Source organism: Bidens hawaiensis, unplaced genomic scaffold, assembly GCF_021521415.1.
Source record: "Bidens hawaiensis isolate Kalapana, Puna unplaced genomic scaffold, B.hawaiensis_p1.1 tig00001575_1, whole genome shotgun sequence".
Taxonomy (NCBI): Eukaryota; Viridiplantae; Streptophyta; class Magnoliopsida; order Asterales; family Asteraceae; genus Bidens; species Bidens hawaiensis.
In genome coordinates, this window is record NW_027491088.1 from 3240254 (window position 1) to 3309349 (window position 69096).

General features: G+C 37.9%; 8 protein-coding genes and 3 pseudogenes across 11 annotated transcripts in view; 5 read left to right on the forward strand and 6 right to left on the reverse strand.

The window, feature by feature from the left end:
- The first annotated feature begins 5889 nt into the window (after window positions 1-5889).
- LOC143588048 (glyoxylate/hydroxypyruvate/pyruvate reductase 2KGR-like) lies at window positions 5890-7750 on the forward strand. Of its 2 annotated transcripts, none has more exons than XM_077069165.1 (2): window positions 5890-6311; window positions 7124-7750. In XM_077069165.1, the coding sequence occupies exons 1-2, from the start codon at window positions 5898-5900 to the stop codon at window positions 7640-7642; spliced, it is 933 nt and encodes a 310-aa protein (XP_076925280.1). In that variant the 5' UTR covers window positions 5890-5897; the 3' UTR covers window positions 7643-7750. The 2 variants fall into 2 exon arrangements, with proteins under 2 accessions (XP_076925280.1, XP_076925284.1); XM_077069169.1 differs by having other exon boundaries at window positions 5890-6259; window positions 7129-7750.
- A 353-nt stretch (window positions 7751-8103) lies between these two features.
- On the forward strand, window positions 8104-10431 carry LOC143586821 (rop guanine nucleotide exchange factor 12-like). Its single transcript, XM_077068287.1, has 7 exons — window positions 8104-8246; window positions 8356-8472; window positions 8547-8698; window positions 9251-9325; window positions 9431-9700; window positions 9851-10171; window positions 10252-10431. The coding sequence occupies exons 1-7, from the start codon at window positions 8159-8161 to the stop codon at window positions 10429-10431; spliced, it is 1203 nt and encodes a 400-aa protein (XP_076924402.1). The 5' UTR covers window positions 8104-8158.
- LOC143588065 (photosystem I reaction center subunit VI, chloroplastic-like) lies at window positions 10291-12221 on the reverse strand. The gene is made up of 3 exons (XM_077069177.1): window positions 12033-12221; window positions 11802-11928; window positions 10291-10750 (listed from the first exon to the last, which is right to left on the reverse strand). Exons 1-3 carry the CDS (start codon window positions 12149-12151, stop codon window positions 10571-10573), a joined length of 426 nt encoding a protein of 141 aa, XP_076925292.1. The 5' UTR covers window positions 12152-12221; the 3' UTR covers window positions 10291-10570.
- Window positions 12222-14789: 2568 nt separating this feature from the next.
- Window positions 14790-15357, forward strand: LOC143588073 (small ribosomal subunit protein uS17c pseudogene; annotated as a pseudogene).
- A 2073-nt stretch (window positions 15358-17430) lies between these two features.
- LOC143588038 (golgin candidate 5-like) lies at window positions 17431-26574 on the forward strand. The gene is made up of 20 exons (XM_077069159.1): window positions 17431-17645; window positions 17717-17915; window positions 18389-19188; window positions 19266-19337; window positions 19480-19554; window positions 23492-23606; window positions 23694-23755; window positions 23838-23885; window positions 23967-24251; window positions 24336-24395; window positions 24471-24554; window positions 24637-24702; window positions 24790-24888; window positions 24993-25211; window positions 25293-25386; window positions 25455-25663; window positions 25747-25806; window positions 25891-26004; window positions 26117-26191; window positions 26278-26574. Exons 2-20 carry the CDS (start codon window positions 17759-17761, stop codon window positions 26311-26313), a joined length of 2730 nt encoding a protein of 909 aa, XP_076925274.1. The 5' UTR covers window positions 17431-17645; window positions 17717-17758; the 3' UTR covers window positions 26314-26574.
- A 6865-nt stretch (window positions 26575-33439) lies between these two features.
- LOC143586128 (protein NRT1/ PTR FAMILY 1.2-like) lies at window positions 33440-36372 on the reverse strand (annotated as a pseudogene). The gene is made up of 4 exons (XR_013144659.1): window positions 36267-36372; window positions 35905-36122; window positions 34673-35221; window positions 33440-34315 (listed from the first exon to the last, which is right to left on the reverse strand). The product of XR_013144659.1 is annotated as a protein NRT1/ PTR FAMILY 1.2-like (transcript).
- Window positions 36373-38332: 1960 nt separating this feature from the next.
- Window positions 38333-41693, reverse strand: LOC143586139 (protein NRT1/ PTR FAMILY 1.2-like). Its single transcript, XM_077067748.1, has 4 exons — window positions 41609-41693; window positions 41288-41505; window positions 39414-39970; window positions 38333-39315 (listed from the first exon to the last, which is right to left on the reverse strand). Exons 1-4 carry the CDS (start codon window positions 41679-41681, stop codon window positions 38430-38432), a joined length of 1734 nt encoding a protein of 577 aa, XP_076923863.1. The 5' UTR covers window positions 41682-41693; the 3' UTR covers window positions 38333-38429.
- A 13413-nt stretch (window positions 41694-55106) lies between these two features.
- Window positions 55107-56620, reverse strand: LOC143586828 (putative inactive nicotinamidase At3g16190). The gene is made up of 4 exons (XM_077068294.1): window positions 56517-56620; window positions 56044-56176; window positions 55357-55591; window positions 55107-55264 (listed from the first exon to the last, which is right to left on the reverse strand). The coding sequence occupies exons 1-4, from the start codon at window positions 56618-56620 to the stop codon at window positions 55107-55109; spliced, it is 630 nt and encodes a 209-aa protein (XP_076924409.1).
- A 465-nt stretch (window positions 56621-57085) lies between these two features.
- LOC143586147 (putative inactive nicotinamidase At3g16190) lies at window positions 57086-59248 on the reverse strand (annotated as a pseudogene). The gene is made up of 4 exons (XR_013144664.1): window positions 59028-59248; window positions 58188-58422; window positions 57979-58095; window positions 57086-57250 (listed from the first exon to the last, which is right to left on the reverse strand). The product of XR_013144664.1 is annotated as a putative inactive nicotinamidase At3g16190 (transcript).
- A 4028-nt stretch (window positions 59249-63276) lies between these two features.
- Window positions 63277-64657, forward strand: LOC143588084 (aquaporin TIP2-1-like). The gene is made up of 3 exons (XM_077069195.1): window positions 63277-63482; window positions 63585-63835; window positions 64168-64657. The coding sequence occupies exons 1-3, from the start codon at window positions 63356-63358 to the stop codon at window positions 64534-64536; spliced, it is 747 nt and encodes a 248-aa protein (XP_076925310.1). The 5' UTR covers window positions 63277-63355; the 3' UTR covers window positions 64537-64657.
- A 1972-nt stretch (window positions 64658-66629) lies between these two features.
- LOC143588092 (uncharacterized) overlaps window positions 66630-69096 on the reverse strand; it is a 7359-nt gene continuing 4892 nt past the window's right edge. The window contains exons 8-14 of the mRNA XM_077069200.1: window positions 68839-69062; window positions 68694-68750; window positions 68494-68623; window positions 68324-68425; window positions 68072-68242; window positions 67897-67956; window positions 66630-66929 (exon numbers count right to left, since the gene is read on the reverse strand). Coding sequence (XP_076925315.1) covers window positions 66771-66929; window positions 67897-67956; window positions 68072-68242; window positions 68324-68425; window positions 68494-68623; window positions 68694-68750; window positions 68839-69062 — 903 coding nt within the window. The 3' untranslated portion in view covers window positions 66630-66770. The remainder of the gene's footprint in view (window positions 66930-67896; window positions 67957-68071; window positions 68243-68323; window positions 68426-68493; window positions 68624-68693; window positions 68751-68838; window positions 69063-69096) is intronic.

Sequence of the window (69096 nt, forward strand, 5' to 3'; positions counted from 1 at the left end):
CGGACCCGACAAAGAGCGGTGCAACAATGGCCAGTCCCAAAGACCCTTAAACAACTCCGGGGATTTCTGGGTTTAGCCGGGTATTATCGACGTTTCATTCGCTCCTTTGGGATGATCGCTAAACCTCTCACAGATTTGCTTAAAAAAGACGCTTTTCGTTGGGGTGAGGAGGCTCAGGTCGCTTTTGAGCGGATCAAAGGTGCACTATCATCAGCTCCGGTTTTATCATTACCCGACCCTACAAAACAGTTTGTAATCGAGACGGATGCATCGGCGGGTGGGCTAGGAGCAGTCTTGATGCAAGCGCGCCACCCGATCTCGTTCTTAAGCAAGGCCTTATCACCAAGACAGAACGCATTATCGGTATACGAAAAGGAGTTACTTGCGATCTTGATGGCGGTGAAACAATGGCACTATTACCTTATCACCGGACCGTTTATTATTCGTACAGATCAAAGAAGCCTCAAACACCTTTTAACCCAAAATGTGACGACACCGTTGCAACATAAATGGCTCGCGAAACTTATGGGCTATGACTACTGTATTGAGTATAAAAAGGGCAGGGAAAATATGGTGGCTGATGCTTTATCTCGTGTTGAAGGTACCACATTATTTACTACTGTTGTTTCACAAGTAGAGCCTTTACTATTGCAAAGAATTATTTAAAATCAAGGCAAAGATATTGAGGTCCAGAATATAGTACAAAAGCTTAAAAATGGAGAAGACTTGCAAAGATTTCAGTGGAATGGAAAGTGGTTAACCAAGGGAAATCGTATAGTAGTAGGTGGGGACGTAAATTTACGAGAAGAAATTGTCAAAATATTTCATGAATCTCCGATGGGGGGTCACTCGGGGGTGAAGGCAACGTTTCAACAAGTTAAAGGGTTGTTTTTCTGGAGGGGAATTACGAAAGTGGTGCGCCGGGTGATTCGGGGTTGTGACGTGTGCATGCGGGCTAAACATGAAAATATAGCCTCCCCGGGTCTTCTACAACCTCTGCCGATACCCGAAACTATTTTTACCGATATTTCGATGGACTTTATAGGGGGTCTACTGAAGGTGAAGGGCAAGGATACGATTTTCGTGGTGGTTGATCGTCTCACGAAGTACGGGCATTTCATGGTTTTGGGGCACCCATTTTCGGCTAAGGAAGTAGCTCGAGTGTTCCTCGATAACATTTATAAGCTTCATGGGTGTCCAAACTCAATTATATCAGACCGTGATCCCATATTCTTGAGCTCGTTCTGGACCGAGTTTTTAAGGATTCAAGGGGTGTCTTCTTGTAAGGCTCCGAACCCGGTAGCCCTACTTTAGCGTCGGATTTACTTATAAACACAGTTCTTCAAATCAGAGTTTATTAAAACTTTTCGCGGAATATAAAACATCAATCATTTGTTACAAAACATTAAATCTTTTCTTTGATACCATAACACAAAACTTTATATTTAAAATATCTTTTCTTCCTTCTTCAGATGCCAGCCGTTCAATCCATGCCATGTGCCATCCTCATGCTAACTCTATAATCAGCTCACCTGCGTGCATACTAAAAGTCAGCTACGCTGAGTGAGTTCTTGTTAATCGAACGCTATACAATACATACACATACATACATATCTGTAGATACATATCCATACTTCACTAGTTACCCTTCTGTTCTACATACATACTTGCTACCATACATACATACATATCTACAATCACTAACCTCAGTCTACCGAGAGTACGTTCATAGTTCACCGTCTATAACTGTACTCAAGGTCGTGAACACGTACAAGGTTCGCAGTCCTTACCTATGTTCACCATTTATGGTACGTACAAGGATCGCGGTCCTTCCCTATACCATAGTACATCCACAACACGTACAAGGTTCGCAGTCCTTCCCTATGTTGCAACCTAATTCATAGCACGTACGAGGTTCGCAGTCCTCCCCTATGCTACAAAATCAGCACGTATAAGGTTCACAGTCCTTTCCTATGCTGAAATACATCCACAACACGTACAAGATTCGCAGTCCTTACCTATGTTGCAACCTAATTCATAGCACGTACGAGGTTCGCAGTCCTCCCCTATGCTACAAATACATCACGTATAAGGTTCACAGTCCTTTCCTATGCTGACGCCTATCTACATTACGTATAAGGTTCGCAGTCCTTATCTACGTTTACATATATCATCTACTTCACGCATAAGGCTCGCAGTCCTTAACTACGCCATTACCAGCCGAGTCTATGTCCGACAGAAGCTAGAGGGATTTGCCATCCTAACTTACTATGTCGAACGTAGAACTCACATACCATTCGTGTACCTATATACACATACTTACATTATAACATAAGAACACTCTAGGCATTCTTTACCTCATTCATTTAACAACCATACCCCTTGTCGTTACGTGCAATATCCGAAGATCGTTCACGCCCCGACAAGTATTCATTTGAAATATTCATACATCTTCGATATATAATATTCGTACCTTTATTTTTAACCTGACAGTACGCGCAATATCCGAAGATCGTTTGCGTACCGACAAACAATCATTCATATCTATCACACATATTACATATGACATACACTTATCACTTAGGATAAATGTATTAACAACACATCGAGTATGCACACAGCCCCGAAAACATAACAAGGAATGGGGCTAGAAACTCACCTGAACATGGTTACGTTCACCGTTAATCGTAATCCCTTTCTTCAGTTGTGCACGGCTGACTGTATAACAAGTATACGTATCAAACAACTATCACTACTCATATCATCTTTCCAGTCTTAACTACTACCCACAAAGAACGGGGGTCCGGGGGCAGCGCCCCTGGCAGCGGGGTCTAGGGGCGACAGTCCCTAGCAGGGTCCAAGGGGCAGAGCCCCTGGCTGGGGTCGAGCTGCCAGGTCAGCTTGGAAAAATTTTATTTCCATTAACTGTCTTAACACATTTTTCATTAGATTTTTAATTTATTTTCTAATCGAACTTGACTTTAGGCGAAGTTAACCCTCGGGCGAACTTAGCTCTAGGCGAAGTTAACCTTAGGCAAACTTAGCTTTAGGCGAAGTTACCAGCTAGGCGAACTTAGCTTTACAGCGAAGTTGCCATCAGGCGAACTTGGCTTCAGGCGAAGTTGTTATCAGGCGAACTTGGCCTCAGGCGAAGTTACCAGTTAGGCGAAATTAACTTTACAGCGAAGTTGCCATCAGGCGAACTTAGCTTGCAGGCGAAGTTTATCAGGCGAACTTAGCTTGCAGGCGAAGTTCATCGCTTTGAAGGCGAAGTTGCCCAGTTGCAGGCGAAGTTGTCCAGATCAGCCGCTGTTCGGTTTCTGTCCAGCATTTTGAGCGATTTTAACACCCTTGCTATGGTTCAATATCACCCACTACGCTTCCCGACCATTTTCGGTCGCTTATACACTAAAAAGCTTGGATCTTTAAACTTCAAAAATCAAGAATCATGCCTTTTTGAGCTTGTTTGGATCTCGTTTAACTTGTTAACACACTAATCGCTCTCTCTCTCTCTCGGATCTGCCCGTTCCTCTCCTCGGCCTGGCGGCGGTGTAGATGGTGTGTGTGTTTTTGGAGTGTGTGTGTGTAGAAAGTAAGGAAATGAAGATATTTTTGGGTTTAGGGGATATTTATATCCCTGAAATCCCATGGACTTAAGGCTCATTCTCATTTAACCCGTCTCCATTAATCCAACACTAGCCCGACTCATACCACCTCCTACTCTATTATTTATTTCCTGACAACCCGAGTAAACTTTCCCTCTATTAGTAAGTAATATAATTAATATCACTTTGAAATTTCGGGATGTTACACTTCTAAGTTGTCTACGGCTTACCACCCACAAACAGACGGCTAAACGGAGGTTGTTAACAGGTGTCTAGAGGGTTACTTGAGGTGTATGGTGATGGAGCGACCTCACACGTGGGTGAAATGGGTGTCACTAACGGAGTGGTGGTATAACACGACTTTCCACTCGTCCTTGGGAAAGACACCGTTTGAAGCCCTTTACGGGTACCGCCCCCCGTTACACATTCCTTACTTTCCTAAGGACGCAATGGATAAAGAGGTGGATGAGATGATGCAAGATAGAGAAGAGGCTTTGAAGGTCTTGAGGCAATCGCTTGTCAAGGCTCAGAATCGTATGAAACAACAGGTCGATAAACACCGAAGTGAAAGAGTTTTCGAAGCGGGTACATGGGTTTATCTCAAATTACAACCGTATATGCAGAAGTCGTTAAGGGTTCACAAGCATTCGAAGCTTACCCCTAAGTATTTCGGTCCCTTTTTGATTGTGGAGAAGGTGGGAAATGTCGCGTATAGGTTGAACTTGCCGGGCGAGGACCAGATTCACCCGGTCTTCCGTGTTTCATTGATTAAGGATGCGGGTGGACCACCATCTAATGTCATCCCTCTTCCAACAGAAGCACGGTTCAATCTTCAGCCGCACACCATCTTGGACCATAAGCTTGTCAAACGGGGTAACCGAGCAGCTATGAAGGTGTTGGTACAATGGAAGGGGCAGTCGACTCAAGACGCAACTTGGGAATTTTTGGACGAGTTGAAGCTGCGTTTTCCGGACTTTTCTGAGCTCACTTCTTGAGGACAAAAAGTGGATTAAGAAGGGAGTATTGATATACTCAATTAGTATCATTTCCATTTTTAATGTTTTTCTTATTTACTGTTTGGTTTGCATGCTCCAAGGACCATTATGGCCTTTTTATATTGTGTTGGGATACTTTTGTAAGTTTGAACATTACCATGTTTTGGTTATTTAACCTAACGTCGATCATTCCTGGAGGCATCCAGAAAATCGGTTTTCTTCTATCTCTTTAGCTTCTCTTGTTCCAGGCTTCCAACCCTATCAACATTTTTAATTATTTTTATCAAGGTTGCAAAAGTCGCTAGGTGGACCCTAGGCGGCCGACTGAGGAGTTGAGTGTACTCGAACATGGTAACTATAAAGAAAATTAAATTTTGGATATTAAATATATGTTAAGTATCATAAGTTTACTAATATTTATAATAAAATAGGTAAATATCAATATAAATAAGAAATACATTTTTAAACAATAAATTATTCTAAAAAATTGCTAATCATTAATTTTTAAAAATGATATTTGTCCTTTAATATTATATAACTACGAATCATGTATTATTTGTTTTAGTCAAAATTGGCCCAAGTTCACCGACTAGATGCGATTCTGGCTGAAGTTGACCACATTTGATTGATTCTTAGTAACTAATCGGAGTTAAAGGAACTCGTCTCAGCGACATACCTTGTAGTGAGTACTCGGCCTTGTAAACCTACTTTTACAACATTGATTTTTATATATTCTAAGAAAAACCTTAACAAGCTTAATGCCACAAACCAACTGTTCGATAATCGTTTTGCTTGTTTGTATTTAAATACTTTGGTTTGCTTACTAGTCCCAAACTTCAACAGGCGCGCCTCGCTAGTCATGAGATGTTACCGCTCACCTGATGAGTCAACCAGTGGACCCTTATCTACCCAATGAGTCAATAAGTGGGACGGATCGATTGACCTTCAAGCGCCACACAAAGCCCGAAAGATTGACCCGTGACACTAAGCTCATCTCGAGCTCATGTGCAGTATCTTAAAAGAGTCAAATCTCGACTCAAACTCGTTAGAGAGTAAAAAAACACAGTTAAAATTTAAAATTACATTAACTCAACAAACCTAAACAATCTTCTAATACAAGACTCCAGCTCAGACTCAATAACTAAACAAACTTTATTTGAGGTTCAATATTAGCTCGGGCTTAACGGGCCTTTTTATCAATAAGACCGGGTCCTAATAAAGGATTGGTTTTGCATGGTGAATCAGTCGTACACTGAGAGCATACACATTAGCTTCTGTTGTTACTGTAACAATAACAATGAAATCATCCATGGGTGTATTAATAACATACCCAATGTCCACTTACCTCCAACACCAACTCAACAACCGCTTCACGCTCTTCCGCCTGTGGGACCTCCCTACCAGCCACAACCACGCCGGCTCAATCCAAGCCGTCGTCGGAAGCACACACATCGGCGCCGACCGACAACTCATTGACTCGTTACCGGCTCTGGAGATCGTATCCAGCTTCAGCGTCGGATTAGACAAGGTCGATTTGGATTATTGCAAGCACAAAGGAATTAGGGTTACTAATACGCCTGATGTGTTAACTGACGATGTAGCCGATTTAGCCATCGGCTTGATTTTAGCCACGTTGAGACGGATTTGTGAGTCTGATAAGTATGTTAGGAGTGGATTGTGGAAGCAAAATGATTTCAAATTGACGATGAAGGTTCGATTATTATTATTATTATTATTCATTGATTTACTGATCTAATAATAATTAACGTACTGAACGTACCAATAATTAGAACCGTTTTAAACTAGAGTAATGCATTAGTAATGTAAATGCAGAACAAAAATGAAATAAAGTAATAATAATTAGTTAATTACTCATTGTACTTAGTGCAAAAGCTGTTGCGTGTAAACTAGCTAAGCCCGAGCCCCACTAGGCCAGAGCTTGACTCTTTTGACTTACGAGAGCTCTAGCTAGCTTTGTTTGACTTACGAGAGCTCGAGCTCGAGCTCGGATTTTTTGACTTACTAGAGCTCGAGCTTGGCTCGTTTGATTTGCTCAAGCTCAAGCTCATGCAGTCGAGCTTGGCTCGTGTGTAGTTTTTTCAAGCTTGGGCTCAACACGTTTATTATTTATTAATTAATTTATATACATTTTTTCTTTTTATTTTATATATTTTGAAATTAACATCAAACGAGCCTAAGCTCGTGGCTTGTGCTCGTGTAGTACCTTAAACGAGCCAAAAAGTTTGGCTTGAGCTCGGTTGTGGAGTGTGAAATAATTGCATAAAAGTCCAAAAGAAGTAAAATTTAAAAATACACAAGGCTGACGAGCGTAAACGAGCTTTATTTGAGGCTCGGGCTTGGCTCGTTTTGAGCTTTTTAGCAATCCGATCTTCAGGGACTCGCGAGCGACTCTGCTCGTTTGCACCCCTAATGTAAGGGCCCGTAATAATAATTACTCTAGTTATATATGTATGTTTAGCACGTTAAATTAATTTTATTTGATCCTAACACTAATAATTGCAGTTCAGTGGGAAAAAAGTTGGAATTGTAGGATTAGGAAGAATTGGTACAGCAATTGCTAAGAGAGCTGAATCATTCAACTGTTCTATTAGCTACCATTCTAGATCAAAGAAACCAGAACTGAAATACAAGTACTTTCCTAATATTATTGAACTGGCTTCAAATAGTGAGATTATGGTGGTGGCGTGTGCGTTAACAGACGAAACACATCACATAATAAACCGGGAAGTTATTGATGCGCTTGGTCCCAAGGGGGTTCTTATTAACATTGGAAGGGGGTCACATGTAGATGAGCCTGAACTGGTGGCTGCTCTTATTGAAGGGCGGTTAGGTGGTGCTGGTCTTGATGTGTACGAGAATGAGCCGGACGTGCCCGAGGAGTTGTTTGGTCTTGATAATGTGGTGGTGGTGCCTCATGTTGGGAGTAGTACTGTGGAAACTGAGACTGATATGGCTGATCTTGTGGTTAGGAACCTTGAGGCTCATTTTTCGAAGAAACCGTTGTTAACTCCAGTCGTTTAGATTTAAGTATGGTGACTGTTTTCATCTTTGTTATTAGATTAGTTCATTAAGTTTTCTTAACTTTGTTGAAGATTGGTTTACTTAATATATATAGTGAGCCATTTTTTATGTGTTATACTTCTTATATGTATCTGATTTTATTCTCGTAACCATGCGTGATACGTTACATTAAGAGCCTATGAGCCTGTAAATTGTATAGAATCCTTGATATGTTTTTATAAATATCAAGTTACATAGGTTTCTATTAATAATCCATACTGTCAATTTGATAGATAATCATCATATATATGTAAACAATGAGTTATACATGATTTTATATATTTGCAAAATGAGTTTGAGTGATATGTATGGTATATATTAAAATATCAAATCCTTTTGCTCTCATCCTTCCATGCAAACTATCCCCCCCCCTCATTTTTGTCATCCATCTTATTCAGAAAGCAACGTTAAGAATCCGTTCAATCGGCTTGTCTTCATCTTCATTGTAACAACCCTCCCTCGCTGCTCGAATTCAAAATGGTTCGAGCAGTGGAGGACGACGAACAAAATGCAAATTCTGGATTAGGTGATGTAAGCACCTCCAATAATGACGACAAAACCTCAGGTAACTAATGGTTTTTATTTTTAAACGCCTCAGTTTTGCTGCCGTTTGCCTTCTTTTTCGATGTGAACACTACTCATTTGAATTGTTATTAATTGAGATGGAATTGCAGATATGGAACAGATGAAGGAAAAGTTCACGAAATTGCTTTTAGGCGAGGATATGTCGGGAGGAGGAAAGGGAGTTTCATCCGCTTTAGCTTTGTCAAATGCCATTACAAATCTAGCAGGTAACAAACGTATCACGCATTCGATGTTTTACACGTGGAAAACTGTGTTTTAATCATGGATTCAATGAATTCAGCTTCTGTGTTTGGGGAACAATCGAGATTAGAACCCATGCCGCCTGAAAGACAGACCAGATGGCGGAAAGAAATGGATTGGCTATTGTCGGTCACCGATCACATTGTTGAATTTGTGGCATCGAAACAAAATACTAATGGTGTGAACATGGAGGTAAAGCTCTCTTTTTTCTATATCTTGAATATTAAGACAGATGGATTTGATCATATTTAGAATGGCCAGGGCTAAACATTTTATCCTTAACACTTTTTCGCCAAATCATACAGGCCATATCACCGTATATGGCCCATATAATATCGCGAAATATATACAGGCTCGTAAAAGGTGTTATATGTGCTGCTTATAGTTTGTAACTTTGTATGACTTTATTGAAACTGACTTATGCTCCAGCGGTGTGTTGTATCTGGAGTCATATGGGCCGTAAGATGTAAAAGTTTGCTTTATAAGACTCGTATGACTTTTCCCCAAAACATACGGGCCTATTACCCTATATAGCCCATATATCGGCTGAAATGATCATACGTGCTTGTATAAGGTGTCATACGAGCTGGTTATACGGCTCATATAGCTTTATTGAAACCAGCTTATGTGATAGTGGCATGTTGTGTCACAAGTCTTATGGGTCATATGATGTAAAAGCTTGCTATATATATCATGTTCAGCAGCGTCACCCTTTAGAATTGATAAGTTGTAAAATGTGAATAGGTTATGGTTACAAGGCAACGGAGCGACCTACACATGAACATTCCAGCATTAAGGAAGCTTGATGCCATGCTCATTGTATGTACTTAATCATGCAATATTGAAATTTCATGTTTGAGGTGTATATTCTAGTTCAGTAATTTGACCCATTGTGTTAATAATATGTAATGTGTTGGTAAACAGGAATGCCTAGATAATTTTAAAGGCGACCATGAGTTTACTTATGTATCTAAAAATGACAATGAAGCAAAAAGCATGAAGAAGAGAGAAGAGGATAAATGGTGGTTACCGACTCCAAAGGTTCCTGAGAATGGTTTATCAGACGCCACAAGGAAATGGTTGCAATTTCAAAAGGACTCGGTTCATCAAGTGCTCAAAGCAGCTCTAGCCATTAACGCCCAAATTTTAATGGAGATGGAAGTCCCCGAAAGCTATACCGAAACCCTTCCAAAGGTAGCTTATTGCTTATAGGCTTATAGCTATAAGTGAGATTTTCTTATATACGTTTGTTTGTTTGTTTGATTAACTTGACAATAATTTGAAATTGTCACCTAGAAGAATATTATGCTATACGCGATTGAATGTAGATGATTTTAATGGCAGAATGGACGGGCATGCCTAGGAGACTATATCTACAAGAGCATAACCGTTGACCACTTTGATCCCGATGTCTTTCTTTCATCTATGGATTTAACTGTAGATCATAAACTTGTTGACCTCAAGAATAGAATCGAAGCATCTGTGGTGATATGGAAACGGAAGATGTCTGCTAAAGATGGACGGTCAGGATGGGGTTCAGGTGTGAGTTTGGAGAAAAGAGAACAGTTTGAAGATCGAGCAGAAACAATCTTACTAATACTTAAACAACGGTACCCTGGTATCCCTCAATCTACACTAGAAATCAGCAAAATCGAAAACAATCGAGTAAGAAACGTTTAATATGTTTTGGGAATCATAAAAGATTACAAAAAATTCATGCTTTTGTTATTTTCTTGATTCTTTAGGATGTTGGACACGCGATTCTTGAAAGCTATTCAAGAATATTAGAAAGTTTAGCGCATAAAGTGTTGTCGCGTATAGAAGATGTACAACACGCAGATGCTCTTACACAAGATCCATCTTCTCAAAGTTTGAAGATGAATTCTCTTAAAGGTTCATTGAAGATAGAAACATCAGGTAAATAAATTCCCAATAACACATGAATTCAAACTGTCGAAAGATTATACAAGTCTCGGGAATAGAACCAAACATACATACATACTTACAATGGCAAAGATACATTGAACATATATATGCTAAAATGTTTGTTGGTTGTTGAACAGATTAGATTTTGCCACGTGGACCAAGCTTGGGTGGCTTTTGTGGGCCCTTGACTATCGGTAACACGTCGCCTGTGGCGGTGGAGCTGAAGTAAGCAAGGGTGGAACCACCTCCCAATATCAAGAACTTGAGGAGTAAACCTCTCTTGGTGAAGGGTGCAGCGAATGTCTCAAAGAACTTGCTCTGCAATCAAAATTGTACATTTATAACTTCTTGTATACATACTGTACAACACAACTAGTAAAGATTAATGGTCATACAATCTTTGTCAATTGTGGAAAGTCCACTCAAAAGTGCAACAATTTCTAGTTTATATTTCCTTTATTTTGACAACCTTTCAAGAATTAAATCGGGTTGATGGGTTGAATTCTTTAACCTGAACCGGCCCATATATTTGTGTGTCGTGATGTTCTTTTGTGAATAGAGTAATACCTAGTGACTTAGTAAGTAATAACAACTTAGACAATAAATTATTCTGGTTCAAATGAAACATTTTTTGTAATTGGTATCCTTTTAATTGTTTTTCACTTTTTCCTTCTTTATTTCTCAATTTCGGTAAGCAAACTTGGTTATATAAAATAACTCGAGTTCTATATTCATTATTATTTATCAACAAGATAAAAGATGAAATTCTTATTTTCGTAAAGTAAAATCAGGCAAAAAAAAAAGATCTTCTCGTCATATATAATTCAAATCTATTAAATATAGAATTTTTTATCTTTCTATATCTTACGATAATCCTATTTTGACGAAGAATCCCTGCTGGATGGGATTCTAACAAACCCTTCAATATAATTCAATATAAATAGAATCTTAATAAGTGAAATCTAATTCATTTTTAATAAGCTTTTTGCTTAATAAACGAAATTCACGAATCGTAAATCAAAGAATGAATAGTTACAACTAATAAATAATGTCTTGGAAATTAAGAGGTGAAAATTAATAGTCAGAGGAATAATATTTATAAAAGAAATCAAATTTTATTTTCACACTTTATAGATAAACCATCTAGTATATAAATATAACTTTTTTAAAAACACTCCCAAGGGGTTAACAAGTTAAGTTATTTATTAAACGGGTTGTGTTTATTTTAACCCATTATTAAACATACATGACGTCTTTGTTTTAACACGCGGGTCATGTTAGCTTAACCAAAACCTACTTTTTTCCGTGCTGTGTTCGGGTTGTGTTTCCGGGAATTACCTAACCTAAGCATTATTATGTGAATATATACCTGGAGTGAGTTGTAGGGTGAAGGAGCATCCGAACCATACACATCCCATTGACCAGTAGTGTTACCCAAATCTTCCAAGTCAAAGTAGACACTCTTGTCACCATATTTAGCCACCACAGCTCCAGCTCTATAATATTACCCAAAACAAACAAACACATATTAATCTAAGTAAACAAAGTTAACCCAAAACAGTGAATATATATATATATATATATATAATATTAATCTTACTTGTAAGAGGTGGGTTTAACACTCTGGCGAGAAGGCTTCATGGTAACCTTGGTACCAGCAAGGGAACTGCCACTAAGGCCCTTGATGGTGGTGGGTGTGAAGGTTGCAAGAGAAGCCATTTGTTGTAAAAGATTACAAGGCTAAGGATGTGTGGTGGTGGTGTTAAATGTGAATATTTGTGAATCAAGTCGATGGGTGTGAGTGAGTATATATACCATATCAATATGGAATGAAAGATGAAGAAGAAATAGAGGATGGTGTGGTGGGGTTGGTTTGCATGGCTTTGAAAGTGCCACGTGGATATTGTGTTTGTAGAAGATCTTGATTGGTTGATGAGGGATAAGCCTATCTCATCATGATTTTAATAATATCCTCTATATATCTATTGTAAATTTGTAATATTATTTTTGTAACTTTTGTTGATGATAGATTGATACCTCTAGATAAATTTAAAATAATCTGTCAATGAAGTCTGTGTTTGGCATGGGTTTAATTTTATTTACCGTTTAATTAAGAAAACAAAATTGAATTATATAGCTAAAAAAAGTTTATACTTTTGTTTTTAAAATAAATTTAAATTAAAACTAATGATATATGCATTGCTTTTAAACTATTCATCAAATAAAAATAAAAGAATTATCAATAGTGGAGTCATAAAAGTGTGGCTACATTGTGTGGTTATCCAGGCTGTCTCTGCTAAATACACGCTTGAATATAATCCTCTCACAAAACTTGTTTGTGGACTTGTGTTTTATGAACGTCTCATCTTCATCTATCCTTCACGCCGGCTACCTTCTCATCCCTCTCTTCTTTGCTTAATCTAAAAATGTCACTGCTCTAACTATTACCTGCTCTATAACCATTAAATAAGTCCATAGTTAAAACTCAAGGATGATACACCTTTGCATTATTCATAAAATCAAAAAAAAAAAAAAAAATTGAAATGCTTTTATATTCTTTTATAATCTTTCATAAAAAGGTTAATGATATTTCTATTATTGCTAACTGAAACACATCTATAATGTTATTTATATATTTTGAAAGCAGTGAAAAGATTCAATTAACTAATTCTTAACGTACATTAATGTACGCACGCGAATCTTGTTTTTCACGAATCGATCCATGAAATCACATCCCAACAGCTCGGAATTGTCAATACATATCCAACTAATCATTGGTTAACCGAAAAAACAGTTTTAGATCGTTAATCGATCAATTTTTTACTTTTTTCACGAAGACCGTTTTCTGAGCCTTTTAGGTTTTTGCTGAGCGTTTAAGTTTTTGTGAGCGTTTTCTGAGCGTTTTAGGTTTTTGCCTTTGTTTTTTTATCTTTGAACGTCTCGCGTACCTCTCGTACGTTAAGCATTAGCATACAGTATCTCAAATGAATAACCAACACAACAATAGGATGCGTAACTTGTAATACATTAAGTTGTCTAATTTGTTACTTCTATATGTATAATGCTTCAACAGTTCCTCATTTCATTATTGACAATTCATTTCACTATTATTCAAGTTTCGATACTAATCTTTAAATTTCTTTTGGGCAACAGTTCCTCATATAACCCTCTTCAAACCAAACACAACATAAAGCAAGAGATTTCAGTCTATTGACTTCCTGACTCGTTATATAACAAAAGTCTCTAAAATCAAGTTTATTTGAGTAGTTAGAAACCACAATCGCTAAAATCATGGCGGAACATGGTTCGGTTTTAAAAAAAACCTAACTAACCGAACCTTCAATTGTTAAAAAAGTTTTGTTTCAGGATTTTTTATTTTGTTATTTAAGCTTGAAAGTTTTAAGTTGAACTGGTCCAAAATAATGAATCTTGGGTGTAAATAATTTTGTTAATTAATAGAAAAATGATTACTGATTGTTATACAATTGGACTAATAAGCATAAAACCAACAATCTTAGAGCATCCACAATAACAAACCTTCACAAACCGTCACATCGTCACCACATCATATTCCAAACTTTTCTAAAAAACTATACTTTTTTCCACAACAACAAAACTCTACAAACCTATTAAAAAATTATTAAAGTTATACATACAAGTGAAAAGATCTAATACACTAATCTTAACGTACATTAACGTACACGAATCCCGTTTTTCACGAATCGATCCATGAAATCACATCCCAACATCTCGGAATCGTCAATACATATCCAATTAATCATTGGTTAACCGAAAAAAACAGTTTTGGATCGTTAATCGATCAGTTTTTTACCTTTTTCAGGAAGACTGTTTTCTGAGCGTTTTAGGTTTTTGGCTGAGCATTTAAGTTTTCGTGAGCGATTTCTGAGCGCTTTAGGTTTTTGCCTTTGAGCGTCTCGCGTACCTCTTGTACGTTAAGGCATTAGCGTACAGTATCTCTACCCATACATATAATATGTGTATTTATATATGTATGTGAGATAGAGAGAGAGAGTGAAGCCACGTAAGGTTTGTTTCGAGTTTGCATGAGCAAATTTTCCTCTTAAAAACCTTTCTCTACAATGGTGAATTTTATTTGTCTTGGGTTTGCCATCCGCCACGTAAGTTTACAAGGCCAAGTACTCTTTGAGTATTCACTCGTTACAAGGTACGTCACCGATGTGAGTTTCTTTAAATTCACTAGAATATTGTTCTCTGTCAGAATCACACCTAATCGATTGACTTTTGTTTAACAGTCCTAACCGAACGACCACCATAACAATGATAAGACACGCACCACAAGATCACAAACACACAATCTCAAAACCTCATTATCATCTTCATCATCCAAAACTCTTATCCACTACACCATGTCTCTTCTCCGACTCCCTCTATCCCAATTCAAAACCCTAACTCTCTCCACCCCATTCCTCCATGGCACCACCACCAAACCCACACCCACCCACCACCACCTCCACGTCACCCCAATTCGCGCCATGCGGTCACTCCAAGGCCGCGTAATCTGCACCACCAACGACAAAACCGTCAACGTTGAAGTCGTCCGTCTGGCGCCTCACCCCAAGTACAAGCGTAGAGTCAGGAAGAAGAAGAAGTTTCAAGCCCATGACCCTGACAACCAGTTTGAAGTTGGGGATATTGTTCAGCTTGAGAAGTGTAAGCCCATTAGCAAGAAGAAGACGTTTCTTGCGGTTCCGGTTCCTAAACGACCCGGTTCGAAGAAGCCGACTGATGTCGAATCGATTCCGTTGGAGTCTGAGGGTTCCGAGCAGGTTTAGGTCCACAATGTTTGTTGTTTATTGTTGTTTTTGTTTAATTATGGTGTAAACTTGCTGTTTGTGATCAAATTCAACACTTTTAGTATAATGCAGGCAAGGTGTTTGATTATATGTCTCAGAGATGTGGTTTTAATTCAACATGATTGTTCTTCGTTTCGATTAGTTTTAGTTCTATTTGAGTTAGGCTTTTTGTAAAATGTTAATGGGCAAGGTTTGACGGGCTCGATTCTGAAATTAACGAGACTAAGATCGAGCCAACGAGCCGAGTTTGGGTTGATTTTGGCTCGGTTACAAAAATGAGTTAACTCAGCTCAGATTGTTTCGAGTCAATTTTCAATTTAGCTAGTTTTATTTGAACTTTTATCGAGCGAGCTGCGAGCTTTTTGAACAGCCCTAATACATTCCGACCACGTTTTAATTTGAAACATTGTTTTACTAATTGAGGACGATGGTATGTTTATATTATGGTTTTGGTTCGAATGTTTTGAGAAATCAAGTATTTGGTTGTCAGGTTTGGGAAATTACCTCTTTGGTTCTCATTGTAACACGTTTGGTCCTTGATACAGTACATTGTTAGTTTGCTCGGTTGCAGAGTGCCTTTATTGCTCTGGGGTTGCAATTTGCGAAGGGCCTTTGTCGTTTCTTCGCACCATTGCATGAACTCTGCCCTTATGATGCAGCTTTGTGACTTTGTTGTCGCCACTGTACCGCCGTTCATATATTAAAAGGTGACCAAGACGTCTGGTACCAGTATATAAAATCACCGAGATTTGATTCATTGATTTGATTGAAATAACTGACCTAGAAATCTGATTATGAGTGGAAGATAGATGTGAGTTACTAAAATGAATTCGTCTAGAAGTCATCGGTCATTCGGTTCCATTGGTTGCCAATAGGCCCTGATCAGAAGTTATGTCCGATATCAATCAATAAAATTAATAAGTATCTAACATTATGTCTCTATTCTTTGGCATTCAAAACATGCCAGTGATATTTATTCAACTAGCTTTTACATTTTTTTTAATTGCGGCTCTTAGAATCGTACCTTCACCATGGTGAGGAGTAATGCTAATTACCACTCGGGCACTCCCTATGAAGGCAACCAGGTTGATTCAAGTAAATTGTGATTTTAAAAGAAACAAACGTAAATTGATATTTTAAAAGAAACAAACGTAAATTCATAACTAGATTCATATTATTTGATAAAACTAACTTTTATGAACAAGAAAACATAAATTTATAAATGAAATATTTGGTTGATTTAAATTAAAGTTGTATAATTATTGTTGTTTATACTATGTATATTAAAGTAGAACCAAATGCTACAATAACTTTTGGTCAATTCGCAAGGTGTTAACTTAGTATTCGAGATGTACAATGTAAACATTATGGCTTGTTTTGTTTCTTCTATTGTCGAGTGCTATTGACATACCAATTTCATGACAAAGCAAACCGATACAAACCAACAACACATGTACCAACGTCATTATTATCAGCACCCATTTTTATGGTTTCCAATCAATATAAAACATATATCAATATCCTATTTTAAAAGAGTGAACTGCGGTTTTTCGTTCTTGTGGTTTGTCCAAATATGCGGTTTTAGTCCAATAGTTTCAAATTTGCAATTTTCATTCATGTGATTTTATTTCACTTGTAATTAACCCCGAATTCATTAACCCCGTTAAGTCTGGTCGCTAAACCTATAAGCGTGGGGGACAATTTTGTCCTTTTCCCCCTCAAATACACCCAGCCCTTCACGTTAGGGGGCTTGCAAATTAGGAGTGAGGTTTATTTGGGAAAAAATGACAAAATTACCCTCACATGAGGAGCACGCTGATGAGTTTAACGACCATACTTAACGGGGTTAATGAATTCAGGTTTAATTGCAAGTGAAATGAAACCACATGAACGAAAATCACAAATTTGAAACTATAAAACTAAAACAACAGATTTAGACAAATTATAAGGACGAAAAACACAGTTTACTCATTTTAAAATAAGTAATGGAGTCGATATAATCAAAACCGATACATTTATGTAAAACCCCACCGCAACGCCCATATACATTCATCTACTACTAGTTTTGTTACATAAAAACAAAAGAAAAAAACATACGTATGAAGCTCGGATATACATATCAGATCGGTTCCGTAAGAAACTCAAAATCGCAACTCGAAATATTGTAACTGCACCGTCACACTCCGGTGGTAGAACCCGAGATCCCTGGGCTATCGATATTATTATTCGTCTCTTTCGCACACTTGATTTCCGCTCAACAGTCACCATTCACTTGATCTGATCTCTACACTTATTAGTATTATTATCATCCTACACTGGAACCAGCTGCCACGTCATCAATCAAATCAGTCAGATTCAGTTCGAATCCATAAGTAAAAGTACGTATTGAATTAGTAGTTATAAACCTAGATCCGTGCCTAATGTTTATTTGTTTTTTTAATCAATGTAGGGTTTGAGAATTGGGGATAGTTATTAAGTTATAGGTTAGAAGATGGATTGGTTTAGTGGGAAGGTTTCGTTAGGGAACTTTCCGGATTTATCCGATGCCGTGAACAAGATCAGTGCGGGCGTTAAGACTATCGAAAAGAATTTCGATAATGCGCTTGGGTTGGAAGAGAATCCTGATGGTGCTTCTTCCACTTCCGAAGGTAAATTCTCCGTTTGAGTTGAAATCGATCCCTGTTATATGTTGTATTTGTACAAACAGGTCGAAATTACATTCGTTGGTTCGCTATAAGTAGGCAAATTGGGTTTTAATAATCCAAATTTTGATCTGTTTGTTTATGATAATCCATATGACAATCCCACTTGCATAATCGTCTTAGGTTTACACACGATTTCGCTCACAAGCAATGTACATTTTATTTTATCGTTTTGCTCATAATCATCACTGTGAGCAAAATCCATTGGAAAGCCTGTGTAAATTTATGGTAATTATGCCTCACGAGTGTCATTGGTCAAATTGTAAGTATGGCTTACTATGCGCTAATGAGTCATGGATTCGATTATTAAAATCCAACTTGTCTTACAAGTTACAAGAATGAACACTGTGATATGTGTTTTTTTTTGAACGGTTGAATACCAGTTACTTATCAGTTATCTATCTCTTGTTTATGCCCAGCTTCCGGGACTTCAGGGTTATGGTCTACAGATTTAATGTCTTTTATTGGTAAGAAAGATGAGGAAGAAGATGAAAATTCTGAGTCTTCAGAGAAGCCTGAATCTTTAAGCCATCCATTAAAATCTCCAGAACTTGAAACTGATGTTCATGCTACGACTACCAGTGAACATGATGAATCAGATGTTAAGACTTTGAATCCCGAAGAGCATCAGGAAAGAAATATTACAGAAGAAGCAGATAGCAGGGCTGATACAAATATTGTTGATGAGCTGGCACATGAGATCACTGACATCGACCTAAAAACGAATGATGAACAAAATCCAAATATTGGAATATCTGAAGAGCCGAGTGTAGAACGTCCTGACCAGTTAGAGCCAACAGAACATAAGTCAACAGAACATGAGTCCACAGGTTCTGAAGACCAAGTGACTGGTACCGCCCCCGAGTCAAACGAGGTGGACCGGCCTCTTGATTTGCAGAAAACTGAGAATGAACCAAAGGTTCAAGAAGCAGAAGAGACTATGCAGGAAGCTTCAGAAACTGAGAGTGTTGATGTGGCAGCTGATGTGGCGAGTGAAGTCAGTGAACCAGCTATACAAGTTTCAGATGATGCTTCTGAGATGGTTCCTGAAGTGGTTTCAAATACAAATGCTAGTGAACAGGAAACTGACATTAAAGAACTGTCGAGTTCTGGAAGAAATTTGGCTGAAAATTCAGATGCAATTGATGAGTTGGAGAAGGTGAAGAAAGAGATGAAGATGATGGAGACTGCACTTTTAGGTGCTGCTAAACAAGCTCAGGTACATAAACATGAACAATTAGTTAATACTTGTTTTGTTGGTTATAAAGGTTTTAATGGGCTGAAACATGTTTCCAGACAAAAGCTGATGAAATTGCAAACCTAATGAATGAGAATGAACAGCTGAAGTCTTTGCTTGAGGAACAAAGGGTAAGTACACAATATAATTGTTTTAACTGAGTAGTTTTTGACGGATTACCTGTATATAAATGCACGTGTGTTGTTGTATATTGTTGGTTTATTAATTGGTTCACTATATATATATATATATATATATATATATATTAAACAGAGAAAATCAAATGAAGCTGAAGTCGAGTCCCTAAGAGAAGAGTATCATCAAAGGGTCTCAACTCTTGAGAGAAAGGTAAACTTTTTTTATATTCTAAATTATGTTTCAAATTTCAACTTAAAAAAACATTTTATTAAGAACACGCTTCTTATACAAAGTATAACACTTGAAAGAAGTGACTTATGGGTAAAGCTACACTTGAAAGAATAAACGAGTCATGGGCGACCAATTTTTAATCAGTTAATAACTTTGAAACTCCTTGTCAGCATATACAATATTTTTAGATAGTTTTATATGCTAAATGGATACATATAATGGCTAAAACTACGAATCAGTTAGATATCTAAAATCAAAAGAAAATATGTTGCCGGAGATGATAGATACATAAATATTTATAGAGAAGAGAATAAAATAATAGTTAATATATATTTTTATGTAGCATTTTGGACCAAACTACTCGTACGCCAATGCATTTTGTTGGGTTCGTAGGCCTTGTTGGCCCGGTTTATTATATGAAGTCAAAAGAGGAGACGGGTGTGGGCGGTCGGGCCCAAGCCCGGCCCGGTTTAGATTTCTTGCATAATAATTTACTAACCCTAGTTCAGTCTCTATATAAACAACATTATGTACTTGTAATATTTGTCACTCAATAAAGAAATACCTAGTTGCCACCCGTGGACGTAGGTCAGTTTAGACCGAACCACGTTAAATCCTCGTGTTCGTTTATTGCTTTCGTGTCGTGTTCAGTTTCGTGTGTGCGTTTAATCCTAACAAGTGGTATCTAGAGCTTAGGTTCGGATCACACGAAGAACACGTGAACCAGCCGAGTCGCCGCCAAACCATCCAGCCGCCGCCACCCTACTGCGCTAGGGTTCCGCCGCCGCTACGGTTCTCCGATTGTCGTTAGGGTTTACGCCGCCGCTGTTTCGCCGCCACTAAACCCAGCCCGACGATCGCGACTAGGGTTCAGTCCACCGCCATACACCATCGTAAGCCAACGCTTGTTGTTTTTTGAGTTGCAGAAGATAGGGTTGATCTAGTGTTTCGTTTTTTGGCAGCCGCCAAATTAACCCAGCGGTCACCGGGTTCGTCTTGTTGGTCATCAGTTCGATTAGGGTTTGCCGGCAGTAGTGCCACCCTATTACCGATTTGTTCGATCGTCATTCAAGAAGCATCAACCGCTAAAAGTCGTGTCGGGCAGTCTAGCCGACAGAACTGAGTAACCAGCTGCCGTTACGGGTTTGTGGTCGAAGTATAAGTGTGGTAGCCGAGCAGTGAAGCCGGCTTGATTACCTGTTATCGCTGATCAGCCTAACCAAACCAAGAACAAGTTGAATCAGGATTCTATTTTTCATTGAAGAATCGTTGTCAAGTCAGAAGAAGCGTTAAAGAAACGGAGAACCAGTGCCAACCGTGTTTGTCAGGTTTATCGTTTCAGTTTAAAGTTTCGGTTTCTGATTTTCAGTTCGATATTCCGCTGCGTATAAATAGGTTGATTTTTTTAACAGAGTTCAGTAGAACAGTCGTTAAGTTCAGGCTCGTGTTGCTGTGTCTGTCTCTGTTTTTTATCCAGTTTTTCGTTTTAGTCATTGTCATGGCAGAAGACGGAAAGGTTTCGATACAGAAGTTTGACGGACAGAAGTTCAGTTGGTGGAAGATGCAGATTGAGGCACTACTTTGTCAGAAAGACTTGGATGTAGTGCTTGAGGATGAAAAACCAGAAAAGTTGTCAGAAGCAGATTGGAAGAAGTTAGACAAGAAAGCTAGGGCTTGTATTACATTGTCGTTGTCGGAAGATGTGGCGTTTAACGTCATGAAAGAAACCACAGCCCGTGGTATGATGGACGCACTATCCAACATGTATGAGAAGCCTTCGGCAGCGAATAAGGTCTATCTTATCCGAGAGCTAGTGACAACTCGAATGAAAGAGGGTGGGTCAGTTACAACTCATATCAATAATCTTAATTCGATCTTGTCCCGCTTAGTGTCAGTTGACATTAAGTTTGATGATGAAGTTCAAGGCCTCTTGTTATTATCCTCTTTGCCCGACAGTTGGTCGCAAACAGTGACTGCAGTTTGTAGTTCGTCTACAAATATTACTTTCGATGGGATTCGAGATCTGATTCTGGGAGAAGATTCAAGACGCAGAAGTTCAGGTGAATCATCAGGCAATATGCTAGTCACAGAAGGTAGAGGTAGGGGAAAACAGCAAGGCAGTGGGAGCAGGAAGAGGAGTCAGTCTAAGACTCGTAAGGATATTGAATGTTGGGGTTGTAAAGAGAAAGGACACTTCAGGAATCAGTGTCCGAATGGTAAGAAAGAGGTGAACGTTACAGAAGACGACACAGATGACGGGGTCAGTAGTGATGAGGCTTTGGTTTGTAGTGTTGAGAGTAGCGTTGATGCTTGGGTGATGGATTCTGGTGCATCGTTTCATGCCACTCACTGTAGTGAAACGATGAAGAATCTTAAATTTGGGGATTTTGGAAAGGTTCGACTAGCGAATGATGATATTTTAGAGGTTACGGGTATGGGAGACGTTGATTTGATAACTTCAGCCGGTACTTCTTGGACTTTGAAAGACGTGAGGGTTATTCCAAGTTTGAAGAAACGTTTGATTTCAGTTGGGCAGTTGGATGACCAAGGGCACGATGTTAAGTTCGGGAATGGGCAGTGGAAAGTAGTCAAAGGGAATCTCGTGGTTGCTCGTGGCACGAAAATGGGTTCATTGTATATGGTCGGCATGTTATCGAAAGGAGGGGTTCCAGTTTTGGTGAAAGACAGAGTCCGGTTCACAGAATCTCGTGGGCAGAAGAAGGTTCGTTTTGCAAGTAACAAATCCAGAGCCAAAGTGAAGATTCAGGATGAACGAGCTAGGAAGGTTAAATCAGTTGGGGGACATCGTGACAGTGGGAGCACAGATCGTGTTTCAGTTACAGTTCCAGGTCGACAGTGGATTAAGAAAACCAGTATTCCAGCTGTAAAAGTCTCTCCAGTGAATTACTTGCTGAATATGGAGAGTGTTTGTTCTCAGGTTATCTCAGGATCTGGTAGTTCGTTACAGTGGGAGCCGGTAGGGACAGAGAACGGGTCAGGGGCAGTTTCAGCCATGACTGACGTGTTGGAGCTCCGGGGAGCTTCAACGGGCCTTCAGGTTAATTGATGAGAAGGCGGTGGCAACTAGAAGAAGTTTAATGTTCAGATTACAGAAGTACAATCAGGAGTGCAGACGAGAGTACTCAAGGCCTCCGAGTGGGAGATTGTTGGGTTCGTAGGCCTTGTTGGCCCGGTTTATTATATGAAGTCAAAAGAGGAGACGGGTGTGGGCGGTCGGGCCCAAGCCCGGCCCGGTTTAGATTTCTTGCATAATAATTTACTAACCCTAGTTCAGTCTCTATATAAACAACATTATGTACTTGTAATATTTGTCACTCAATAAAGAAATACCTAGTTGCCACCCGTGGACGTAGGTCAGTTTAGACCGAACCACGTTAAATCCTCGTGTTCGTTTATTGCTTTCGTGTCGTGTTCAGTTTCGTGTGTGCGTTTAATCCTAACACATTTTTGACATACTGTTGGCGTGAGTGGTAATTAATGCCACTCACAAACAAACTTTTTGTTAAAATTGCATTAATATGTGTATTTTGGTCCATTAATGCTATATTTTTAATTTCAGAAAAAGATTTTAACTGTTATTTCATTTCTCTATTTCTCTTATCTCTAAATCTTTATGTACTCATCATCACTGACAACGTATATTCATTTGCATTTTATATATCGAATTGATGCGCACTTATAGCAATTATGTATCTGTTTTGTATATAAAAATATTGTATATGCTGCGAAAGAGTTTAAAAGTTATTACTTGATTAAAAGTGTCCCTCCTCTCACCCCCAATGACATGTTCATTCTTTCAAATGTAACTTCATCCACAACTCACTTCTTTCAAGTGTTATATTTTGTGTAAGCGTATCATCTGTTTCTAAATATGAACTAAAAGCTCTAAAATTAGGTGTACGCCCTCACTAGGGAAAGAGATACACTACGCAGAGAGCAAAATAAAAAAAGTGACGCAGCTGCCCTTCTCAAGGAAAAAGATGAAATCATCACTCAAGTTATGGCAGAAGGTAAGCAATATTGTATTTTGGTATATGCATTTTTTTTGTAATATCTAGATATATAATTATTATCTTTTTCTTTTTTTGTTCATTTAGGTGAAGAGCTTTCAAAGAAACAAGCTGCCCAAGAATCAACCATTAGGAAACTACGTGCCCAGGTATAAAATTTAATTAACTTATCTTTAAAAGCCAAAACCTGCAGCCTGGCATGACTAGTTGCTTTTCTTGGGTGAATTCTAGATCAGAGAGTTTGAAGAAGAGAAGAAAGGACTGTTAACAAAGCTAGAGGTAGTTATGTTTTCTAATCAACTTATATTTGTAGTGTGATTTCTACAATTATATTATATTATTTGAGTAACTTGTTATTAGGTTGAAGAGAGCAAGGTAGAGAGTATAAAGAGGGACAAGGCTGCTACTGAGAAGTTACTCCAAGAAACAATAGAGAAAAGCCACACTGAGTTAGCAACTCAAAAAGAGTACTACACAAGTGCATTAAATGCAGCCAAAGAAGCTGAAGCATTAGCAGAATCACGTGCAAATGATGAAGCCAGAGTTGAACTAGAAAGCCGCATAAAGGAATCTGAAGAACGTGAAGCTATGTTAGTTCAAACCCTAGAAGAATTAAGGCAAACTCTCAGCAGAAAAGAGCAGCAGGTTTGCATTTCAAATACCCAACTCTTTATTTATTTGTTAAATTTATTGTGTTTTGCTTAAATTTGTTATATTTTGTTGTTGCAGGCGGTTTTTAGAGAAGATATGCTAAGGAGAGACATCGAGGATCTTCAAAAAAGATACCAAGTCTGTCTTTTTATTAGTTTTCATTTGTTTTGTAATTAGTTAATTAATTTATCACTATGTAATGTTGGCCACTAGGCAAGTGAGCGTCGATGTGAAGAGTTGGTTACACAGGTTCCAGAGTCTACTAGGCCTCTTCTGAGGCAGATTGAGGCTATTCAGGTTTTTGTTTTTATTTTATTTTTAGTTTACACACGGTGTCACCTTCTATACACGTTTAATTACACATTTTTTTTTAATTTAGGAAACAAGTGCTAGAAAGGCAGAGGCTTGGAATGCTGTGGAGAGATCACTAAACTCACGGCTTCAGGTCTTACTCCTACACAATAATAATCATCATCATCATACTTATGCTGTTGAAATTAATAGTAATAGTAATAATATTTAAAATTCACAGGAAGCAGAGGCCAAAGCTGCAGGAGCAGAGGAAAGAGAGCATTCGGTTAACGAACGCTTATCCCAAACATTATCTCGCATAAACGTTCTAGAAGCTCAGGTAGTTACTCTTTAGTGGTTATTAGATGATTAAGTTTAATTGAAATTGGCGAGTGTAGGTTGGATTATTATTTTTTACAATGATAACTTGATAATTTGCTGTAGATATCATGTTTAAGAGCCGAGCAAACACAACTAACAAGGTCCCTTGAAAAAGAAAGACAAAGAGCAGCAGAAAGCCGGCAGGATTACCTGGCACTAAAAGAGGAGGCTGATACTAATGAAGGTCACGTGAGTCAACTTCAACAAGAAATAAGTCAACTCAAGCAGAAACATAAACAAGAGCTACACGAAGCCTTAACACACCGTGAACTTCTGCAGCAGGTACCATCAAATTTAATTTAAAATACTATACATGTTCTAAAAGTTATAAAAATTATATAATTATGATGATGATGATTACAGAATATAGAACGTGAAAAAACCGCACGTTTGGAACTTGAAAAGTCTGCTCTTGAGCAAAATAAGATATCCAGAACAAAATCCACAAGTGATAATGGTAAATGATTTGAATTCTTATTCTTTACTTTTTGAATGCTTTACTTATTGTTGGCTTTTCATGTGCAGGTTTGACCCGCAAACTTTCTAGTGCTAGCAGTTTGAGTAGTATGGAGGAAAGTTTTTATCTGCAAGCATCTTTGGACTCATCTGATACTCTCTCAAAAAGAAGAAATCTTGGAGATACTTCATATTATTTAAAAAGCAAAACACCAAATGCCTTTGAAGCTGCCCTTAGACAAAAGGAGGGTGAACTTGCATCTTACATGTCTAGATTGGTAATTTCACATCTTCTATCAACTTAATTACGTAATATATATATTATAAGACATGTTTAATAGTATTAATTATTTTATTTTAGGCGTCCATGGAGTCTATTCGGGACTCTCTTGCTGAAGAGTTGGTTAAAATGACTGCAGAGGTACATTTCTTGATCTGATTATTATTTTACCTTTGCATTCTTACTCATTTTAACATTCATTGCGGACTTATTATTATTGTGCAGTGTGAAAAATTAAGGTCAGAAGTGTCTCAGCTGCCAAGCATGAAGGCAGAAATGGAAGCATTAAGACGCAGGCACTCTGCTGCACTTGAGTTGATGGGTGAACGTGACGAGGAGGTAAAACAATATAAATAGTGTGTTTAACTATGATGATAAAAACAATATAATCATATTATTTTGATTCGACCCGTTTGAGATAAACCCATTCATAAGTTATGTAATTTTGTAGCTTGAAGAGCTTTGGGCTGATATTATGGACTTGAAGGAGATGTACCGAGAACAAGTAAACATTCTTGTAAATAAGGTATTTAATCTGCCAATCAGGGTTAATAATAATGACTTGAACGTGATAGTTTTGATCTGATTTTGACCAATTGTTCGTGTTTCCAGATTCAGGTTTTGAGTACCTCGATCAGTGCTGCTTAAAGGAGAGGTCAATTCCTAAGGGAGCAAATTATACAATTCAACGTGCGAGAACTGATTTTGTTTTTAAATGATATTAACGTATTGTGGTACTGATTTTTTGAGAGCTCTACTAATATCTTTTGTAACGAAATACTATAATCGTTGCCCTAGTGGTTGATACATAAAAATATAGAATGGTCTATTTTCGCTAGTACGTTAAATAACTAATTTCGATACACACAATTATACTATGTATCAAGTTGGATATATTATGATACAGTTAATCCTTAAGAGTGTATAATCTGAATTATTGAGATTCATTAGGAATTGAAACATACATGTGTGGATTTAATAGGGAATGTTTTTTGTGAAAAAGGGATGGAACAGAATCTGCATACTGCTCACTCAACCAACCAATACTCAGTAGAACTCAACCAAGACTACTCGGCCCACTACTTGTTTAGTTCGGGGTGGTTTCCACATGGTACTCCGCTACTCAGGGGTAAATGACGCTCATCGTGAATAATCGCAACTGAATTTAGCGATCACCGTTTTATTATTCAGAAAATATTTATTATTTATTCATAATATTTATTTCTTATCAAATTATCAAAATAAATGTATATTTAAAAATTTTATATAAGTTATACATAATAATAACATAACAAGTTATTTATACTAAAAAAATTATTATAATATTTGTTTTTTTATATAAAGTTAAAACATATTTTGATTTGTTTAGGTTTAAATAAAATTTTGGCCCAAATTACTGGTAAAACAACCTCCATCCAAATAAATATTATTATTGACGTATCAGTTTGCGTTTGTAAATAAAAAAAAAAAAAAAAAAAAAAAAATTCACCACCGTTTTCACAGCATGCAACGATTGTTTGTTGTAATGTCGTCTTATTTTATTTAGATAAATATATAGTTTTATGATGTAAACTATTCATAGTGTTTTAGTTTTGGTCCGGGTTCGGGTTTTTTAGGGCCGGGTATCTCGGGTTTTTCGGTCCGGACCTAAATGTGCACACCCCTACTTTGCACACAAACTGTTTGATAAAATGCCACAATATAGAAACTGATGAACCGTAAACTACCAGTTGATTTTTTCGGATTTTAAAATCAGTTTTAAGGGTTTTATGTGGGGGTGTAAACGAGACGAGCTTGGTTCGTTTTGTTATGAGAGCTCGAGCTCGGTTCGTTTCAAGTTTGTTTTTTGTTTATAAAACTCGAGGTCGGCTTGTGCGTCGTTTTTTCTAGCTCGGGCTTGTCTCGTTTATCACAATAATTAATTTATATAGTTGTTTAATATTTTTTTATATAATTAGAAAAAACTTCAATGAGCCAAAACTCGGCTTGAGCTTGGTTGTATAGTGTTGAATTAATACATAGAAGTCCAAAAGAGGTAAAACTTAAAAACACATAAGGAACGACAAGCCTTAACCAGCTTTACATACAAATCTCAGTCTTGGGCTTGATAGTTAATTAACGAGCTTTGTTTGAGGCTTGAGCTCGATAAACCTCGGCTTTTACAAGCATCGACCCGATCTCGAGTCGTTGGAGCAACAATTTGCGGATGTGTGGGTGAAAGGTTTTGTTAAACAATCTTTTCCAAAGCCAGACTCAACACTTGGTTAGTCAAACTCGGTTTTTTTTTGCCCAAGAGATCGAAGTAACTCGTCCGAGAGCTATGGAACTTGCGTGTTCAAATGCACAACAGGCAATGGTCAAGGTTAAGTAGTCTCTTCAGCTGTATTTATATGTTTTTTTTTCTTATAATTTGTCAGCTCTATTTATATGACTTTATTTTCTTATATGTTTGTCAAATTTATACATATTCATATATTTGTATAGATTTTATGAATTCATAATAATTCGATTAATGTTGTGAATTTGTATCAGTTTTTGGTTTATTTTGCTTTGTATCTATTTATGTGATTCTGGATTGATTACAAATAGAATAAAGCTGGAAAAAGTCTTTTTTTTTCCCTCTTAAAATCTGCAGTACATTCAGCAACAGAATATTGACAGATAATTTGCCACTAAAACCTTTTTATTTTTAGTGTTTAAAGGAGTGCATAACTTTTGGTTCACAACAAATCCGATGACTCATATAGATTAGTTTTGCTGCCTTTTCTTAAAGCCACGTTGAGTAACTCACGTTAGTAGTTTTAACTGATCAAAACACGACTATGAAGCAGGTTGTTGATAGTGTCCTTGGACAAATCAATTCATAGCCTGTCTATTGGCATGTCATGAAGAAACTCCCATGTAAGGTAATACATTCATTTCTTGGTAACTCTGATCAAACACATGTAAATATGTTACAACATATAAGTATATTTCCTTAACTAATGCCTATTTTTTTTACGGACAAGCAATAGAAGATTACATATACATATGCTAATTCAACGCCTACATTGTTTTACATACATATACATAAAAAATGCATACATTTCCACATACATATTATACACAATGAATAACGGATAAACCTGACGGGTTTTTTTTTCGTTTTCAAATTTCTGGTGATTTGTTTAACAGTTAAACCTTTGAAGGTCTATTTATAAGTTGGTGTGGAATGTATGCATCGAGCTGTCTAAGTTTGAAATACGATGAAATTTGTTGAAGAATAACGGTTACACGAACACGAGTGCTTAAAGGATATGTTTGCCATTAAGGAGTAGTGAGTTCTTGGCTACTTTATGGATATCCTGATTTGCTGCTTGACGAAAACAACATTAAGATGTGAAGGCTTAAACGCACGCTTTAAAGTTAATTCGAATGGGACCAACACGATTGTTCAGTTTTCGCTGTACTTTAACACTAATACGGATGGCCAAAAGTACAACCAACGTCTACTTGAGCAAAACACTACGAATTCCACACCAAAATTTATCGCAAAATTAGTTATTGAACAACATGCGGCTGAGATATACGCTTGAACTATATTTCTGGAAGTCCAAAATGAGATAACTAATGGTAAAGAGTATGCTGCTGAAAAAAAGGGCAAAAGAGTTATAAGTTACATAGCTAATTGTGTGTTGAATCGAACCTTCATTTATATGATTGTCCATCAAGACATGTCTTATACTGTCAATGAATTCGAGGTAATTTTTTTATTTGTATTTGAGGCTATATTTTACACCAACCTATGTTATCTAGTGTTGTATTTTCTAGTTATCTGTTCTAAAAGGCCGTTGTATGAACAAATTAGACAGATTTGCTAGAGTTACGTCTAGGATAGGAGTTCGTGGAGACGTAGGATTAGGGTTAAGGATCTTTAGGGAAGGGTACGCTTTAGCTGGACTTTGCTTTTTAGTGGCTTCCAGTAACATTGTATATTGGTTTGTTTTATGATTTTCTATATGGTACTCTGTTTCTATTTCATATCCTCTGCTAGTGGTAGCTTTCTATTTCTGCAGTTTAGAAAGTGTCACCAGCACGCTAGCACTATATATTTATGTTCTTTGATGCGAGTATTTTCTAGAGCCGAGGGTGTCACTAGAAGCAACTTCTCTATCAATAGCTTTGCTTTGGGTATGATTTCTACTAGGTATGGTTGTGGTTCTTTGTTGTTTCAAAAAGTAGGTTACACTCGACTAGAATAATAATTCCGCGACATGTTCCTGCATTGGATTCAAAGGTATTGGGCACCTTTTTCGATATGTATTTTTTTTTCGCGTTTAGATGTTGAGTCAATTTATCTTGTTCCATAACATTGGCCAACGAACAATTGAAGACGGAGATGGATGCCGACGAAGGACTGCGACAACAGGCGGAGCTTTAATGCGCTAGGAGGCTGAGTGAATGACTTAGTATTTGACACGAAACTTCAAGAATGTTCCGGATGTCTATACAAGCTACGGATGGTTATTTTGTTACTGACTATGTCTTGATATGGAAAGAATGATTACCACTGTTGACGAAGATAGCTACAGCGGATACATTGTTCCTACAAAGGATGTTTCTGTCAAAGTCAAAGAGTTGACTTTGACAGATTAAATGGGTTAACCTGGTGTAACTTACTCGATTGTCAGTTAGTATACATCATCTGCGCTTAACTTACAAGCTTTGATCAAGTTGCTGATAATAAACTTTTAATCGTAGCTTTGACATTCTGTGATCTGTAACACGAACAAATCTTTCTGCAATTCTAACAAAGATGCTGATTTACTCAGTGGTGTTCTTGAGTTTGTTTAATTACGATCCTACTATCAATACACTCCACATTTATTTTGTTTTTAATCTCTTTTAACATTTAAAAAACACACTCCATTATCCCTCTCTAAAGTCTAATCCAAACACAACCAAAGGGTTTCACTCACTACAATATTAATACACTTTCCCATTAATATCACCCATGAAATTCATACCTTTTGATCAATGCTTTCATCAAGAGATCAAGATCTTTGATCAAAATCAAATACTCTTTATCAAGATTCACTGCATATGCATCATTTCTTATCGATAATTCAAATATACTTGAGCTATGCTTTTCTAGCAACTGCAACATGGATATTTTGTTAATCTATGTTCATGTTATATATGTTAGTTATTTGTGTAAAGCTTTTGCCGTTAGCACTTCAGTTGGATTCAACAGTCGAATTTTTGCCAAAGTTTTTTTTATTGCAGCATCTACTCTCGTTAGTTTTAAGATCGCATATTTTTAACCCATTAGATTATTTATTTCACTTACGGTTATGTTCAACCCATGAAGCAAAAGATCTAAGTTGTATTGATTGCCGTTAGTTTATTGTTTCTTTCTTATGATCTAAACTTGCTTTTGGTAAGTCTTTAAATTTAGTGGATACAAGAATGGAGCTTGTTTTTCAACTAAATTTGTTATGTAAGGTTGCATTTTTATGTAGGGTGAATTAAAAGTTTTGTTCAAATGATGCAGCTGATGTGTAGAAATGTATATAATTTGTTTTATTACTGTAATAATTTTTAGTCACCATTTGTCATATAGGTATATTTTCCACATCAGATGATTCGTGATGCCAGTGTGTGGTTAGCCCACTTGGTAAAGATACTTGCCTTTTCACGGGTGGTCCCAGGTTTGAACTTGGGCGAGAGAGTATATTATTGGTGTAAAGTAGAGTAAGAGTAATTGCCGTTTTAATGTTTTAGTGCCTCTTAAGATTAATTAATGCCGTCTTTTACGGGGAGTTCAAGAATATTTGTCGACCGTCGATCATCTTAGGTATCTATAGATATTAACCTGGAATCAACGGCGTACAATAAACCTCTCGCATGGTGCACTCACTTTATATATCTGCCACTGATCATCGCAGAGATCGATAGATCTAAGCCTAGAATCAACGACGCACAATAAACTTCTCAGGCCAGTAGGCACATTATATATATCTATCATTGATCAATCCATCTCCGATCGATTTTGTAGTGTATATTCAACGGCGTAGAATCAACTTCTCGGGTAGGCACATTTTTGCTTGTTTTGTTTGTGCCATGCGTTCTTGATTGTTCGTATCATCCTTAATTATATCAGAAATCTTTCAATTACTAGTTATCTCCGTGCTAAGATGTGTTTCTAGTTGCTCGTATGCTTGTTTTGGAATCGATCTGAGTTTTCTAAGATTCCATAAATTAATCTTACACAGTTTGAAAGATCTGCGTATAAATGACGTAACGGTGTTACCATATGTAACTTGTAATGTTTTTATAAGTTGATTATCATCTAAGACTGATATCGTGTTTTGTCTGTAACATTGTTCAACATTTTTGCAGGTTTTTAGCAGCTGTTGTGTGACGGATCGATCAGCTTGTCGGTGTGGACTGTTATTTCATTCAGATATAATTTCTAAGTTCTGGTTTTTTTCTACAGCATCTAAAATTGAAATTGTTTAGTGGAAGATCAGAGGATCTAACCGAAATAACTGGTATGACTTTTGCTTATTTCTTAGAAAATTTTAAGTCAATTTTATGTTTTAAGATATAATTGAATCTATTGGGTTCATTTTTAATGTAGGAAATGAGTTCAAGCAATATCAATGGTCGTGATAAGAAACGCGGAAAAAGAGTTATCGGACATGCTGAAACCGAGCGTAATGTAGCTGTTGGTAACAGCGAACCCCAAGGAAACCAACAGCCACAAAAAACTGTGAAGTTTCGCTCTTTGTGGGAAGTATACGGGGATCCTAATTGTGAGCTCTCTGCACGCCGTCGCATGGCGCATTCTGCAAATGCAAATGACGATGCTGCTGCTGCTGCTACTACTTTAGGTGGTTCCATAATAAATCAAAATGAAATTGAAGTTACAAACGACGGTGAAGATCCCGTAAGGAACGCTGCAATGATCCTGTTTAACATTTTGAGCATCCAAGGAAATGAATCCTTGATGCAATCGTCATCTGCAACGAGGCTGGAAAACAGTTATTGCACAGTTGAAAGGATTTCTCAGCTGACAGCTCGTACTATGGCCTATGCAGGTGAGGCAGGCCCGTCGTCGTCCAAGCAGCCGGCCAATCCATCCGTGCAGACTCGACCCAGGCGTACGATTAAGATACCTGCATGCTACTCTTCCGTGACCCATGCAGGTGAGGCTGGCCCATCTTCATCCCAGCAGCTGGCCAGCCCATCCATCCAGACCAGACCCAAGCGTGTGGTCAACAAACCTGCACGCTACATTACTATTGTGACCCGTGCAGATGAGGCAGGTCCATCGTCATCTCAACAGCCTGCCAACCCATCCCAGACCAGACCCAAGCGAGTGATCAAGAAGCCTGCCCGCTACGCATCTTGAACCAAGAAGAGCTGAATAGTTATTGTTAAGCGGGTCGCATATATTTCTGCATGTTTTTTTCTGTTTGTAACTTTTCCCATGCTTAGTTTACATGGGTTTTTCGGTTTGAATTTTCTTTTTATTTAACCTTATTTCTTGTTAATGAAAGGACCAGAAAGTTGCCTTAAGTTCTCTTCTTGATCTCTATTTTATTTGGAGTTTTGGTTCGTCTCGAATAGAACCATATATTAAATAAGTGTATATGAAACACGAAACTTACACAGTATACTACCACAAATTCCATTTCAAGATTAGAGGACATTGTTTTTCGTTTGACGCTTACATTTACGGAGTACATCTTAGTCTACGAAAATAACAAAATCATGCATACATCATGTATTCATATATCTTCATTTGATTCTTGTATACACTCATCTTTCACCTTTTCCGTCGCGCAAGGACCATATGCCCAACAACAAACAACAAAATAGAAAAGGTTGACGAAACTAATAACCGCAAGAAGCCAATAGTAGCAATCATAATGTCCCTGGTTAATATTCGAAGCAATCCATCCTTCTTTCGCACTTCCTCTAGTTAATTTCTCAACCGTGTTTAGTATAACACTAGCCAACAAGTTAGCCAAAGCCAATCCGAGCAAGAGAAGTGAAGCTGCAATGCTCGACATACTTTTGGGGAGTTCAGCGTAATAAAACTCGTTTTGCCCAATTATACTCAAAGCCTCCGCTAATCCATGTAAGCAATTCTGTGGAACAAGCCACATTGCCGACATGTTGATCACCGCGTGTGGATTGTTTCTAAACCCTTGTTCAATTGCTGTTTTTCTTCGAACATGTTCAACAATGGCGGAAGTCACCATGGCTAGCCTAGATATTGCAACGCCAACGCCTATTCTTAGTTTAACATCGAGACGAAATGGTTTTCTCAAAATTTTAGATGCAGACGGGATTATCATGCGATCGTATACAAAAACCCATATTGCTAGCATAAAAAAGGCGAAGAACGAGTACGATGCTGCTGGAATTTGGAAGTTTGATGAACCCAGATGTCGGTTCATGGTTTTTGCTTGGATTACTGGAAATGTTGATTGGCTTATGTTAATGGACATCATGAGTCCGGATGCCCACAATGGTAGAACTCGGATTAGTGATTTTACTTCCTCCACTTGTTCGATTGTGCATAGACGCCAAGGATTTGAGGCAACTCCGTCTGATGTTACGTCTTTCGGATCCTGAATTATGCAAGCTTTCTGCAAATGGTTATTCTTTCAATACACAGATCCATAGACTCAAAAGTGTAAACGAGCTGAGCTGTTCTGAGCTGCTCAAGATCGGCTTGTTAAAAACTATCATTATTATGTATAAATTATGATAAGAATTATTAAGTAATATATATTATATTATATTATATATAAAAAAATATCATTATAAATATAAATGTAAATAATTATATAAAAATATATAAATAAAATAATTACATAAAGAATAAGCGAGCCGAGGCCAAGCTGAGCTCGAGCTTTAGAAATACAGCTCTTAACAAGCCAAGCTCGAGCCTTAAGGAGCTTGGGTTCGCTTAGGCTCATTTACACTCGTAACTGAAATAAGCGAAATTCCTACCTGAGTTTCTTGGTAGGCACACTATCTGAATCTTTATCTTTCTGATGACGATGCCACATATTCGAAGGTCCATCCGCAATCTTACGGTTCTTACAAGCAACAACAATGACTTGCACAAACCTTGTGAATATGCTCTTTTCAACTTTGATTTTAACATAAAGAGAAGAAGCTAGAAAGAACAAAATGACCGAAAACAACATGAGGATAGGAGGAACTCCAAAACCGACCTTCCATCCCGCATGATCTTGAATATAAACAATGGCCGTATATGCAACAAGGACGGCCATCATGGCTGCGACGTAATACCAGCCAAAGAAACTTTCTAAAGCCCTCTTATTGTTGGGATTTTTTGCATTGTCAATTTGTTTAGCACCAAATGCTAATGAACATGGTTTAACACCCCACCTCCTAAAGAGATGAACATAAAGGCAATGATCAAGAAACCAAATTGATGATTTGTGGGTGGTTTGCAGGTTTCGGTTAAGTGGTTGCAAGGGGGTGGCTTTAGTTGTGGAACCATTGTTGTTAACCATAGCAGGGACATACCCTGTCAAAATATTAAAATAAATTTCTTGTTTTAATATTGGGTTGAAATACGTTGACACAGTATTACTAGCTAGCGGCGTGGGTTGAGCTAGGAGTGTCCCTTCCACCCTTACAAACAACACAATAATACGTGATTGGTCATTTGGTACAAGGGTAGTTTGGTCATTTCAATATTTTTTTTCGCATAAGTTTGTGTTACAACACAAACTTGTTTAAAATAAAAACCGCTTAACATAAACATGCAAACTTATAAACCTAAATATCAAAAAGACTATTTGTATATAATTAACTCCTGCATATATAAAACATAAACTTTGTCTCTGTAGACTGTAATATTTGGTTCACTTTTTCTAATCATCTTCTTTTAATATAATCTTTTGTTGTTTGAAAAGAAAAAAAAAACAGCTATAGGTATACTCTTAAGCCACATGTACTTTTAAATCAGTGCTAATGCTTTATATGACATCTAAGTTTATTTATCTATTTTGTACTTTTATTCTTTATTTACAGATTGTAAGTTAATTTTAGCACATATTATTAAGAATTGTAAATAAGATTTAATAATATGTTCAAATTATATTAAAGTAGAGCCAAAGATAGAAATGTTTTCAAAAATTTCATCTACTTTTGAATAATATACATACTAATTTCATGACCAAAATATTCAACACCCAAAAATGTTACCAGAAGAGAAAAGAGTGAACCCAAGCCAATGGTGAAGAAGGGGCCTAAATATGAATCAGAGAGAAATGCCCCTAAAATTGGTGCAAAGTTAGAAGCTGCAGACCAGAAGAAGATTATGTTTGTGCCTTTAGCTACACCAACATTGTAATCACTCATCAAATACACTATCATATTTGGCACCAAACCATAGCTTGCCACCCTCTCAAATGCCTCATTTGCTGCATTATTTTTTCCAAGATTTAAGAAACTCACATCATATCAACCACTTAAACTCAAGATTCAAGTAACTAATATTTTGAAAGTGTGAAAATGGTTGTATAGATGAAACTATATATTGTCATTCAAGTTTGCGCGTAACATACCTATAATGAAAGGCATTGTGATTCTGCCACCTTTCTTTCTAATTATTGAGTGTTGTGTTTCTTGATTCACTTCCTCCACCATTTTCATTTGTCACTGTTGTTTCTCACCCACAAGAAATTAATTAATCAAATATATGTGTGGGTTCTATAGGTAGCTAACTAATTGTATTAAGTTTATAAAGCCAATTGTGATACCCCCATTATCATGGAATAAGTTAGCGTTTGGTTGAGGTTATTCGAATTAATAAACGAGAATTATATTCGAGAGGAATTTTTTTTGACACGACAACTCGTACACTCTGTAACTCTTCTTCACATTACAACTTAACATGTGCCTTTGGGGTATATGTTAGACAACCTTTTTATATTTCATAAATATGAATAACATGTAGGACTACAAACTTTACATAATAATATAACAAAATTAGATTTTTTTTTATGTTTTATGGAAGAGAAATCACTCGTATTGTTAATATAATTTGAAGTATTTGTTGGAAGTAATTCCCAAACCTGAGTTATACGAGTTCTCAACAAACGACCAAGTTCATACGGATTCTCGTCGTCGGTTTCTAGTTAGCATTATTGAGAAGAATTCATGTTTTGCCACTGGTGGTTCTTGTTCCATGTTTTGTGATTACAGGTTTGATTTGGTAACTGAATGGTTGATATATGTGGTAAAGGAATGATTTAATTAAAATCGAAAATCGAGATGATCGGGTTTTATCCGATGTTTATATTATACCAAGTTTGAAAGATAATATAATAAGTCTCGGTCAAGCAACGGAGGGTGTGATGCTCAAATGAAGGATAACTATCTGTTCTTGTACGTTGACGAGGGTAAACTTATGATGAAGGCGTTTCTAACGAGAATCAAGTTATATACGTGAATAAATTAACCGTGGGAGTTCCGGGTTATGTTATAGAATCCACACTGATTCAGAAAAAGTTAACAATTCGGGAACAAAGGATAATCAAGAAAGACTGATATTCGCTCAATTAGATGACAAGAATCACAACAAATGGAGTGGATATGCGAGTTCATATGGACAAAGGAATGGTCGGGATAAGGTCACAAAGGATGTCGAGTTCTGGAGAGCCGAAAGAATGCATTCATGAATCAAAATAAGTTCAAAGAAGTCAAGACCAAGAGGATGAGGACCAACATGGTTGTGAAAGCTGAGAAGGTCAAGATCGTGTGTCAAATCAAACAAAAAAAAAATACATGTTTGAAGTTAAAGGTCCAATTATTCCGGTTTAGAGATTAGGGTCTGATTGTTGGAGGTAATACCTGAACCCGGAGTTATGGGTTAGGAAGGTGGGGCTGGTTCGAGCTAATGGATTGATCTGATTAATTAATTATTGCAATTATAGATAATTATATATTTTATATATTAGATAGAGATGGAATTTTATTTAATATTCTCCATGTTTCATTCGTGTTCGATTAATCAGTTCCAGTTCACCTCCCGCGAGTATTATCAATTACAGTATATTAAGTGCGTAGAGAATATATTTCTGATGGGACGGGAGATTCATAGGACACGAGTGGATGTGATCACATGACACATTATTCCTGTTTTTCTTTGTTCTAATGCTTTCAAATATTCTATTCGATCGCATTTGGGAACACTTGTAATGTTTTTATTATTAAGATTCTGTCCAAGGATGCTTCTTATTTTAGCTTTTAAGCACTTTAAACTAAGAACACACACGCACGCAGTGAGAGGGACTCTGTGACAGGCTACCTTTCAACTTTATACGCGGAATGCATTTTTTTTCTTTTTTCGTTTTATATAGGGACCCCCGGGCTAGCAAATATTATCCTAGCTAGGTTCAAATTTTTTATTGGGATACCTCAAAATTTTTTCTTCTAGATCTGTCACTGTACATAGAGCTAGGATTTCAAATTGCGGGCAACTATAAGACCTTGTTATCATTATAAATACACATTATTAGTGTTGGGTCATAACGGCTCGACTATAAAACCCATTTTTCTATATCGTGTTTACAGTCATGTCAGAAATTGATGCCCTTAGTAACAATAACAATATTTACTTCTTTTTTTTTCAAATGGAACTAATAATAGTTACTTAACAATAGTAGTAATAATATAAAGAGGAATCTATTTACATAATTAATTTCTAAACTCAAGCAAATACCAAACTAAACATCTTGATCTTCATTCTGGTCTTCACAAGACTCCCTTTTCACCTTCTCATCTACACAAGGACCATACGCCCAACTACAAGCAACAAAATAAAACAAGTTCACAATGCTCATCAATGCAAGAACCCAGTAATAATAATCGTAGCGTCCCTTGTTAATATTCGTCGCGATCCATCCTTCTGTCTCGCTTCCTCTAGTTAACTTCTCAACCGCGCTTAATATAACACTAGCTAGCAAATTAGCCACCCCCATCCCCACCAAGAACAATGAACCCGCGATGCTAGACATGCTCTTAGGGAATTCAGAGTAATAAAACTCGTTTTGCCCAATTGCACTAAACGCCTCGGCTAATCCATGTAAACAATATTGTGGAACTAGCCACATTGCCGACATGTTTATCACTAGTTCTGGATTATTTACAACACGCTCTTCGATTGCTTTGTTTCGTCTAATGTGTTCAACAACGCCGGATATTATCATGGCTAATGTGGATATAACAAGTCCTATCCCCATTCTTAATTTGACACCAAGATGAACTTGTTTGCGTAACGTTTTTGATAAACATGGGATTATTAAACGGTCGTATAGAATCACCCAAATTGCGATCATACCGATGGTGAAGAAGGGGAAAGAAGCTGGTGGGATTTGGAAGTTTGAGGATCCTAGACGTCGGTCCATGGTTTTCGCTTGGAGGGCTGGAAATGATGACTGGCTTACGTTTATCGACATCATGAGCCCGGATGACCACAAGGGGAGAACTAGGATTAGTGATTTTAGCTCCTCGACTTGCTCGACTGTGCATAGACGCCATGGGTTTGATGCAATATTGCCATCTGGTGTTACGTCTTTCGGGTTCTGGATTATGCAAGCTTTGTTCAAAAACCTATAAGATGTATAGGTGTTTTAGTTAGCAATTGATGGTTAATTAATATAAAAATAAAAGTGTTGGAGTTGATAATGAAATCCTTAAACATCACTTACTTGAGTCTCTGGGTGGGTACGGTACTGGTGGCCGTGGCGGCTGAATCTTTCCGAAGACAACGCCATTGGTTCGGAGGTCCAATGACCACTTTACGGTTCTTATAAGCAGCAACTAGCACTTGTACAAAGCTTGTGAATATGCTTTGTGTAACCTTTGTCTTGAGATAAAGAGAAGAAGCTACAAAGAACATAATAACTGATAAAAGCATGAGAACAACCGGGACGCCGAAACCAACCTTCCATCCTGCATGATCTTGAATGTAGACAATGGCTGTAAAAGCCACAAGCACCGCTAACGCGCTAGCGGCATAATACCACCCAAAGAAGCTCTCTAATGCCCTCTCATTGTTGGGATTGTTTTTGTTGTCAATTTGTTCTGCACCAAATGCTAGTGAACATGGTCTAACGCCACCGGCTCCGATTGATATGAAGATGAAAGCAAAGATCAAGAATGCAAATTGAGAATGTGTTGATGGTTTGCAGGTTTCAGTTAATTGGTTGCAGTGGGGTGGCTTCAGTTGTGGGATCATTGTTGTTAACCATAGTAGTAGCATCCCCTTTAACAAATACCAAATAATATCAAAATTATCAACATTATCCTACTCAATAAATCTCATCAATAGCAAATCTATGATAATAAATACCTAATAATTTCATGATTTCATCTTTAATTAAAGTAGTAATTTAGAGGGTGTGTATGTATATGTAAAATAAATTAGGGGTTATAAGTGTAACTTCTAAAATTTACAAAAAAAAGAGTAGTTTTGTAAAACTTTAATTTTTCTGAACGACGATTTTTTTTATTTAATTCCTATTTTTTGCAGACTTGAACCCAAGAACTCGTAAATCCTCTTAACCAAGTTATGTTTAAAGGCTTAATTATCTTTTTAAGTTGTTATGAATCTAGCAATATTCCATAAATAGCAAATTACCGAGTTTGAAATTTTAAATCAATTTTTAATTGAAAAAAATATTGGTCCATGTTTATTTACAAAAAAATAAAGTGGTTAAGAGGAAAGCACGTGTAAAAGCTCAAAATAAGCTAATGTAAAGATAATTTGAAAATTATTAATAAGTCAAGATCGATCTCTCGTAAACTAAATGTGTCGAGATCGAGTTAAATGAGTCGAGATTGAGCTTAGACAAGTTTGAGTTCGGATCGACTCATTTACACCCCTAAATACATGTACATAGATATTCTTTGATTATATTTGTCATCTATGCACGACTACAACAAAATTTTAACAGCAAACTAGTTAATATCAATGAATGATAATTTAACTTTGTTGGTGTATTTGAAATTAATTTAGAGTTATGTTTATATTTATAGGGCAAGATTCCTAGAAAAAATCATTAAATAAGAAAACTTATGTTAATCACTTATCATGAGTAATCAATATGCTTTAAAATGAACAAAGGTATTATTGTGACTAAAATAGATATTATGGGTATCTAGTATGAGTATTTTAACTCTTATCAACTTGTATCAAAATAAATAAATAAATAAAAATAATGAAAGTGTTATGTGCCTTGATACATCCATGCATATCCATAGTAGTGGGGAACATGGATCAATCAGTAGTTATTATTATTATTATTATTATTATTATTATTAGATATTATGAATGAAATATTATGATTTGATTAAATCAAAGTCTCTTCCAAAAGTCTCTAGTTTCTATCTGGTTTCTTTCTATTTTCTTGGACCATTTAATTAACGAACGAGGTTCGTAACAGAAAGTTTGTACATGAGTACATTCATCTCTTATGGAACCTTAGGGGGGCCAAAACTGAGATTGCATACTTCAATATTGAATATTCAAAAAAGAATATAAATTAGCATGACTGAAAACACAAAATTTGAGTAAATTTACCAAGAGGGAAAACAGTGAACCCAAGCCAATGGTGAGGAAGCGACCCAAATATGAATCAGAGAGAAATGCACCTAACATTGGTACAAAATTAGTAGCTGCTGACCACAGGAAGATTATGTTTGTGCCTTTAGCCACACCAAACTTGTAATCATTCATCAAATATAGTATCATGTTTGGCACCAAACCATAGCTTGCCACCTTCTCAAATGCCTCATTTGCTACAAGATTTTTCAAGATTCAAGTAACCCAACATCTTAAACACAATATTAATCGTACCCATGTTGTAAAAATATGAAATTTATAGTCAAGTGAACAACATACCTATAATGAATGGCATTGTGATTAAGCCACCTTTCTTTCTTGCTTGTGTTTGCTTGTTCACTTCCTCACCCATTTTCAACTCTCTCTCTCTATATGTCTATGTTTATAATGTAATGTCTCAATTTGTATATATAATGAATTTTGTTTGGGTTTTATAAAATAATATGAAAAGATTACTCAAATTGTTAAATTATAATAGTGTGGCCCATCACATGATGGTTGCTTGTGAATATGATCACTCAAGAATGAGATTTGATCCCGCCTTGTCGTTGTCAATGTGAATTTGATGATTCTATAGTACTTGACATTTTTTTAAACTATTTTATATAGTTTTTTTTTCCATTAACCGTGTGTTTAAGAAAACAAAAATAAGTAAATCTGGAAAGTGTTTATTGATGTTATTAAATTGTGTTTTTAAAGTGTCTTCGGTAAATAGTTTATAGTGGAGGGGTAATAACTAATAAGTAATAACAAGAACAAAAAAGGATGGATATGGGAAAGAAATGTATTGATGTAACATAAAGTAAGATAAAGGGTAAGTTGAGTAAAATTGTGTTTTATCTTTGGTAAATAGATTATGGTGGAAACTGGAAAGTAAATTGGATTTTTGTTGGGTGACTTTTGAATGCAGACCAGAACAATAATGTGTAATGTCCAACCAAAATAAATTAAACAAAATTATTGCCAAATATATTTAAGGGGAGATAAAATGTGAAGGAAAGAAAACAAAAAACAAACACATAAATACAACTGAAAATGCTAGTGGAAGATACTATTTGAACATTTATTTAGTAAAAAATAAATAAAATTGTTTATAGTTATGATAAGAACTTAAAAAACAAAAAAAATATATTCAAAAACAAGGTTTTTTTGTAAAGTCGTCTAAACTTTTTAAAAGAGTAAATGGTTTAACCATTCAGGTTTGTTTTATTCTTAAATCATGTAATTATATGAAAGTTAGTATAGTTTTAGTAGTATGTCTGAAATAATTTTTGTTTTAGTAGTAGTAGACATGGCATCCGAAAATTCAATCTTGTTTCAACATAAGACCATGCATAGTCAAAACTAGGCATACCCAGACATTTTACGCCATGTAGCGCCTAGTCAGTTTTTGGATATTTTGCAAAAGGTGGGTGTAATGGGAAAAAGACTCCAAAACGTCACTCTCCCCCCCCCCCCCCTCCTCTCTGTACCTCTCTCTCACAAAATCCTCAAAATTCATGACTTCCTAACGTTTTGTAGGAAACGCCACCCTAAAACGCCGAGGGGCGGTGTTCCCCGGAACCATCCACTATGGATGGTCTAATATACGTGTTTTTACTCGGCCCATTACAAAGTATCGTTTTTTACCTGATTTGTTTTCTAACTATCATTAATGAAATTTCACGAGTCCATCACTTTAAGAGCATACATTATGGTAAGTTATGTTGCGGATAGATCAACTTAAAAAAATGTTGAACTAAACATAAACAAAAATAATAAATCTTAAAGAGACTATCTGTTTTACTTATTATTTAGTAAAATCAACGATTTTACATTTATGCAAAGAGAATATATTTTTTTTCCTTTTGGTATAAAAGGTTAGATATATTTGTGAAAAAGCTGAGCAAAGGTAGTGAAGAAGGTGACTTTACAGAAAGCTTAGAAAGCAACCAGACACACGTGCGGGTGTGTATCAAAGTTAACACCACACTCATTATTACCCTTTCCTTTTGTTCGTAACTTTTTCTGTTGTCCTCTTTGTTCACGTTTGCTTGTTGTATTTCTAAATCAATAAGCCTATCCGGCAGGTCATGAGATTCTAAGCGCCACTCGGCCAGGTAATAAGTTCTTCAATCCTCGTCCTCTTCATGCTCAAACTTCTGCTGGAATTCCTCTGATTTTGTCATCTTCTGATGAGGAATCCGCAGATGGGCCCTTCTTTGTGAGGAAGAAGAAGACTGCTGGCGGGAAGGGCAAGGCGAAGGTCGCTTCCGTCGTCGACCTGGGGAATCAGTCGGATTCCGAGACTGAGAGTGAGGAGGCGGCGGAGGACCTTGGTGGTGGCGAGACCATTGTCTCGGAGGTTGAGACGGCTGTCACCTCTGAGCAACCAATCGTTGCGACGGTGACTGGCGTGAAGAGGCTAGTTCCATCGGGTTCGTCTCCGCCCGTCAGGTCTTTCAAGATTAAGAAAACCCGTAAGTATAATTTCTTACCTTTCCCGCATTTCTTTTCGCCATTGTTTTTAATATTTTGTTCTTTATGCAGGAGTGGACGTATCTGCTTTTCAGAGCGGTGCGGGAGGAAGCAGTTCAGGACCCACGACGATAGGTTTGGTCAACCTATCCGAGGCGATAACCCAGGCGGCTGCGCCTGTTTCCGGTGCTGGTTCAGTTGCCCCTACTGTTGAGGCAACTGTTCCAGTTATGACTTCATCTCCGCCGGCCGTCAGTGCTATCTTTACCACATCCTTCACTGGGCCGGCGATGACTTTTTCTGCAAGCTCATCCGCAACGGCGACCACGGTTGTGAGTTCATCTCCAATGAGTTCACCTCCGATGGTCTCTACCAAAGTGGCTTCTACCATGCCCCCTCCGGTGTCAGCGACTACCTCGTCCATAGCCGGTTCTTCATGTATGTTTGGGGTTGGGACCTCTAGCCAATCTTTACCTCCTTCCCATCTCCTTGACCTCTTGGATGGATATCCCTTAGGTTCGGGTGACGGGTTCGGCGGCTACCGGCCTGTTATCGACCCTACAGGTGCGTGGGGTTATTTGGGCCTATTACCCATTTTTGTCATTTTTTTCCTAACTGTTTTTTGTTTTTGCAGTTTCGGATTCCAATGAGGTGTACGCTCCACGGTGGAATATCCGCCTGGGAACGACCCTCCGAACGGCTGCGGACTGCGTCGACTGAGCGCGCCATGCCGCCCCAAGCGGTGCGTTGGGGGAGGCAATGGCCAGCTACCAGGAGGGTAGGCTGTCCAATGAGCTCCGAATCCTCCTTGCCCGGATGCAGCCGCGCGTTGAGCTACTTTGTCGTGAAAACGACAAGTTAAAGACTGCGCGTAGCCTGAAAGTGGCTCAGGCGCGAGCATTGCGGGAGGAGAACAAGAGGCTTGCTGCCACCGCCGCGGAGAAGGAGAAGGCCTGCAAGGACCTTGAGGTCGAGATTTAGGCCAGGCATGAGGCCCGTTCCAAGGCTACCCAACCTGTTAACGAACAGCTTAGGTTGGCCAAGGAAACTGCGCGTAATGCGACCGAGAGGGCCACCAAAGCTGAAGCCGTTGCTGAGCCTCTGCGCACTGAGAACGAAGAGCTCAAAGCCAAACTAGAGAAGCTTCAGCAGGCTCATGATGCTTTGGCTTTAGAAGATGCCAAGAAGCTCCAAGAGCTCCTGGATCAGAAGGGTATGCTTGATCGTACTGAGCGCAAGCTCAAGGGCGTTGAAGAGGCTGCTGCTAAGGATGTGTTGCTTGCCAACCTCAACAAGAATGAAGCCGAACGCGCCTGCGATCAAGCTCAAGCTACCCTCCAAGAAGCTTTGATAATTAAGGAATGGCTTCTACGAGAAGCGTTGCCGCAGGTACGCGTAGCTCCATAATTTCTTTACGCTTTTCTTTATACTTAGAAAAGTTCATTTATATATACTTTTTTTTTGTAGGTTGTGCATCGGATTTTCGCGAACACATCTTATGACGATGCCATGAGTGCAGCACTCAACGCTTCTCATGAGGATGGGGAGAAAGCTGGTTTCCTGCTTGGTCTAGGATTTGCAGAGAAGGGCATCCCGCCTTCCAACTTTCCTTTACACGATGTAGACACTGAAGCTGCCTACGACCAAGCTGTGAACCAGTATGCTGCCTTCCCGCATCCGGTTGTGGAGAAGGTGAACGAAATTGCGGCTGCTGATGACGAGCTAGCTGTTCTCAAGGCTTTCCTCGAACCGCCGCAGACAACTGATGGTGTGGGTTCGAGTGGGTTTGGAGGGAGTGGTCCCGAAGCTTGAACCTTGAGATCCCTTCCAACCGTTAGGATAGATTTGTATTTTTGTAGGCGGGTAAATACCTAGCCATTCTTGTAATGTTTGAATTTTTATTGTAAATATAAATATTTTGTTAACGCCTTGCCTTGTAAACATTATATGAATTGCTCATGCATATTTTAGTTTAACTTAGCAATTTTCTAAGTGTTTTGAATAAGTTAACCTTTCGACGCGTGTTGGATAATAGGTTACTGTTTTGTTTCCTCTATCATGATTGTGCGGGTAGAACCGTCACTTTCACTTAGTAGGATGACCAAACTTTACCTATATCTGACCTGCGTGAAGGTTTTCCTCATCTTCCTCTTTGAAATATTTACTGTTTTTGTGTTTATGCGGGTTGTGCCGCTTTCCACACGCAACGACTTACTTCCTCCCACACTTATTTATGCGGTGAATACCGGCATATCAGTGTGGTCAGTTCATAAGTATAAAGGTAAGGATATCAACACAATGTGATAAAGGAGAATCATTTCCATTAGAAGTGGCTCTAGGCCTTTTCTTTACAAGTTTGGAATTGATCTACATGTAACATTTGCGTAATTGAGCTCCATTCCATGCTCTTGGGATGGGGGTACCATCGAGCCTTTCGAGCCGGTATGCGCCCTTTCCCAAAACTTCTTTAATGATGTATGGCCCTTCCCAGACCGGGGCCAGCTTTCCTGGGCGTTCTTGGTTCGAAGCCTCGTTGTTACGCAGTATGTAGTCTCCGACATTGAAGTTGCAGAGTTTTACCCGCGTGTTGTAGTACTTTTGCATTTTTCGCTTGTAGTTCTCTTCACGCGCTGCGGCTAAGTCTCTGCGTTCTTCGGTCAGCATAAGGTCTAACCGTCTTTCCGCATCATTGTCTTCTGGTTGAGTTATGACTCTTGGTGAGGGTAGACCAATTTCGACTGGGACCATGGCTTCAGTGCCATAGGTGAGGCTGAACGGGGTTTCGCCCGTGCTTGCCTTTTTTAGCGTTCTGTTCGCCCAAAGGACATGTGGAACTTCGTCCACCCAGCCGGATCTATGTTCCAAGAGTCTTTTCTTTATGCCATCGACGATGCTCTTGTTTGCTCTTTCCACCTCACCATTACCCTGCGGGTGTGCCACTGAGGTAAAGGTGTGGGTGATTTGAAGTTCTTTCAGCCACTTTTGTAGCTTCTGGTCAGCAAAGTTGATGCCGTTATCGTTCATCAAATTCTGTGGAAGTCCAAAACGACAAATAATAAATTCCCAAATAAATTTTTTGATATGTTTTGCGGTTGTTTGGGCTAAGGGTTTTGCTTCTATCCACTTGGTGAAGTAGTCGATGACTACCACTAGGAACTGAACGTTCCCTGCTGCTGTGGGAAATGGGCCTGTCACATCGATGGCCCACTTCTGAAATGGCCATGAAGAAGTGACTGGAACAAGTTCGTTCTTCGGGCGATGCGTGTTGGGTGCGTAGAGCTGGCAGGATCTACATTTTCTGATGTAGACCAGCGCATTCGTGTGCATCCCCGGCCAAAAGTATCCCGCGTTGTTTAGCTTAGCTACAACTGCGCGTGGACCTGCGTGTACTCCACAGATGCCTTCGTGTACTTCCTTTAGGAGGTAGTCGGCATCTTGGTCGTCCACGCATCTGAGGAGTGGGCCAAGAATGTTACGCCTGTAAAGTATGTCATTAACAAGTTGATAGTTCAGTGATTTACAGCGTATCTTTCTTGCATGTGTCTTCGACTCTGGTAGTATACCCGCTTCAAGGTAATTTATGATTGGTGTCATCCATGTTTCCGTGCCGGTTTGGATGACACAGATTTCCTTGTGCGGGACTGATGGTGCTCCAAGAAGTTCAACTCGGATGTCCTTTCCCAAGTGGGTGAAGGCTAACGATGCAAGCTTGCTTAACGCATCCGCAGATTTGTTTTCGCTTCGCTTGATGTGCATAACTTTGCAATCGTTAAAATCGCGCATAAGGGTTTTTGCTAGTGCGAGGTACAGGGCCATTGTGTCGTTCACGGCTGTGTACGTCCCGTTTATCTGGTTGGCTACTAACATGGAATCCACGTGGGCTTCCAAGTTTTTCACCTCCATCTTACGCGCAATTCTTAATCCGGCCAAGAATGCTTCATACTCCGCTTCGTTATTCGTACTTGGGAAATCCAGCCGAATAGCGTAAGTGTACTCTTGGCCTGCTGGGTTAGTTAGTTTCAACCATGCGCCTGAACCCTCGTTGTTGGCTGCTCCATCAGTATAGAGTCGCCAGACATCATCAATGTCCTGTGCTGGAGAGGGTTGAGCCTCTTCCTGGCACTCTTTTTCCCGCGAAGCGGGGACTTCTGCAATAAAGTCGGCCAAGATCTGGCCTTTTATGGCTGGTCTTGGCTTGTACTTTATCGCGTATTCTCCCAATTCAATTGCCCATTTGGCTAGGCGCCTTGACAACTCGGGTTTGCCTAGAACGTTTGCAAGTTTGAAGTTGGTGAGAATGGTGATTGGGTGGCCTTGGAAATATCGTCTTAGCCTGCGTGAAGCCTGTACAAGCGCTAACACTAATTTTTCCAGGGTAGAGTACCAGGTTTCTACATCTGTTAAGACGCGGCTAACATAGTAGATAGGCATCTGGATGCCTTTTCGTTCTACTAGTAGGACTGCCCCGGTTGCTCTGTCTGTGGCGGAGAGGTAAAGAATTAATTCCTCCCCCACTTGTGGTGCTGTGAGTGTTGGGAGTTCGATCAAGCGTGACCGAATCTCTTGAAAAGCTGCTTCCGCTTCTGGCGTCCAGTGGAAGTGCTTTTTCTTCAAGCAATTTCTCAATGTTGACACGAATGGGAACGACCTATCCGCATGGTTTGCCAAAAAGCGGTTAAGTGCGACTAGTCGTCCATTCAATGTTTGAGTATGTTTGATGGTAGTAGGTGATTCCATTTTCATAATGGCTTCGACCTTCTCAGGGTTCGCTCTGAAGCCATCTTTGGTGACGATGGCTCCTAAGAACTTCTCTTCTTCCATCCCAAAGGAACACTTGCTCGGGTTGAGCTTCATGTTTATCCGTCTGAGCGTGTTAAAAGTTTCTTCGATGTCTTTCAACATCGCTTCTGGCTCAAGGCTTTTGATGACCAAGTCATTCATGTAAACTTCCAAGTTCATCCCGATTTGGGCACGGAACTCTTTGTCCATCAGACGTTGGTATGTGGACCCGACATTCTTAAGTCCGAATGGCATCATTTGATAACAAAATGTGCCATCGAGCGTCCGAAATGCGGTTTTGTCCTGATCGTCAACGGCCATGTGGATTTGATGGTATCCCTTATACGCATCAAGGAAGCATTTAAGGCGAAACGGTGCTAACGAATCTACCTTAAGGTCAATTTCGGGTAACGGGTAACAATCCTTGGGGCATGCTTTGTTTAGGTCTTTGAAGTCTATGCACATGCGCCATTGTTTGTTGGATTTCAATACCATGACGGGATTTGCAGCCCATGTTTGATATTTATTAATGCGTACGATGCCTGCGTCAAGGAGTTCCTTGACTTGGGTTCTACACGCGTTAGCCTGTTCCGCACCCATTACGCGACGCTTTTGTATGACTGGCGTAAAAGCCGGGTCACGTTTGAGCTTATACTCCGCCTTACTTCGGGGTACACCAGTCATGTCAGCTGGTGTCCACGCGAAGATGTCAGCATTTTTTTGCAACAAGCGTTTGAGCAGGGTGCGTGTGGGATGAGTGATCGTTGGGCCAATGGTAACAGCCTGGTCAGGGTATTTGCCATTGAAGGCCCATTCTTCTGGCTCGTAGGTTGTTGGTTTAGCCATATTTGGTTTAGGTTCGGATGAGACAGATGCGATGCATACCTGGGGAATGCCCGTGATCATAGCAACGCCCTCAGCTGTTGGCCTTCCCATCATACCATGGACCGACGACACCACAGCATTGAACCTTGCCATCCCGTCTCTCCCGAAGAGAATGTCGTACGTGTGGTGTGGCTTCCTCATTACGACGAAGTCCACGTCTTCTGTGCGGGAGTACTTCCCGTCTGTGAGAGTGACGGGGAAGGATAGAATCCCCAAGGGGGTGTTTGTGATGCCGTCAAACCCTTCCATCGAGGCGTAAACCGTTTCTAGGCGTTCTTTGTCTTCGTCGTCTAGTTTGTCGAAGAACTGCCTATACATGACGGTTGACGAAGCGCCATTATCAGCAAGAGTGCGGGAAGTGATGTAGTGCCCCAGCTGGCTTTTGATGACTATGGGGCCTTCTTTGTTGGGCCCTCCTGGCACACGCGGGAAGCGCACTTCAGCTTCCTTCCACGCACTTGGCTCTGTTGTTCGTCGTTTTCTTCCTCTGACGTTGCCATGAACCATGTGGATGCTGATGTCGACGGGCTTTCGTCCATTGCCCTTGTACCGATTGTCGTTCCTCCCTCCGTTCTTGATTAACGCCACGAGGTGTATGAGTTTCCCATCTTTGACGAATGTTTCGACGATATCTTTCAAAGATGTGCATTCCTCAGTGGTGTGGCCTTTGGTCCCGTGGAAGTCATAGGATTTGCTCTGATCCGCGTTATGACGTTGTCGGATTATTGGAGCCTTTGGCCATGGGAGTTTCTCGGTGGCAAATATCTCGGTGACGCTTTTGGTGAGTGGTGTCCATCTGGGATTCCTGTTTGATGAGTGCGTGTTGTCCCTTCAACCTAAGAGAGGGCGAGAGCTGGATGAGGTGTCAAAGTTTATCCTTGACTGCCAAATTCCAAGCTTCCTCTTCTTATTTTGTCGGGCGGTACGGACGTTATTTTCTCTGGTCTTCTGCGTGTAGAGATTTGTGCTCTGGGGAAGATTTCTACCCAGTTGCTTCTCCGTCTCGGCAAAGCTTTTAGCTGCCGTCATGATAGCATCCCATGTGGATGGCATGCCATCTTTACCCGTCAACGTGCGGATAAGCTCTGGGTACTCAGCGCCCTGGATGAAAGCGGCGCGAACAAGATCTTCACTGATGGTGCCCAGACTTAGCTTCTTTGAGTTGAAGCGAGTGATGAAGTCTAGCAAAGATTCGTCTTCCTCTCTGACGCAGTTGAGGATCGTCCACTGCTCTTCAGTATATTTTCTTTGTTGACTGAAGTGCTGACTAAACTTGTGCTGGCAGTCTGCCCAATCATAGATGTGGTGGACCGGTAGACGATCAAACCACGCTCTAGCTGCCCCGACGAGCGTCATCTGGAACATGTAGCACCATGTGGGTTCCGTCCAATTGCTGACGGTTGCCCCCGCTATAAATTTGTTCAAGTAATCGTCCGGGTCAGATACGTTGTCGTAAGTGCCTATGTTGGACATCTGTTTGGCACTCTTTGGAGCGATTGCTTCCGCAATGTCTCTTGCAAACTTGGACGTTCCCGCGTTTGCAACAGTCGGTCTGAAAGTTTTGGAGAAGTCACGTGGGTTTCCCCCTGCGCTCTTTGGCTTGAAAGTTTCTCCAAAACTTCTTTTCGAGCGGAAGTCTGCTTCTTTACGCTTCCCTTTCGCCTTATGACGAGGGTTTGCGTCACTGTCAGATTCTTCCCACTCATCATCCGAATACTCGCAATCATTGCTCATGTTGAGCTGTTGTCGAGTGCTTCCGAATTCGTCATTAGCCTGTTGGAGTGAACGTAAACGTTCATCCAACTCAGCTTGGAATTCTTTCTGAAGTGCTTCCGCCCAAGCTTTAACTTGATCCAGTGTTTGGCGGGGAAGCCTCGTCTGTTGCTTCTCTACCTGGGTATCAGTGAATCCTAGGGGAGGGTTGTTTACTACACTTGCCCCGGCTTGGGTAACCAGGGTAGTGTTCGTAACATTCGTGTATTCGCCGGTGTTCCTCCCAGTGGCTGGGGTTGTGGTTACCGGAGCTTCTTGGTTACCCGGTGGCTTTGGCATCGGAGTAACTTTAACCATCTTTCCAGAAGTTTTGAAAAAACTGAGAAAAGAAGAATTAGTTCTAGCTTAATGCACGGATGGCGCCAATGAAGAAACACTAAATGACCCCGGCAGATTACGGATAATCTTAGGGTTAAGTAGATGTTTCCCACGAGGGTTAGGTCCGGCAAAGATGGTTATTCTTCTCGACCTGTAAAACAGACACCGTGAGCTCGTCACTGAGAAGGGGGGGTTCCTCCTTGTGACCACCCTCCGGCGTGAGAATTAGATTAGATTGCTCTGAATATAAGTGTATATTGAGAGAAATAGCTAGAGAGAAGATAAGATGATGCTACCGTTCCAAGGTGTTGGAGTATTTATAGCCGAAGGTAGGTTTCCAAGCAGGTACGGCCAGCTGTATATAATATTCCTTTTCCACCAACTACAGGCTACGTACGTGCCACGATGGGAGTTGGTGGGTAGGCAGCGGCTGATAGTGACATTTTGTACTGGAGCGTGCTCCTCCTCGTACTATTGTCGGTGAGCTGTCACCATGTGATTGGTTCATGGGCTGCTTTTGTCAGATCTTGTCTATTTTGTCCATACCTTGGCAGGTATAGTACAAAAGATCTTCCAGAAGCGTACGGACTGGCTCTTTTGGGCGGGAATATTCCCGCCTTGCTCATTCTTTCCTCAGGTGACATTGCTGAAGTATGAGTTAGTGCCTTATGCGTGTAGCCTTACTGTTAGTGCGGGTAGCCTTCCTTCTTGGCTTGTACCCACAGCTGCGGGAACAGGTAGGGTACTGTACCAAGGGAGGCTTTCCTGCGGGAACAGCTGGCTTACTGCGTGTAAGGTCTTCATCTCTGAGCATGGTTGGTCCTGCGGAACCAGCTGGCCTTTGCGCAGACGTACCTCTTCAAGGTGTGTCTTGCGGGTCCAACTGGGCTTTGCGGGGACCTACCTCTTCAGTTGTCCTCTTTGTTCACGTTTGCTTGGCATATTTCTAAATCAATAAATTATAAGGCTTATGTAGTTATGTGTTATGGAATGCGAGACAGGCTCGTTAAGGGCACTTTGGCTTCATGAGGCGCGGAACACCGCCACATCTATGGGTGTGCAAAATTACCGATAAAAAAACGTGAACCAACCGTATTCGTAACAAAAAAAAACGATCCGAATCTTGAATTCGGTTTTTTGGATCGTGATAATAAATAAACCGGACTGTATGTGGGTTTGTTTTTATTATTACTATAAGTTTTATGTTACGAGTCCAGTAATCTACTTCACCACCAAGCTTCCCTTTTCAAAACTCTAAAGTGTGGAGAAATCAAATGAAATATCCAAAATTCCAAATCCATCTCCACAATTCCACTTCAGGCCTTCAAGGTGCATCCACGGCTTGATTTCACTTCTCATCGGGTATAATCCTCAATAACTCAATCTCATGTAAGAATCCTGAATTCTTATGAGTTGTACAATGCAGATTAAGTATTTCATATTGAATTTGGTTTTCTTTTTCGGATTTTAACCTAACCGATCCGAATTGAATTTGGGTGAATTTGGTTCGGTTAAGAATTTTGAATTTGGATCGGTTTGGTTTTCGGATTCAAGAAAAAAAATTCAAATCCGAACAAACCAATCCAAACAACCCAAATAACCGATATCTGATCCGATGAACACGCATAGCCACATCCCAGTGTGTGTGAAGAGGTGAGAGAACCTTAGAGGGCGTGAGGGTATTTCTTTTTTTTTTTAATTATTTATTAATAATATAACCAATTACTTATCTCATCCATATTCACCATCACATTCATATTTCATTCCACCATAACGAATCTAACTTGACGTGAAATGTAAAAGCACTCACCGTCTATGTGTATCTTACGCGTTATCTATTGTCTTTTTCATATCTCACAACTCACATCTCACATCACACATCACACATCACACATCTCATAACTCTTACCCTAAAGGTGATTGGGATGCTCTAGGCGGCTACGAGCATCAGGTACTCCCTGGTTGGGTAGGAATACCGCCACAAGTCTATTGTGTTGAAGGCTGGGATCATTAACCCGTGAATGAAGCCGAGATTATAGTGTTGGGGAACAGTAAAAGGAGCCATTGGACACCCCCCATTTTAAAATAAATAATTTAATCATTTTTCTACCAATTTTTCACTAATTCTACATACTCTTCTACCCTACTACTAAACATAATGAAATGTGATGTGATTCTTTCATCATCATGATATATCTAACTCCAAGTTATCCAACTCTAGTTGGATTGAAAAGATTGAACCCATTCCACCTAAAATATACATATTTTAGGGTTCAAATGAATTGACAATTTATGATTGGATGGTGGCTTAGGTACTTATATTAGGGGTTCAAAAGATTGTCCCCTTATTTTGTCTAACAATAATGTTTTATCAAAAGGACATAACATTAAGAAATTAGTTCCAATGATATGTTATAGGTTGGGGTTAAGCCTAGGTAGGAATGCAGGATGCTTTTGCGCATGCTTAAAACACACGTCACCACCACAATCATCATCAAACTGAGACTTAGCTACATAAATTACCAACAATGTTTGTAATTTTTATTTCTTACATACATTAAAAATTTAAATTCTATGCAAAATACAAAATACGTAGGTATGTAAATATGAACAACAAGGGTAGTTCTATCATAGGTTTCAACTTTCTTGGCGAATTATATTTTAGTACAAACTTTATCTTCGTTTTATATGTATCATCTACCTCTAAAAAAATTAGTCTGTGCTATTCCTTAACTTTTCTTCTAAATCCGCCAATTAAACCAGATAATATGATACAATAGTTGTATTACGCTTACAAATGGTACATGCCTTATTTATCTAAGAGTCTTATGGCTTAATATAGTAAATATGATGAAAATACATAAACCATTGATTCTTAACACGGAGTAGTTAATAAGAGGAAGCAACCGATTAACAAACCGAGTCATGATTAAGTATTAATAAGGCATATGCTACTACGCCACACTACTTGTTTATATTACACCCCCATACAGTTTACAAACACAAATGCCCATGTTTTGACCGATTCAGTTACTTGACACGCACCATTCTTCAAGCGTTGGAGCTCGAACTTGGCTCATTTTAAACTCCATTTTAAAATTTCGAGATCGACTCATGAGTTTCTTTTTGAAATAATTCATGTATGTGAGTGAGTCGTGTTTGTGAGTTGATGGGTTGAATCCAAAAATCCTGTCAAGCACATTAATACTCTAAGATAACAATTTTACAACCAAAATATAAATGTATATCAAATAATTATGCTTTAGAATTTAGATATAAATCTTGATGCTTAGTTTCTCTTTTATCTTGTAAAATTTGGCATAAAATACAAAATAAGCTTTAGTTTTTAATTAATAACAGTCAGGTTGACCCGAACGCATTGAGTTTACAGTCTTAGTGTCTTTTCAAAAACGTTAAGGGCATTTCCGCCATGGATAGCCTCCGCATACATTATCCCTATATATAAATGTTGACGTTTACGTAGTTATGTTAATTAAATTATGGTATTATTATTAACGCCTTGTTTTCTCTAGTACGTTTTCCCAACAAATGTTAGTAATGGATCTTATTCGCAAACTAGCAGTAAAGCAAAGAAAATAAGCATACCAGAATGCACATCAGGGGTAGCAGCAGCTGTAGCATCAACAATAACAGTAACAGGCTTGTAATCAAGTGATACTGCATCAAAAACTGTCTGCCATATGCAATTTGGAGTTTGAATACCTGTATTCAAATATACACCTAAACTAGTAAACTTAACTATTCATAATGACATTAAAAACATAATAGTTAATACTATCAAGAAAGTTGATTACCAACAACAACCAAACTGTCAATCCCTGCTCCTTGCAGAAACGAATGAAGATTTGTATAAAAAAATGCACTAAAACGCGTATTAACCACCTTATAATCTTCTGGTTTGATGACTAGCCCATCAACCAGCTCTGCGCCTTTACTCCCTTTTGAGGTCGGTTTTAGTTTTCCGTCAGCATAAAATGGTCTCCTAAATAGCTCAACGTCTCTTCCCAACGGGTCATGCTGTTGCACAACCTACATGAAAACTTAGTTATAAAAACAAAACGGGCCAATTTGAAAGGATTAAGAAGCACCGAAATAATGTCTGATTTCTAAATCCAAGATAAAGGATCCCCGAACAAGAAAACTCCATTTCAATTGTCACACGGATCTTACTCATTTTGTATGCGGAAAAATTACAAAATCATACCAAAAGAAACAACCCTTTTGTCTTGATGATCATGGTATTAGAATATAATCTAGACTTAGTGCTTTAAGTTTATTATTAATATTGTGTCTATTATACATTTGTAATTAGTTGAAGGGTCATTGTGTAAATACATTCTGGTACCGGTTTTATCTGTTGTTTACAAAATAGCGCTTCTCCATGGCAACGCGCGGGTCCTTAAATTCTTAACATGTAACATAATGTTAAATCACAAAATTGACAAAGGTAATAACAAGGTATGTTAGTATAGAAAAATTACCCAAACAACAACGAAGCCTCGGCGCCTAGCATCTTCTATGGCTTTGATAACGTTGGGGACGATAGCTAGACCACCATCAAGACGTATCGGGCTATCTTCCAACAAAAAGTCATTCTGAAAAGCAGACAGAGAACTCAAATTGCAAGGGTGAACAAATTAATACCATGAAAGTATGCAACACATACGGGTGTTAGTCCCGTTTTTTTTTCTCTCTCTTGTACATACATTATAGTTTTTCGACCCGTTTCTTGGGATTTTTTTCTGCCGCCGCTTTATTTATTAAACTTGCTTAAAAAAATCAATCAAGTATTTTGAATTTGATCAAGTATTTCGGTAATTCTTTCTAAATGGTTATATTCACATTTTTGTGGTCATTATTCCTCAAAACCACATTTTAGCTTCTAGTTTTATCGGTATGAACAAGTAGTTACTATATATATATATATATATTACTATATATAAATAAATTTTACGGCTGAGAGTAGTAAGTATTTGTAGTCAGTGACATCCTATGCACACATCGTCTTAAATCCAATCTCACACCGTCCCAAACACCTGAACATGCCGCCAGTGGCATGGATTTAATCACTTGGCGGTGTGGGATGGTCTGAAAAATCATCTTATCATTCAGGTGGTTGCGGTTTAACATGATGATTAACATTGGCTCTTTCGATGTTGAAATACACGGAGAAGAGAATGGGAGAGAGATGAATTAGGTTGGGATGACCACTCCTTGCACCCTTAAATTCTTTATATTTGCCCATCGGTGTCAACCGTCTTGTAAACATTTGGATATCTACACGTTTTTCTTGTGACACGGGTCTTTAAAAGATCGGATCCAAAGAGTGATCGGAATGAAGAACACAAATATTAAATTTAATCAACAATCAGAAACAGCATTAAGCAATCTTTTAAAATGAGTTCAAACAGTCTTAAACCTTGAGACAAATGAACATAAAATATATATAATTGTGTTATTCTTACATTATCATTTATCAAACAAAGACTTTGCCACATAGTCTTGTCATTCTTACATTTTATCAAACAATTTGTATTCTATGAAAAACACAAAATATAAACAAAATACATATTATACGTCACACAGATACAACAAATGCCCCGGTTTTACCGATTCAGTTACTTAACCCGCACCATTCTTCAAGTGTCGGAGCTGCTACTCCGATATTTTTCATGTCGTAAATATTGGCTGATTAAAAAAATTAAACGAAATTAATTAACAAGTTTTAATCTACTAGCTCAAGCAATTAGAGGACTAAGGCTTCATATATGTCACTTTTATACTACTCGCGTATCATAACAGAATATCAACATCAATGATACTTCTACCAGTGACAACATGAACCTTGAAACGACTATTTGCAACCAGTGGGTAAACGAGTAAATCCGAGCCCAGTCTCATCTAAGCTCAAGCCCGGCTCGTGAGTAGCTTTGAACCTCGAACTCATCCGGGCTCGGCTCGTTTACACCCTGTTGGCAACCTAGGTGAAGTTTTTGCTCAAATAACATATAAAGATTGAATTTGTGAATTCAGCAGCTGTGAACCCTTATTAAAGAAAAGCCAAGTCATACAAAAAAACATGCACATCTAAAATTTAGAGGCAGCCAAACGGGCGGTTAAAAACAAGTAAACATCGTGCGCACCAAAAGTTACACATCTACAACCAAAATACAAATGTATATAAAATAAGTATGTTAAAAATATATAACTTGATGCTCATTTCTCTTTTATCTTTTAAATTCTGATATAAAATACACAATATGTTTAAGCTATTACATAATAATATTTTTTTCTAAAATAAGCGGGTCAAGCTGCGAACCCATGTAGCAAAATAAGTTCATGGGTTCCACACGAAACTGGCCTGACCCCGTTTAGATTGAAACAGTATCAGCGAGAGAGAAAGAAAATAAGCATACCAGCGTGCACATCGGGGGTAGCAGCAGCAGTGGCATCAACAATAACAGTAACAGACTTGTAATCAAGTGCCACTGCATCAAAAACAGTCTGCCTTATGCAATTTGGAGTTTGAACACCTGTAACCAAGCATATAATACACCTAAACTAAACCATTCATAATAGCATAAAAAACAACAAAACAAAATTAATCCAAAAAATGTTTACATACCAACAACCACCAAACTATCAATCCCTGCTCCTTGTAGAACCGAATGAAGATGTGTATTAAAAAACGCACTAAAGCGCGTCTTAACCACCTTATAGTCTTCTGGTTTTATGACTAGACCATCAACCAGTTCTGCACCTTTGCTTCCTTTTGAAGTCGGTTTCGGTTTTCCATCAGCATATAAATGTCTCCTGAATAGCTCAACGTCTCATCCCAGCGGGTCATGCTCTCGCACAACCTACACAAAACTTAAAGACAGATATAAAAAACATAACAAAAAAAAACCTTTTTTGTCACTGAAAGTTAACAGTCGGGACGGGTATTCAAGCATGGACCGCGTAAGCGATTAGTTTAATGTGGGAACGGGACGGATATGGTATTAGGCGATACCATACATGATTACCAGAAACATACGTACCCGTTTTCCGTTACCATAACCACAAACATTTTCTTTTCATTTTTAATCTATTTTTGTCAATGGGTAATAGAGTAATCTAGGGGTGAGCAAACATCGGTTTGGTTCGAGTATTATCCATATCCGAAATCGGTTTGGTTATTCGGTTAGTGCGCCGGTTTTTAGTTCGGTTCGGTTAACAACCAAATCCAAACTTGAGCTAAAATTTTTTACTTAACATAATGAGCCAACCATGTTGCTTAGAAATACATGAAAATATGAATGGTTCGGTTAGGTTTCGGTTAACTAAAAAACCCCTAACCGACTTTCAATTAATTCATTTCGGTTTTCAGTTAATTTCGGTTAATCACTAAATTGACAACAAATAATAATAATAATAATAATAATAATAATAATAAATAATAATAATAAAATAAGAAAGTACCCACCCAAACAACGAGGAAGCCTCGGTGTCTAGCAACCTCAACGGCTTTGATAACGTTGGGGACGATAGGTAGACCACCGTCAACGCGCATTGACCCATCTGCTAATATAAAATCATTCTGCATATCGATTACAACAACAGCAGCAGTAGTGGTGGTGGTGGTGGTGGTTCCAGTGTCATCAGGAGCCATTGCTAACCCTCTCGGAAGATATCCCCAAATTTAATTTTCAGCTTATAGTTATTGGTGTTCATTTTCGTTTAATTAAACAAACATAAACTTTTTGTTTTTGTTCATTCGTTTATTAAATGAATGAACATTAACGAACTTTCTGTCGAACATAACGTTTGGTTCGTTTACATACCTATACCATATTGTTCAAAAGAACATGAGATGTTTATAATACGTGCAATTCGACATTAAGTGAATTTCTTATACAGGCGTGGAACATTTGCACTGATTGGGTTGAGTAATGAATTTTCAGTTACATCGGTATCAATAGAAGACTCGTGGGCCGTGGCTATCAAAGTTCTAGATCCTATTGAGTATTGACGTACAAGATGCTACCGCGTCCTTTTAGCTCCTTAGTTGTCGATAGACAAAAGAGCTATTGTAAGTTACCACGCCACAAAGTCGCTATCGCCATTCACTAACTTTCTTTAGTTAACCTCCACCAAGTGAAGAGTTGGTAAAACTCAATAAGCCAATGATAGAATGGGCAATATATTATCGTACTAAGAATGTATAAATACAAGAAGATCTCACATCTCTTAAGTACAAAATCTATAATAACAATTGCTTAACTCTAATTCTAACGAATTAATGGGTGAATATTTTGTGGGGACCTCTCCTAACGGATTATTGGTGATGATTTCCTTACAATCTTTGTGTCTCATATTATATCATCTGAGATAGTCCTTTTAACAAACCGATCAAATAACTATATGAATAGAGGAGTTTATAACTCATTAAAACTAACTTAACCAAAGAAAATAGTTTGGTTTAGAATTTATATGGTTCAACTTATTATTTATGATTTAAAAAGTCGGCCTTAACGATTCAATTTCTATTGTATATAGTGTATATAGAGGTGCATAAACCATGTATTTTTAGGAACCAGAACCAGGTAGGAACCGGTTACGGGTATGGTAAAAAAAATCAAACCCGGTTCAATTAGGAACCGGTTCCAAGCATTGTCAGGTATTTGACCGTAGGGCCGGGTCGTTTTTGACCGGGTAAAGAAGGAACTGTTTTCGACGGGTCCGAGTTGGGTCTGGTTCCGAGTACAGGTTTGGGGAGAAACTCAAAACTAGGTCGGGTTCGGTACCAGGTATTTTGTGCACCTCTAATTGTATATCTAAAAAAACTTTGTTATTTTTTGGATGGTTTCATCTTCATGGGTCGGACTCCGACTGGCCAACTTTATTTTTAAGAACAGCAGACCGACCCAACTAACTATTGTATTGGGCCAAACTTAAAGCTGGGTTCTAAACTTAGTGGTTTGGTTTGAAACAGAAAAAGATTTTCTTTGAAATAAGTCAATGACATTGTTTAATGTATTTTAAACTCAAAAAAGAGTATAATGTTTATTCAAATTATATGCCCCTCGTTCATGTTAATTTGGTTTGGTTTTATCTTTTTGAGCCATGAACTCTATATCCATACACGCCTCTTAATACAGTTGCCAGAAATTTCATTTTTGTCACTTCATAGTCTTATAGAAAAGTATAAAAATGAATGTCATTATCATCCATACAGCTTTTGTGCATACACTCACATGGGATGGCTATCAGATTAGATTAGTTTTTGTGTTATATACTAGATAGAAAATTGTGAGTTGACAAGAAATTTTAGGTTTTGATATGAATTTATCGTGTATGTTTAACGTTACTACATTACACAAAATTCATGATTTGAATTTAGTTTAAACAAGTCGATTCATATTCGGTTGATTTGGTGGGTTCATAGGCTGACCGGCGATATGATTATGTAATAGAAAAAAAGGTTTTGGCAAACATAACGCCTACATATATTTTATGTAATAATGTTATATTTTCTTAGGTATATCCAGTTTTCAAGCGATAATATATTAATATTCTTATGAAAGTATCTCTCTTATTATATTTTTATTTATATTTCTTGTTATATATTATTTCAAAGCAATTTGTTTACTCACGAAGTAATTAGAGCACATTCATGCACGATGCAAAGCGTATATAGTAAACTTGTGATTATATATTCGTAATGAAGCTTCGATTTTTAAATAAAAGGATATTGTAAATTCAAATCAACATTGGAAAAAAAAGGACTTTGTAAATCCAGATCTATAAGTGCATTTGTTTTTAAACGAAAATATATTATATTAAATAGGCAAATTAAAAAATAAATAAAAAGAAGCAACAATTTAACATGAAGCCAAATTAAACCACTCCTAATCACAATTACACAATACCAACCAAAATGTCTCTTTATCATTTTTTCTATATGGTCGGTGGACTTTGTGGCCCAAAGTTGCTCATTGTGTTCACCTCTTCTCCACCTTTAATCAATCACGATTTTTATCAAAAGACGATAAAAAGGATATCAAAAACTATTTTATTTGTTTTTAGACGATTAAGCTACTATTTGTAATTATTATTATTTTTTGAAAATCAATGACTAGAAATGATAGTGAGTGGTGAGGGAGAGAGACAACTAGATGTATATTTCGAATATTCAAATGCATATATGTAACTTCGTGAAGATGTGCGGACACTCTAGTGATACTATTATTCAATAGTTGGGAATGATCACAGTGTACGGAATGTACGGATTGTCTGAATTTATTTGAATGTTAGACATTTGAATAGCGTCGTTTGGACAAACTTATCTTTCATATGCATGTATGTAGGTTTTCTTGGTGTCCTTTCGATACCAAGTATTTAGGAAATGTCAAGATATCTTACAATGTCCATTATTAGAGGATTCGAGTATCCTATTATACATGTTCAGATATTAGGATAACTTTCAAAGACATACCGATCAACTAATGGTGTTTAATTAGCATAAAAAAAAGCTTGTAGCCTAGTTGTATCAATGTTAGAAAGGTGCCCCTCCTGATTAGGTTAAGGTAACGATTCACGTGGTGAACAAATTGTATGGATTTAAAAGCATGATTAATGAGTGAGTTAGCTAATAAAAAATTACCACCCCGTGTAATACACCTTGGGTTACTTTTTTAAATCAAATAGGTGTCTAGGTTCCGAATATCCTCCCATCCATGTTTGTAGCCTCACAATTTGTCACTAGTCGTGTTTACAAGCTTCAAATAAAAATATATCTCTTCTTTATATCAAAAACGATTTAAAATAGATTATCCATTGAGATATCAAAATGACAAACACAAAAGGACATGTTTGAATTATATAAAAAAATTGAGTTCTAGACACTTCCACAATAAGCATGTTATTGACAGCCAGGATTCCACCCCCACATAGTTGCATAGACAACGTTATATTCCTTTCTATCCTCAAAACTTCTATTATCCAAAATAATTTTAATACAAAAATATAGTAATCTAACTACTAACATATAATTATGTCATAAAATATTTGATTTATTAGTCAATCAAATCTTAAAAAACACTTAAACCATAACTAAAACAAGTAAACTTTCAATAACAAAGAAAACTTGAAAAGAAAAAAATATATAGAACATCAGGTTTATGGTTTAGCTTAAACGTATACAGATAAGTTTTAGTTTTAGAAGAAACACGTTTAGTAAAATGTGTTAGTTTCAGGTCAATCTGGCGGGTTTATGAGTTTTTGGGGTATATTATGTCAATACCTAAAAATGTAAACCAACATCAAACTTTAAACTATAGTTTATTCACGTTTGTGTTTTTTGGTGTAACTTTATAATTATAACGTATGCAAGTCATGTTCAAAGAATCAAAGATACCTGTTTGATGCGTTTTCTGCACCGTGTCAAATTTTTGTTTAAATATTTAGGACGTCGATAAGTAAACACCATCTTTTTAAAACCCTATAATTCAAAATGAATTAAACTTCTTAATTAGTTCCCTAAGAACTATCAACACAAGAATAGTAATTACAATTATAATTAAACTTCTTAATAGTGTATATTTCAAAATACCATACATGTATTACATCAATTCATTTTTGTCATCGTCTAAATTATTATTATTATTATTATTATTATTATTATTATTATTATATTTGAATTTTCCATTATATAAAGGGACTTTAGTGTCATTTACAAAGCGCCCACTCCCAATTCTCCTCATCTTTTCTCAATTTCTTTAAACTAATTAATTATTTAATTAATTAAAAAAAATGCCTGGAATTGCATTTGGTCGTTTTGATGATTCCTTCAGCTCAAGCTCCATCAAAGCTTACGTTGCTGAGTTCATCTCCACCCTTCTCTTCGTCTTCGCCGGTGTCGGGTCCGCCATTGCTTATGGTATATACATTTTCTCACTTTCTTCTTCTTATTATTATTATTTCCCATGCAAATTTCATGTTTTTATGCGTAAACTAATTGTTAATATTTTGTAATGTGCAGCCAAGTTAACAGCCGATGCCGCCCTTGACCCAGCGGGTTTAGTGGCTGTCGCGGTTGCCCATGGACTTGCACTCTTTGTTGCGGTTTCCATTGCTGCCAACATCTCTGGTGGCCATGTCAATCCAGCTGTCACTTTTGGATTGGTTGTTGGAGGTCAGATTACCGTCCTATCCGGTATCTTTTACTGGATTGCCCAACTCATTGGCTCCACCGTCGCATCCTTCCTTCTTAGCTATGTCACTGGAGGCCTGGTAAGTAAAGACACTGTCAGCTCAACTTTTTTGAAGGCCTGAAACAAATTTTAAAATCAGGTCTTTTTTCAAATATATATATATATATATATATTCTTTTTCGCTTGGGATTTTAACATGTAAGAATATGATAATACACATTTTCTATATACGGTTTCTAAAAGACACAGTTGTACATAACAGGTTAGAGTGACTTTTACTGAAAAATATCTTTTCTAAATTATATTGATTTTTTTATTGAATATTGAACGGGCATAATTGCATTATGCGTAACAAGCATAAAAGGGTTGTACATTATGCATAATTACTTATACCATACGTTTCCTTTTTAGGCCGTGCCTATCCATGCAGTCGGTGCCGGTGTTGGAGCTATCCAAGGAGTCGTGTTTGAGATCATAATTACATTCGGATTAGTGTACACAGTTTATGCCACTGCATGTGACCCCAAGAAGGGAGCTTTGGGCACAATTGCACCCCTTGCTATTGGTCTCATTGTTGGTGCCAACATTTTGGCTGCCGGTCCATTCTCTGGAGGATCAATGAACCCGGCCCGATCATTCGGACCAGCTGTGGCCAGTGGTGATTTCTCTGGCCACTGGATCTACTGGATCGGACCTCTCATTGGTGGTGGGTTAGCCGGAGCCATTTACAGCAATGTGTTTATTAGCAATGAACATGCTCACCTTTCCAGCGAGTTTTAAGTTTTTATTGTGAATGAGATGAATTTGTAATTGTAATAAAAGGAAGGAAAGCAATTTGTTTGTTTTTCTTTCTTTTTCTATTTTATTTTTTATTTATGAAAGTTAATGGAATTTGGTTTTATTGTGTTTATCAATTATGTGTGGATTCAAGTCTTTTTTCTTGATTTTGAATAATGAGTGAAGTTGGTAGAAGCATTGTCATCATGGATATGTAGTGGTGGGCCCATTTACTTTATCGGGCCATTTTGTTTGATTCTTTTCACCAGCATGCCGTGGGTGGGCCATTTGTACCAATCAATGCATGTGATTTTATGGGCTTCTTGACCCCTGACCGGCTGACCCTGACTAGAGGTGCACAAAAAACCCGAACCCGGAACCAGACCCGAAAAAAAAACATGGAACCGATTTTTCTAAAACCCGGGTTTTTAATACCCGAACCCGACCCTACCCGTAGGGTACGGATAGGGTATGACTTTCAATGTTGAAACCAGAACCCGTACCCGATCTAAACCCGATAATACCCGAAACCCGGGTTTTTTGCATACCTGAACAAGATTTTTTGCATGCTAGGATATTAGTGTTTGTGCACATGTTTTTGTGTGGCTGTCCATATAGTCGTTCTCCAACGAATCTTTTTTGGAGCACGTATATGATATAAATACTTGTTTAGAGCTAACACCTTTTGATATACCAAACAACAACTGAAAACACATAAAATATATGTTTTTTGTATCATTGTTTTTTGAATGAAATTTGAAGTTTGTATGCAAAAAATCGGAGTTAGGATAAAAAAATGAAGCAGACCAGTTAATAGAAGAAAACTGTAGAAAATGGGTTTTTTTTAATACCCGAAAAATAGGGTATTCAAAACCCATAAAACGGGTTTTTTTCAATACCCGAAAATAGGGTCTTCAAATATCCGGGTATTGAAGACCCGGTTCAATACCCTACCCGAACCCGGTACACAAGGTATGGTTTTTCAAGCCAATACCCGACCCGAACCCGACCCGATTATTGTTAATACCCGATTTTTCAATACCCGATCATACCTGAACCCGGTTCCATACCCGAACCCGGTTTTTCATAATACCCGATTTGTGCACCTCTAACCCTGACATCAAATATGAGAAGAAATATCAATAATAGAAGAAAAAAAAACATTATGATGCATTTCCTACATATACATTGTCTACCCATTTATGCTAAAGGATATTCTCGGTTCATTATTCGATTTTGTAGCTTGTCGATTTAAAGGTTCAGATCGTTTGGAAGTTGAAACCGATCGTGTAAATTGAACCTACAGCATAACTCCTAATTTTTATTTTATTCCTTGTTCGTTTTTCAAAAAAACGAAAATTAGGATAAAAATTAGCTTGTCGATTTAACAATTCAGATTCGTTTAAAAAGATGATTTTATCAAAAACCTCTCAAAAAAATTAATAAAAAAATTATAACTCGAAATATAAATCAAAAATGAAAAAAGTAAAAAAACTAAAACGGTTCCTCCGTTGTCCTCGTTTAAAAAAACGACCCGAAAACCGTTTTGACCCGTTCCGACCTTGACCCATTCCGACCCAGACCCGAACCAAAACAACCCTTTTTTTAATTGACTCATTCCGACCCTAACCCGTTCCGACCCATGACACGTTTCGACCCAACCCAACCCAACCCATTTGCCACCCCTAGGTCACTTTTTCTATGTAGGTGCATATATGTAATATACTAGGGAATCATCTTTTATCATTTTGATAAACTAATGTAATCACTGCAAACCATAGTGAATCATCTTTTATCATTTTGACAAACTAATGTCATCACCGCAAACCAGTTAAGCCAGCTGGTTCAGCCGATCCAACTAGCCAAGACGGTTTGCTCTGGCTAGCAGTTTGATCTAGAATCTTTTTTATCAAAACTGATCAAACCAGACTGTAAACATCCATGCCAGAAATCCTACTTCAATGCATCATTAATTATAGTAGTGGCGGCACCTCATAACGAAAAGAATGTCTTATTTCCCAAATTTTTTGTTTGTTGAACACAACCGAACCTATCCACAGGGGCATATTTAAGAAACAAAACAAGCTGAAAACAGTGACCTGTGTTTCCTCTCATTTTTTTAGAACTTTAAACCGAAATCTGCAGGGGACTAGCAAAATGTTGATATAAATTATACATCAGCATCTACTCATATACAAGCTACCGAACAAGACCAAAAACACCATGGCTCTGTGGACCTAGGAGGTCGTCACTGTAAAACTTTTATCTTCACTTTCTTTACTAGTTTCTCTAGTCCGGCCCGCATCTTCACTGGCCCATGGTTCAACTTCCATCTTCTTTGTTCTTTCAAGTTGTTTCACCAAGGTGAGCCGAGTTGATGAATATGGAGAAGGAATCTGTGTGGACGCATGAAAACACAAAAAGAATCGTCAAGATAAAGAAATCTTAATAATCTAACTGAAAACAAAACAAGATCATATGATTTAAGTATGGGCAAATACTATTAAAAACCAACATACTTTCTGTTTTTTATCATAAAAGTCCCTCAACGTGTTAAATTTGAAAATAATTTTTTTTTAATTATGATAAGATGAAATCATGAAAACATTATTTGACAAATTACATTAGTATAGTGATAAAAATCATTTGTTAATAACTTTTTTAAAATATAACATTTACAGAAACCATTTTATATGTTTTTAATTTTTTATTTTGAGTTACATCATCCACACACATGTATTATTAAATAAAATAATTCACAACTTTGTTCAAATTTAACATGTGGGGGGATTTTAATGTGTAAAAAAAAGTTCTTCATCATCACATCATCATCATCATCATCATCATACTCGGTAAATCTCACCAATAGCAAAGCTATGGTAAGGTCTGAGGAGGTTAAGATGTAGGCAGCCTTACCTCTACCCCGTAAGAATAGAGAGTAGGAATAGAGAGGAGAGGATGCTTGTGTTGAGACACTCGGCTCGATAGTAGTTTTGCATCAAGCCGATTGGTGCATGTACCTCTTGTCTTTCATCTATCAACTCCACCACATGATGCATGATTAACTTTCCACACATATATATATTATATGTGCACACCGCAAGCCGAGCATAATGTGTAAAAAATTGTTAAGGGACTTAAATGATAAAAAGAATTATAAAAAAAGAGTGTTGGTTTTTTATGTGCAAAAAATCGCTATACACTTTTACAGGAAAGGGCTTTGTTAAAAATAGTATTTGCCCTTAAAACAATTTCCCAAAGTGTATGCAAACAATAATTTATGAAATTAAACCGCCCATTTTGCGGCATGTTAAACAAGTAATTAAAAAGCATGAGAAACAAGAGAGTGTTAATGAAATGTACCAATGATGGAATGTACTTTTTGATGGCTGCTAGCATTGCTGCATGGCCCACAGCTGATACCTGCCCAAATACAAAAACAGTTACAAAAATCATATGATTAATGTAATAGAAAATTGCTTGTTGATTTGTTGAGAGAATATACATTTTGCAGAATTATTAATATTTACATCCTTACAGGAATTAACATTAGGATTGTGATCGGAATAAGAGTAGCAATATCATTAAGTGTTCGGTTTATCTTCCCTCTTTCCCTATTTGTAATCTTGTTGCCACTCAATTGCTTCACAAGAAGCCCAAAAGCATCCCTCACATCTATAAATAATAACCGAGTGCCCATCCATATGTCCTATACATCAAAAAGATGTAACAATTAATTACAGCCTAGATGTTAATTATAACCAAACTAACAAAGCCTTTGCAGACTTACATTACTAGCAGAAACCAATTTCATGGTGGATTCCCTCACTATGCGTTCATATAATGGCCTTGGTTCGGTTTTTACAGAGTCAACTCCTGCTAAATTAGTGCCCTGAAAAATTGATACATGGAAAATATAAGAAGACTTACAAAACAAAAAATATAATAAAATGTTTATACCTTCCTAATTGTAGATCCACCTTGACTACTTCTCCTTTTCATCAAATCAACTGACTTTTCCAATAATATAGATGAGTTTGTCATCGCTTTATTACTTTGAACAATTGGTTCTGAAAAGTTCATTAATTCACTGCAAAAGATAAACATATAAACATGTAAGTGCGTGTTGTTTGAAAAATATGGTAACTAAACTAGCTTACCCTGATTTGTCATAAGCAGCCCAATACTCCTCGAGACAGTAAGATAATAAAGTCTGACTGCAAATATGAAAGCAGACATAACAATGATTAAAACTGTATCCAAACGCCCCACTTATCATAGATTTATTAAGCAACTACGTATTACCTTCGAAGCAGAAATGAAAGCAAATTTGCATCCATTGGTAGTTGAGAAGAATTAGTATAGTGAGCGTATCCAGAATAAACATCATAGCAAACTGTAAGAACAGTATAAAGAATTATTTCTTTTTCTGCTTGGATAGCATGTTGTCTTGATCTTCTACCATCATGATGGAACTTGGATCTAAGTGGTGCATAAAAATCCAGCCATCCAATTTCATCTATAACCACCTGAGAGAACAATATGATTACATCAGCTGTACAG

Coding starts and splice junctions, on each gene's coding strand:
- LOC143588048 (XM_077069165.1), top strand. CDS start 5,898: ATGAAATCATCCATGGGTGTATTAATAACATACCCAATGTCCACTTAC. Junction 6,312..7,123: donor ATTTCAAATTGACGATGAAG/GTTCGATTATTA, acceptor TAATAATTGCAG/TTCAGTGGGAAAAAAGTTGG.
- LOC143586821 (XM_077068287.1), top strand. CDS start 8,159: ATGGTTCGAGCAGTGGAGGACGACGAACAAAATGCAAATTCTGGATTA. Junction 8,699..9,250: donor CTAATGGTGTGAACATGGAG/GTAAAGCTCTCT, acceptor AAATGTGAATAG/GTTATGGTTACAAGGCAACG. Junction 9,326..9,430: donor AGCTTGATGCCATGCTCATT/GTATGTACTTAA, acceptor GTTGGTAAACAG/GAATGCCTAGATAATTTTAA.
- LOC143588065 (XM_077069177.1), bottom strand. CDS start 12,151: ATGGCTTCTCTTGCAACCTTCACACCCACCACCATCAAGGGCCTTAGT. Junction 11,929..12,032: donor GTTAAACCCACCTCTTACAA/GTAAGATTAATA, acceptor GTAATATTATAG/AGCTGGAGCTGTGGTGGCTA. Junction 10,751..11,801: donor CACCCTACAACTCACTCCAG/GTATATATTCAC, acceptor TTTTGATTGCAG/AGCAAGTTCTTTGAGACATT.
- LOC143588038 (XM_077069159.1), top strand. CDS start 17,759: ATGGATTGGTTTAGTGGGAAGGTTTCGTTAGGGAACTTTCCGGATTTA. Junction 25,807..25,890: donor TGGTTAAAATGACTGCAGAG/GTACATTTCTTG, acceptor ATTATTGTGCAG/TGTGAAAAATTAAGGTCAGA. Junction 26,192..26,277: donor TAAACATTCTTGTAAATAAG/GTATTTAATCTG, acceptor TCGTGTTTCCAG/ATTCAGGTTTTGAGTACCTC.
- LOC143586139 (XM_077067748.1), bottom strand. CDS start 41,681: ATGGGTGAGGAAGTGAACAAGCAAACACAAGCAAGAAAGAAAGGTGGC. Junction 41,506..41,608: donor CACAATGCCATTCATTATAG/GTATGTTGTTCA, acceptor AAAATCTTGTAG/CAAATGAGGCATTTGAGAAG. Junction 39,316..39,413: donor GTACCCACCCAGAGACTCAA/GTAAGTGATGTT, acceptor TACATCTTATAG/GTTTTTGAACAAAGCTTGCA.
- LOC143586828 (XM_077068294.1), bottom strand. CDS start 56,620: ATGCCACTGGCGGCATGTTCAGGTGTTTGGGACGGTGTGAGATTGGAT. Junction 56,177..56,516: donor AATACTTACTACTCTCAGCC/GTAAAATTTATT, acceptor TTGCAATTTGAG/TTCTCTGTCTGCTTTTCAGA. Junction 55,265..55,356: donor TGACAGTTTGGTTGTTGTTG/GTAATCAACTTT, acceptor ATTTGAATACAG/GTATTCAAACTCCAAATTGC.
- LOC143588084 (XM_077069195.1), top strand. CDS start 63,356: ATGCCTGGAATTGCATTTGGTCGTTTTGATGATTCCTTCAGCTCAAGC. Junction 63,483..63,584: donor CGGGTCCGCCATTGCTTATG/GTATATACATTT, acceptor TGTAATGTGCAG/CCAAGTTAACAGCCGATGCC. Junction 63,836..64,167: donor GCTATGTCACTGGAGGCCTG/GTAAGTAAAGAC, acceptor TTTCCTTTTTAG/GCCGTGCCTATCCATGCAGT.